Below are 61,192 nucleotides of genomic sequence, written 5' to 3'. Positions count from 1 at the left end.
ATCAATCAAGTGATGTTTCTGTTTTCATTCATGACTGAGTTGTTGCTTGTCGATCACACAATTTAATCAGTTTTGTTGAATGTCCAACCTCGGACCATGACACATTCCGCCACGATCTATCACTAGTTATCACATCTACACATTTGGCATCTACGCACAAACGAAAATAAGTTGATGGGTTCGAATCATCGGGCCTGTCCTCGTTCATCCTTTTCTTGAAAGTAGGGTAACACGATAAAGCTTCAACATTGACTGACTTGATGTAATCAAGCACATCACCGCCACGCATTTAGTGGCATTGCTGACATTAAATATTCTTTTACGAACTATGAGCTGAAATTTACGATTTGCCAGAAGGCTTCGAACCATCAGTTACTTTAGAAGACGTTTTCAATGCAGTTGACGCAACATTTCTTACAAATTTTATAACCAAAATAAAATCTCCATTGTCAGTAACGGCTTTTGATTTTTATAAGGTGGGTTATCATTAATGCTGCCAACACTGTTTTTAGCAGCCATGTTGTTTCATACATTAATGTAATTAGACTAGGCTTTTTTATCGGTTGTTGTGCAGCCGTTTTCTATATATCACTCGGCGAGTCGTATTCAACTGATTTGTTAACCAGTTGTTCGTTCGTTCTTAATTCATTCAAAACGTCGCCATTTTTATTCAATATATCCAATATTGGCTCCATGTTTTTCGGAACCGCTTGAAGAGTTCTTATACCCTCAGACTTTACAATTTCATCAAAACCCATAGTAACAAACTTAGGAAAATTATTTTCAAAGTCACTATCAAAAATAAACTGTATAGTGTATACCAGTAAGCATTTGAGTTTTATCAACAGTATTTGTTTTTAATCCTGACAAACCGATTGAAACTTTTTCAGCTTCTTCTAACAAAATTTTTCTGCTGGCAACAATATCTTGAACCCAAAAACCATCAATCAGACCACTTTTCAAAAATTCATCGATAGTTAAACAATCCAAATACCGATATTAATTTGTCAACAATAAATTCGTCAGACATTTTTCAAGGCAGCAACCAAAGATCATCGTATATATATATATATATATATATATATATATATATATATATATATACATATATATATATATATATATATATATATATATATATTGAATTGAATTTTATTTAGCAGAACACAGGAGACTAAGATACGGATGTATGTGCAAGCCACCTTAACTAATATTGCGTCGAAATATAAGATATATATATATATACATATATATATTTATATATTTATATATATATATATATATATATATAAAGCATCGGGCATCGCTCATTAAATTTCTTATCAGTATTTTTATTATTTGTTAATATTATAACATTTAATTATGATTCATGTTAAAGAATGGTGTTCCGAACATTAAATTATTGAGTGACGTGTAAAATAGGGTACTTTTAGAGATTGTATCATTTCAAGTTTTTATACGTGACGTGCAGACCAATGTTAAAGATACTCTTTTGAGACAAACATTTCGCAGAATATGGTTGATTTGGAAATGGATTAAAGAGAATGAGGTGAAAACTAATTTATGACCTGAATCAAAATGAATAATGATTTTTATTGCTACTCAGTTATAGGCGTGGCTTCAGTATTTTTCATCATTCTCTTGGTCATAGTGGTGTGGTGTGCAATCTACTGCAAAAGGAAAGCAAAAAGAAAAATAAAAAGAGATCAAGGTCTGTTTGGTGGTTGTCTTTTGGAAACTTTTATTTGCCATTTTGAAATTTAGGTCCTCAATTACATTTTTTAAATTTATTATTTATGATAAATTTTAAAATTTTAATTAGTTCAGTTTTATTAAAATTTTATTAATGTATCATTATTATTTACTATTATTATTCTGTTCGTTATTTGAAAATTTAAACATAATCAAATTTACTAATACGTTGTTGAAATTTTAAGATTTGTATTTCTTAATGTTTTCTTTGTAGTCACATTTCTTGGAAACCATAAGAGTAATGGAATGATGTAATGTATAGTGTATATAATTGTTGATTGATGTAACTACAGTTTTGTTAGCCAAAAAATGTTGAATGTGATTTTTAAAATTTCTTCAAATGAATAATTTTAAAATATCTCTACTGAGGTAGTTGAAATTTCAAGATTGGGGAGAAAGTCTGATGAAGAAAAATCAAGAATCGTTCTAGTTCAGTTTTCTAATTATACTGTTAAAAATCTCATCCTAAACAACTGCGCCAAGCTGAAAAAATCCTTGAATTTTAATAAAGTCATCATCAACCATGACCTTTCAAGGGAAGATAGAATAAGTAACAGGAAGATTTTGGAAGAGAAAAAAAAAAGAAGTTGGTGAAAAAGATGATGTATCAAAGTGGTCATTCAGACTGAAGGGGGTGCCAGGAGACTTTTATGTTATTGCTTTCAAGAAGCAAAATTTACTAAAGTAAAAAATTCAAGTTGCAATAATAGTAATAATTTAAGTGTCATTATGACTAATGTTGACTCAATAACAAACAAATTTTTTGATCTAAAAATTTTTCTACAAAGTTTGGATGTTGCACCTGATCTAATTGCTTTGAGTGAAGTTAATCCTAAAAATTTCAATCAATGTAGAGTTTTATCAGAGTTCTGTCTGGATGATTACTCAATCATTTCTTCTGGTTTTGCTGAACAACACAGAAGAGGTTTAATGTTGTTTTGTAAGAGATCATTACTATTAACTGAAATAAATTTAAATTCATCATTCAAAGAGTACATAATAGTTAAACTATGTGTTTCCAATAGAGTTTTAAATATTTTCTTTGTTTATAGAAGTCCAAACTTTAATGTTGGAAATAATGATCTTTTGCTGAAGTTGATAAATGATGTGCTGGCATTACCTGGTGAAACCCTATTGTTTGGGGACTTTAATTTTCCTGACATTAACTGGGACACGTCCAGTTTTGAAGGTAATGATGAGAGGGTTGAAAACAGATTTTTGAATCTTCTTAAAGATAAATTTTTAATACAACACATCAATCATCCAACGAGATTTAGAGATGATCAGACATCAAGTATCCTGGATCTGGTGATTTCATCCCAGAAATTTATAAATAACATCATACATTACCCACCTCTAGGTAACAGTGATCACTCAATTTTGGAATTCAAGGTGACTGGTTTTTGTTGTTCAGCCATGGAATGTGATAAAAAGTATTGTTTTGATTTGGGTGATTATATAAATTTTAGAAATGTACTGGGGGTCTCCTTGCAGGTTCCTTCTTCTTGGTGTGGTGATGCAGAGGATAATTGGAAATTTTTCAGGGACCAATTAGTTACTTGTTCTCAAAAGTTTGTTCCGATGAAAAGAAGAAGAATATATTGCAATTTTAAAATAAATGAAGAACTAAAATCTCTTATTAAACAAAAGCATTTGATTTGGAGATCAATTTACAGATACGGTGAAGACAAAATGGACAAATATCGTTCAATCAGAAATGAGATAAAGAGACTCGCCAGTGCCTTGAAAAATCAATATCAGGAATCTATTGCAAGAAATTTCAACAGAAATCCAAAAGTGTTTTGGAATCACGTAAAAAAAATCACTAGGAGTCATGAGGCTATTGGTACTCTGTCAATTGTCTTTTCCGTTTATGAATTGGATTCAAATTTTGAGAGCCAATTTTGTGCTATAATTGGAAATTCCTATCCGACTATGGACGATTTATCTATTGATGAAAATATGATTCTTTCTCAATTGAAACAACTAGTGACAAGCAAATCAGCGGGACCGGATGAAATTCATTCCAGAATTTTATGGGAAATGAAAGATTTTGTTTCTAAAGGTTTGTGCAGAATTTTTCAACGTTCATTTGATGAAAGTGTGGTATTTGATGATTGGAGAATTAGTCACGTTGTTCCCTTGCACAAAAAAGGACGCAAAGATTTAGTTCAGAATTATCGTCCAATTGCGCTTACATCAATTTGCTGTAAGATTCTGGAGTCATTAATAAAAAATCACATTATGGATTATTTTCTGAAAAATAATTTGTTTTCAAGTAATCAATTTGGCTTCATCCCAGGTCGTTCAACGGTTTTGAATTTTTTGAAATTTTTGGACGTGGTGACTGAGGGAGTAGATCGTGGTTACCAGGTTTGTGTGGCGTACTTGGACCTCGAAAAGGCGTTCGATAAAGTATCCCATAGTCGTTTGTTGTTCAAGCTTGAGCAGTATGGTGTGAATCATAAGATAGTAAAGTGGATTGATAAATATCTTCAGGGCAGGGTATTTCAAGTCAAGTTAAACAACACTTTATCGAAACCAAGACCTGTCTTGAGTGGAGTCCCTCAGGGTGGTGTTCTAAGTCCTCTGCTATTTCTCATCTATATTAATGACGTTTCTTTCATTTGTGATAGTATGTTCCTTTTCGCTGATGACGCAAAATTATTTAAAGTAATAAAGTGTGAGGAAGATAAAATAAATTTTTTGAAAGGTTTTGTGAACATGATGAATTGGTTTAAAACTTGGAGTCTACCTCCAAGTCAGCTTGAGCAACAAATGTCAGCTCCTAAGAATAGGATCGAATAAACCAAGCCCGCCATTTACTATACTAGATGATGATGGTTTGACGTTTCAGTTACCTGAGGTTGAGAAAGTATCTGATCTGGGGGTTATTATTGACAGCAAGTTGAAGTTTAAAAATCATGTGCTAAAGGTAGTTCATAGAGCAAATAATATGCTTGGAATTATTGCCAGAAATTTCAAACACCTTTCCGAGGCAGCATTTGTAACCTTGTTTAAGTCATTGGTTCGTTCACACCTAGAGTACGGCGTACAAGTATTGCATCCTTATAGAATTGGTTTGATAGATGAAACTGAAAAGGTTCAGAGAAGAGCTACGAGAACAGTGAATTCTTGCAAGAAACTTCCATATGAAAATAGATTAAAGAAACTTAATTTGCCCCTCTCTTGCCTACAGGCGTCGTAGAGCTGATCTCATATTGCTGTATAGAATAATCCATGGGGAAATTATGGAGGATATCAGTCCAAGGGTAATGTTCTCTTGTTATGATCGAACTCGAGGTCACAATCTGAAGTTAACTACAGGTGCTTGCCACAAAGACAGTAGGAAGTATTTCTTTTCTAACAGATCAGTTGATGATTGGAACAAATTGCCCTCAGCTGCTGTAAATTCATCCTCTCTATGTGGTTTTAAATCGGCAATAGACAATTTTTTGGAGATGTCATGTTTGATTGGAGGCCTAATTTCTGATAATTTCTGATAATCTCAATAATATTGTGTCTTTTGTTTATTTTCCTATATTTATAAATTTAAATTTTCGTTGACTCAAATTTTTATATTCTCTGTTAAAAATCCCTTTGTTTCGGTTCGTCTTCAATTTTGGCTTTTTATTATATTTGCGATTGTATTAACTAGACAGATTTTGTTGTTGATTTAATTTCCTGTTTGATTGCCACTGTAATGACTTTGTTAAACATCTAATGAAGCTAACTCATTTAATTTTATAATGACAATTTGATTTTTATCTTAATCAGTTTTTAATTTTTAAGGGTTTATTTTTGTTACTTTTGATTTTTCGATTTTTATTTGGTTGGCAATGGGCTATGCCCGAGCTATTTCTAATAATAATAATAATAAACTTAACACAGTTACCAAGAATATTTCAGAAAATGTTATTGACCGCCAACTGAACAATTACAATGAGGTGATCGAATTCGATCTACTGAACCACGGCCAGCCGCCAGAGCCACAGCCCCAAAATCAACAGCAGCCTCTTCTGCTAGCAAATCAACCGCAAAATGATGACGACTCTTTGAGCACGAGATCAAGTGACAGCGGAATGTTAGTTTTCAATTCATTCTTCATTTTCGTCGTTAACTTTATACCTAATTCAACTTTTTAATTTTTGTTAACCATGAAAAGAAAAGTTTAATTTTTTTCTAATCTGAACAATTCAAAAAAAAATTCATTTTTTTTTATTAGAATTCAAATTTCATATATGACGAAAAATGTAATTGTTGCTCAGCGTTTTTCCTCACACCGTAATTTTTTGGTTCGTCTGTTCGTCAGAGAATATTAAAAAATATTAAAAAAAACACTTCTCGCTGTGAGGCACCCGCCGAATTAGTTTTGTACATTGTAGTTTCTTCATAGCAATTTAATTCGTTTTCCTAAATTCTATAATAATTAGAAATGTGTGAGAGTTGGCTTGGTGTAACTTTTTTCACAAACAACATTCCAAGTTAATGTTCAAATTTTTGGCCGCGAACTTTTTTTTAATTTCAATTCAACTAGATACAACTATGCGATATTTTAATTATACAAAAAAATTATTGATGGAAGACCGCTGCGTTAAAAATGTTCAGTCACAAAATCCTTTTTCTACCGCAAGGTGATAACAAAAATTCTTCTACCGCTGAAGATAACAGATCAGCCATCGTTTTCGTAGAAACCAGTTCAAAATGAAATGATAATAAAAACAATTATTATTTCGCAACTTTAAATTCAGTCATTAGTTTAATCCTCGGTAATTCTTGCAAGTTTTAAACGTACGACACACGCAGTGCATCATATTTGGATACGTGCTAATCGTACACGTGTGCGTTTGAAGGAGATTCTTTCAATCAAACCTGATCCTTCTGAAAGGCAAGATCAAGCGCACTACCACCACGACCTATATATTGATGTAATAATGATAATGCTTAACATAGTAATGAGGTAACTCATAAAGTCATAAATAATGTGAAATACAGTTCCGACCCTACCCAGGAACCTCTGATGTTGTTCGAGGACGAGCCGCAGTACGGCAACATCGGCAGGAGGATGAACGCGGCAAACATGGAGAACGACGACAGGAGTAAGAGTGGCAGCGATCAAACGATACCAGATCAGAATGAACAGGAATATCATGTTTTTGACATGGTCGTGTGAACAGTGTACATAACATACGTGTGCTTGTGAATGCGTGTGGTGTTGGTGTGGAGTCACAAACTTAGTGCATTACGGATATCCTGTGACGGCAATAGGAACAAATTTTATACGATGAAATTTTTGTACGGTGATAATTCAAGTGTAACTAAGTTTTTGCCTCATTTACATCTACGATGACATAATATTTTTACACTTTTATTTATTAATTGATGTCATCGCGTTTATAATTATTATATTTGTCGTCACGTTTGTTGTTCATTCTCGTTTAAGACACTCTATACAGCTCAATGTCTCTTCAGTTTGCCTGATGTATCCAATTCAACACAAACTTCAACTGCCACTTTCATAGTTTATGCTATTCTCTTGATTGATTGACTGACTGACTGACTGACTGACTGACTGACTGACTGACTGACTGACTGACTGACTGACTGACTGACTGACTGACTGACTGACTGACTGACTGACTGACTGACTGACTGACTGACTGACTGACTGACTGACTGACTGACTGACTGACTGACTGACTGACTGACTGACTGACTGACTGACTGACTGACTGACTGACTGACTGACTGACTGACTGACTGACTGACTGACTGACTGACTGACTGACTGACTGTTGGTCATCGATATCTAAACAAGCTCTTAGTAGGCTGCTTATTGATATTCACCCACTTCTTAATTGTTGATTAATGTCTACGCAAATTTTTGTCTACCTCAACATCTTTTGCAACACGGGCCAACAATTGCTTGCCATCAAATAATTATTAAATTTCAACTCAAACTTGTCTTCAGAAGCACACGCTATTCTCTTCAGTTACGGAACATATCCTAAAATTCAAATCGTTTCATAATTCGTAATTAAAAATTTTTTGTTTCTATATTTCAACTTTGTTTATAAATATCCAAATTGAATCTGTCGAGACATTTAATTTTATCAAGCACAATACGCTGCTGAAATATATATTATTAAATACAGTTTCAAGAGTCAACAACAAAGAACTAATTAACATTATGTGAAGTGGTCGGTTCCAAGAACAGCATAGATATGCTAATTTCATTTGTTTACATCCTTTTTGTAATCAAAAAAAAGTTGATTGAGCGATATTATAAGAAAGATTATAAGAAAGAGTCATCAATACACTCATCATAATAAAAATTTTCAATTGAAAAAACAGAAAGTAAAAATAGAACAAATTGTATGTCATTTGTGCTCTGCCGTCAAATGTGGTGTACCTTTACTTTTGTACAATATTTTTCAACCTTTTGTTATTAATAATCAAAGTTAAAAATTAATTTATTTATATGAATAAAAGTTGTTCATCAACTTTTATTCATATAAAAAAAATTTTTGCATCACAAATACCGAGAAAATATTTTCGAAATAATGCAAAAATATCACTTCATTTTCAGCTTGATGATACCATCCAATTGAATGTATCACATCATTGTATTGAATATATAATATTGATATGTTCCCTTAACAACAACAATGGTACCTGCTTTCTTTTGCTGAATGTCAACGTTCGAAATTTTTACAAGCTTCTTGGTTCGTTGCTTTCATTCAATGTAAAAATTAATCCAAGTGCATTTGAACATAAATTAAGAAAAAATTATGCGTATTGAATATTCATATTACATATTTGCCTTTGTGTGTTTGTAAATAATGCTCCGAAGTTGTTGTGTTTGCCTTCATTTGTTTCATAATAACCTGTAAGCTGAGAGTTTATAAAAATTTGTATTAAAAATGTAAGAAATTGAAGAATTTCGAAGAAAACATCTGATATTTGATGATTGAACTGACTACTGTGCGTTCAATTGTATTTTTAATGTATTTTACTTTTTAATATTTCTAACAACATCCAACAAACTTTCTGCTGACATGAAAACAACGCCGCTTAGACCTATCGTAAAAATTTATTTTTGTCAAGATTCAATCAGTGGAATTTATAAAATTTATGAAAATTATCGTTGATTATTTATTTTGAAACATTTTATAATTTATTCAACAGCAGTAAAAGTGTAAAAAGAAATAACAATAATTCATTCAGAAAATGTAATTTCTGAAAAGATTTCTCAAAACATTCTGTAGACCTAATGATTCGTCCCGGATGATAGAAACTGTAAATGCACAAATATAAGAATATTATTTGGAATGAGGTTTTCGGATAGACATGTTTGGTTGGATACCTACTACCCCTATTCAGTGTTTAAAAGTTTTCTAGTCAGAACTTCGACAAGTCGGAGTTGTCTAGATTCAGTTCTATTCATGAATTTAATCTCGGCTTTCGGCTGTTTTGGCTATTGCAATCATCGAAGTCTAAGTTAGCTTATAAAAACGCTGATGTAAATAACTAAATTAGAATCATAATTCATAAATATAAGAATTTAATCTTCTTCGTCGTATTCTCAGCACATCTCTGGGAACAAGCGTGTATTTATTCTTACTATTAAGATATTTATAAGGTGCCTTCTACAATTAAATTTCTCGAAAGCGTTTTAAATTGAAATTACCGACTTAAAATTCCAAGCACCATCGTTCTCCCAGGGCGGTTGAAAAAAGAGACATCATTTGACGTTGCTGCTGCTGTTGATAAACCATTCTCTGATCCCCACCTGCTCAGGCCACGAAGCATCGACGCAGTCTCAGTAAGTGAAGTAGACGGTTGGCTGCTGTCAGATTTGGATTCTTTTTTGAACGAGGAGTAACAGGACGTTCGATAACATCTAATGTGCATATTTTGCCACACTACTAACGTGTTGAAATTTTTTCACCCCGGATAATCTTGCTCGCCGTCTGTTTCGAGTCGTTCGGTAAATTCGATCCAACGATGATTTTTTATCAAATTGATTTGCGTAAAACTGTCAAAGTTCTTTGTTCTCTCTACGCTTGGTTTATCAATATATGATTTAATTAATACCTACTACTCGCTGGGAAATTATATAAATTTAATTAATCAAAAAACAGATTTGAACCTGTATTTTCACAAAAAAAAATGCAACAACTTGATGAGAAAATTAATGCGAAAAAATGAATGTTTAAAGATTTGCATTGCTGAAAAACTTTCATAGGTGAGTAGTGTTGTTATTTGGGCAAATAAACTTTCCCGCATCGAAACAAAACAATGCGTGCTACGTACTACGTACCGCAATGAATATAGAGTTTGCAAACAGCACGTATGTATGATAAGCATTATTAAAAAATAATTTATAGTAACATTTTTTTAAACAAATTTTTAGGGGCCAATGCAGTGAAACTCAAAATTTTATCCTTTGCTCATTCACTCAAATAATAGCTAATCTGTTGGAAACTATGGAAAAATTCAGTAAGGAAAAACAAAACCGGACATAAATTAATCAACAGTTACCAAAAATTACAAATCATAGATTTTTTCTCGCTTGGAACATCGAATGCTCAGAATACATGCAGAGGACATAGGTATATGACGATGACCACGCATTTCAACATCATCATCATCAGTAAGCAGAACCTTTATTGTAATGGGATAAAATATTATGAAACATTACATTGCATTTGTAGCAAAACATTTTTGCGCGGACCTCCACCATCCCAATTTCTCTTCAGACTAGTTATTGTATATATATATATATATATATATATGCAAATTTCATTGAAATTGTTTGCCCATTTTGCATTAATTAACTTCTTTATAAGACATTCAACGAGGCGGTATTGTTTGAGTTCATATTTATCTAAAACTGGAATAAAGCTAACAGCGCTGTTTCGGCGTAATGCCATCTTCAGAGCATGCCATCTTCTAAAGTGTTGTAAAACATTTAGAAGAATATGATGCTATCGATGAAGAAAAGGAGACCAAAAAAGATGACCAGCCAATAAAGAAACCTGACACCTAATTCGCATCTAAGTTCAATTTTACAACACCAAAGTTAATTTTTACAACGTCAAAGTTCATCTTGACAAAGTCAATATTTCCCTATATATACAGCAAGGAGCACTGATGATGATTCATTCGGAATCGAAATATGGCCTTATTTGCAGCATGAATTCGAAAAATAAGTTTATTTTGAATTTTAATAAACTAAACGTTCACCAAAAAACTTTAGTGAGAAAAATCGAAAAAACGAACTACAAACATATTAACGCCAAACATTCTGTAGAATTTATAGAATATTGTAAAAATTATGGTCTATTACCAACAAATGTATATATATATACACACACACACACACACATATATATATATATACATACATACATATATGCGTGTGTATATAAAATTAGAAAAGTAACCCTCTAGATAGGACAAACAAATGATACCCAAACAAATTCAGTAAGAAATATTTACATTTTTTCACAAAATATAAATATATATTTATATTAAACAACCATATTTATATATCCGGAAAGAAATAAGTCATAAATAAACGTACGACTTTAATTATCAATTCTGTTCAATAATTCAGATTTGATGTACGAATTGCCGACATGACTCAAGTTCAAACTGACCAGATCCTTCAGAACATTCTGATCATACGAAAACTGCAAAATTGACGAAGGGGCAAGGTCAAGCTCCGCCAGCGTTTTATCATCTTCAGTTATCTTCCCGCTAACTTGTGTGCTCAGATGGAATGGTATCGAGTCATTTTCCAAACACCCTAAAACGAAATGACGAACTTCCAAAAATTTTTCTGAGACCCTGAATGTTCCTTGGATGGCATAATTGTCTGGAAACTTTATCCTTATAGCTGTAAATCGATAACGTCTGAGTTCTTTCATTTTTATTCGTTCCCTCATCTGCTTCGTTTGCAACATCCCCATCTCCTTGATGGCCTCCTCTCTAATTTTCATCTCTCTTTTCAACTCTTCGGGAGTGACGTTGAAGAAATCTTCAGACACTTCAATTTTATTTGAAGAACTTGCCAATATTTTTGGAGAAAATATTTTCAAATCCCGGTAGACTTCCATTGTAACAGGTTCACAAACTTGAAGAAGTTCCAACAAACTTCTCAATTTCTCCACGAGCTCATCTTGGTTGTCTGGATCAACCTCAAGATGAAAGAATTCATCTTCCTCATCAGACTCCTCGTTAACTTTCATTTTTTTCAGCTGGAAACCAGTGGCTTGAAGAAACTCCAGAGCTCCTTTGCAGTTGAGGACTTTTTCATTCAATGCTTTATTCGACTTCCTGATTTGTCTGAAATTTGGTTTATTAGGATTTTCAAGAACATTATTGAGATATTTACTTAGTGTTTCGATGCAAGTTTTTAAGATGTCTTTGTTTCTGTTGAATGTGTAAATCATCATGGCCGAAGTTAGTTCAGGTTCGTCTAAGAGATGTGAGTACAAGTACTCCTCTATCTTCTTCTCCATGTCAGCTTTCATGAGGGGCTCATCAATGTTCAACATGGGGCACGTGAAGAAAACTCCTGTAACCACTGATGGTGACTCCAGTGTGACCTGAGGAAGTGGTCATCAAACTGGATGATTGGCATTCAAAAATCTCTTCATATCTCATTTTTAATTCAAACATTTTAAATTTTAATTAAAATCATCTATTATAATAATGATGAATTATTGGCATTAGTCTGTTTGTAACTCGTCTTTCAATGTCTCCTATTAAGATTTCACGAAAGTTGTCAGTTTATTAAAGATTGAAACAAAATTATTGTTTAAAATCAAAGTATCAAAAAATACAAAAAATTAAATAATTAAAACTTTCAGAATCGTACTTTTGCTGGAGCCTGATACTTGCTTGCTTGGGCTACAGCCATCTCCATCTCCCTCTTCTCTGCAAGCAGTTCAGCTTTCATTGTCCTCGCAGGCTTCACATAACCTCTGCTCTCTGCATCACAACACCATCACAACTTCAATTTAAAGTTGCCAAATGTAATAATATGTAAAAAATTAATAGATTCCCAAATGCAAGTTACAATGAAAGAAAATATTCATTTGCTAGATGAAAAATTGAGTAATTATATTGGCGGGAAAACAAGGGCATGTTTTTGAATCAAGATTTTAATATATCACGAAATTGATTTAATAAATTGATTTAATTATAACTGCAATTAGAGACTAATTCAAACGACTCAATAATGATTTTGTCAATAAAAATTTATTTAACATCTCAATGATGATTAACAATTAATGATACATTCTGTGATTCCCATCCAATGATCATTTTAATGATTAAAAACTGATTTTTCCTTTTCATTTGAAAAAAATTTAAGTTTTATACAAAATTGGCTCTCCAGCGCATATTCATTTTATATCTTCCATCAGTATTTCAACAAATTGCTTCAGTTGATCTCCCTTAATTCTTTGATGATATTTGTGCATAAACTTAAGATATCAAGTTAATCAACTGAATGGTTCATAGAATTTTTATATAGCGACAATAATTTCTCAACTATAAGCTGTTCAAATACACAGGTTGAATTCTTAATTAGAATTTAGAATGTGAGGGTGTTTCAGACACACCAACCATGCACGCACATGTCTGCGCTATGTTTCAACAGCTTTTAAAGCAGAACTCAAGTTGAATAGTTTTCCATCACAACACTTAAATTATTAAAACGACATGTATCAAATAAGTTTGAATTTTACATTTAAAGTTAAGTGTTTTTTTAAACTAAACGAATGTATTTTATTAAAGTGTTTAACTTTAATTCAAATGTCGAAGGCCGTGTCAGTAAAACAATTTATGAAAAGAAGCCAATTTTGAATATTATCAATTTTTTTTTTCATTCTCATTTTATTAATTTACTGATTGGACATTAATAAAAGGATTTTTTCTTTATTGCAACTAAAAAAAATATAACAATAGAAACCGTATTCTTTTTTGAGATTCAGTCGAGCGATAGCAGCATCAGCAGCACTTTTCCTTTCATCGGAAATCATTGTTGTCATCGTTCCATCATTCGAGGTCGACCTGGTTGGGCTGCTGACATCTTTGTTTTCTGAACTGCAGGCTGCCTGTGCTGTGTTGGCATCTGTCAGTTTGTGACCCCCACCAGCCTTTTTAAACTTAAAGTCGAGTTTGCGATTTTCAAAAAATTTTTTTATTGCAGACATGCTTTTGTATTTAAGTTGAGTTGAATGAGATCCAGGTAAAGCAGCTTATACTTATATGTAGGTGGATATCAGAATCAATCAGCCGGAAGTTGAAAGAGGACCTTTTCATTTAAATAAAAAACATGTAATTTATTCAAAAATCAACTTAATTTTAATTCAACTCAACAATTCATTTCCAAAAAAAACTTTAGGAGTTACTAAAAATATTAATTAATTAAAATTTAAATTGATATTATAATTAAAAGACATGAATACAAAGTTTACAAATGAAATGTAAATAATTAATTAAAGTATTTCAAAATAATTAAAGCAGATGATAACATAACAAAATAAAAATTTGTGAATATTCGCACAAATTAATTATTAAAATTATGGCAAATTAGCATTAAATATTTAAATTTATTTTTACAAATAAATAACAATCAAATTATTTAATTAATTAATAATAATTAATTTTAATTAATTAGAAACCCAGGACCTTGATGAGAGATGAGAAGGTGTGAACAGGTTCAAGCAACTAGTTATTTTTAATTTTATTTTTTATTAGTACATTTTTTTAATTTAAGGCAAAATAAAAATAATATAATGATAACGAAAGAGATTAGATTAAAAAATAGTAGGATAATGAAATGATTATTAAAATTTAAATTCAAATCAATATTCAGATATTATCTATTATTGCATTATTACTAATTACTCACTTTAAATTTTTAAAACAGATTACAGAAAAAAGAACGTTGGATATATATTTATTCTATATTATGTCATAACTTGCTAACGGTTGGCGTGGTGGTAGGTGGGGGTCCTTCCCAGAGTTTCTGAGAGCGGCCAGTAACCGAATTCTATTTAATTTTTAATCTTTTATTTACGGTCTGAAACCAAAATTCTAGCATTTGTTTACATAGTAATGAAACTAAAAATCTACTAAAAATATTTCTAAGTTATATTTTTTGTCCATTTTCAATTTAAGTTTTATTATTCTTCGAATAACTTTTAAAGGTAATCGAGTACTTAAACTGATGAAGGAAGTTACCACACCATTACCACCGTGTGTCACGCGTTTGCTGATGATATTCAGGTACTGGTCAAATTTGAGGTTGACAGACTTATCAGATTATGTTTTTCAATTTTGAATTTTATTTTAAATTTTGCAAGCAGAAAAATATTAAATACGTATGAAGTACGTACATAGACAAAACCCCGACTAACAATTACAATGGCAGCATGCGTTCAAAAATGTAAGGGTAAACTCAATTAAACTCAATACATGGTTTAAAAAATATACAATCTTCGTTATCGTTCTCATTGTTCTCGCTATACTATAAAATTTATGAAAAACGTCAACGGATGAACGACGCAACAAACCAATATCCTCTTTATCACCATCGTCATCCTCTCCATCATCTTTTTTCCATCATCGCTCTCATCGTTTTTGTCCTCATCTACTCACTTATCCGCATATTATTCCTCACAAAACGGCAAGTTGCACCAACGTTCTAGAATTATGTCTAATGGTGTGCTTGAAAATTTTCATTTTCTTCACCAGGTCTCTTTTTCTGTGTTCGTGTTGTTCATTTTCTAGTTGTGGATACTGTTGTTGCTGTTGCTGATGTGGTTGTTGCTGCTGCTGATGATGTGGTTGCTGCTGCTGCTGTTGATGTTGTGTCAACTTCAGCTCTGATCTATGTAATTGCCGGAAAAGTTCATGTTGTTGCAAGTGTTCCCCATTGTTCGATACCGTTGTTGGATTTTTGGTGGAGAAATTGGTTTGAAAGTTGTTTTCCACACTAACATTTTTATTGTTTGTTCCACGTTTCTCGCGTTTTTTAAATATTACCGGAAAACAAAGGTATGCTGGCACGCAGCAAGCTGGTGCAACGTTGCTGACGATGGAGAGGTTGTTAATGTTTGTCTGCTTGTTTTTCTTACAAAAACGAACTGACCCCTCAACGACAATGCTGGAGTTCTTAATTGCAAATGTTTGTTCATCGCCGTCAAGATGATTGTCACCCTTACTGTGAGGAATGTTGTATCGAAGCCCTTCATCATTGTCTGGGTGACCTCGGTCGACCTCTAGAACATTTTTCTCACCATTTTGCGTAATTGCAACATTCTCTGCAGAACCGTCGCGAGCGATCGTGCTATGAAGTGGATAGTTGAAAGTGCTGTGAAGGAGAATGTTCATCATGCTGTGCTCCATGCGTTGTTAAATGTCACGTGATCGTGAATACCGTAACTGTTGTTGCTAATTTCACTAACATCATTAATATTAATGTCTGCATCGTTGTGGCAGTTGTTGCTGTCGTTGTTGTTATTGTTGATGGTGTTGTTATTGTTGTTAATATTTGCAGTACAATCGTGAGTTTTCATGATGACGACGTCGTTGTGTGACAAGTCAACACCTTCCATATCTACCAACGTAACGTGCATATTTCTGTACTGAGCTTCCAACATGTTGGTCTTTTGGTCTTTGTTGTTTATGTAATTTTTGTGGTAACTGCCAACGTTACCTGTGTAATAATTCTTCCGAAGTTTAGTGGCAACTCTCAATGGATCATTTCGGGAAAATTGTTTGTACCACTTCTTAGCATTTGTATTCTTATGAAATGATTGCAGTTTATTTTTTTCATCATATTCTTCCTTAAAAGTCCACATTTCTTGCGAGAAATCCCCTCTTGAATAAGTTAGTGAGTTGCTTGTTGGAGTTTTGCTGCTTTTTTCGTTGTATGCATTGTAAAGACTGTTGTTGACGAGAAATGCATCACTATGCTGACGTGAATCGCCGCCAGCTATCCTGAAACTTGTCGCTACACTGCTGCCGACTAACAAAGTTGAGATTTCGTCTAAATTGTTGTCGTTGGTGCAAATGCTGCTAGGTTTCTTGTTATTTGCGTCGTTTATAATTTCATTTCTATTGTTACTTTTCTTCAAATCTTCCTTAGTTGTTTTTTTGTTGAAAAATTGGTTGATTGTTTCTTTTTCTACAAGTTTAACATTTTTCTTTCCAACATTTGACATGCAAACTTCACTCTCCAGTGACGCCATGGTGACTCCGAATTTTCAAAGCTCTAACGCGTTGATTAAAATTTTCATGTAGGAACAGTCAACGTGTTCTCAACAATTTCTATGATTTCATTCATTAGACGTCTTTTTATAGACTGGGAGGCGCATCGTCTTAACAAGAGCACATGATTGTAACTTTGCTGTAAGTTGGAGTATCTCAAAGTGATGATCAACAGATGATGTTTGGACGCGCGTCAAACAAATCAAACGAATAACAATAGGATTAGTGGGAAGGAACATTAAAAATAATCTTATTAGGCAACAACTATGATTATGTTACTTTCAGAGTAACGCATTAATCTTGTTATGTAATTACGATTCAAACGATTATTCAAAATTCTTCCTTATATGTACCAACATTACGCATTATGATCGTTTGACATCCAAAACTATGTTTAAGACGTTTTATATCAATTCAAATTATATTTTTTTATATATCTGAGTAATCTCATGGATTTAGTATCAGATATAAAAATAGGTTTGTGTAGGCTAATTGCAAAATAGCCGCCCCAAAATGCAACCAAATTTTTCATGAAGGGATGTTAATATTACTAAACTGAACATAAAATTATGAACATAACTCCGTTGAAAAAACCCATTTGACAACGAAACGTAAACGTGCAATCGATCGGAACTCATTCGTTTATTTACCTGTTGTTATCATATTTATTTAGATTCGTGGAATTACCAACCGAAGAATGTCATGTTAACTCCCGTAGGCTCTCATGTTTGGCTGCCTTCCTCTGTTTGAATGAAAATTGTGATAAGCACGTTTATTATTGCCAATACAATTTTGTTATTAAACGTTGGCGTTTTTCTTTAAACTTCAAAATGAAATAAAACATTCTTTATCTAATTAATTTTATCAGTTTATTCCTTACAACGTAATTTATTTTAAAATAGAAGCCTGTTAACCCTGTAAACAAAATAATGCATAATTTTCATAAAGTTCATTGCAGGAAATTCAATGAAAAATTGACATATTTTATTGGTGAATTTTACTTTTATATTAACTTTCATTTACCATTTTATAGCCATCAACAATAACACAAGTGGAATAATTTCAAAATAATTATAGTTATACATGAATGGAGTAACAGAGAAAATGTTTGATTCTTGAATTATTCATCAATTGTTGAACTGCATAATCAATGACCTATTTATTACCAAGTTATTTTATATCTAATTATTGATTTTGTTAATCAAATTTCAGCATATACTCTTTATCCTATAGTTCAAATAGGAACAATATGAATAACTTTTTATAAAAACAAATATAATGAATAAATAATCACTGAAAATTTTGGCAAGTTTTTACTCATAGCAATTTTAATTCATTTCAATAATGGTATCTGCTTTGAAAAAGTTACAGTTACATAGTTGGTGCTCTATCTGCTTACTCATTACTATCGATTCTTATATGGCTTGGAGACCATACAAAAATTAAATTTTTGTTATTCAAAAGGTTGCTGATTTTCATTACAATTTGCACTAACAATGGATCTTCTTGTTTGTACTGTTGTATGGCTAATGGGCTTGATGAAGAATCAGTAAAAATTAGAATTGTTATGATTATTTTGTATATAACCCAGGGCCCTCTTTATCGCAAGTAATTTTGCTCTAAAAATTGGAGCTGTGTAGGGCAAATGTTGTAGAAGTGCATGCTGAATAGCTAGTTGAATAACGTATTTGTGAACCATCTGTGTAAATTTGGATGAAGTCTTCATGTTTCTTTAATGTCGTTAAATATAATTTTATTGCTTTATTTTTGTTTTTAGTGACACTTGTATAATGGATGTGTCAATAGGTGGGTTGTTTAATTCCCCGGACGCAATTGTAAATATGGTTTCAGGCATTAATTTTTTTATCTGATATTTGTAAATGCTCTTTCAATATTATATGCATAGGACATATTGATGGCGATCTTGATGTGTTTCTGGGATATTGTTGTAGATGTTGCTGTAACAGATTTACCATTTTATAGCCATCTGTGATTATTTGTATTAAAGTTTCTACATAATTGTTTATTAATAATTTTTGACGTCTTAAATTTACTGTCATTTCTTTTGTATGATAACTTGATGAAGGTGATGTTCTCTTTATGCTCCTAATATTCTTCTTATTATTATTCTTCTAATATTTATTATTGATTTGAAAGTGTTGAAGCATGTTTTACTTCATGTTTCTTTAATGTCGTTAAATATAATTTTATTGCTTTATTTTTGTTTTTAGTGACACTTGTATAATGGATGTGTCAATAGGTGGGTTGTTTAATTCCCCGGACGCAATTGTAAATATGGTTTTTTTTTTTCACAAGTTTATTTCAATCAAATAATGAAAGAAAAAGGTGCAACCTTAGCAATGAATGCTATATTAATGGTGACCTTAACTAAGATGATAGCCCAAAGTATAATGTCAGTCATATTGGAAAACAAAAATGAAAATTGAACAATTAATTAGATTAAATAAGAAACCGTGAAAAATAATAATGTCAACCCGAAATTAGAAAAGGAAAATTAATTAATAATAAGAAAAATAAATGAAATCATGAGAAACAACAAAAAAAACCTTCAATTGTTTTTTAAACTTATTAAAAGTGTCAATTTTTTTTAAATAATTGGGAAGATCATTCCATAATTTTGGCGCATAAAAACAGAATATTCTGGAACTTCGCTTGTTAGTAGCTACTAATTTCCTTGAATGAGACTTCACTAATGACTCTAGTAGATCTTGGAACCTGGATTGAATTTAAGACAATCGATGCGATATCACCCTTAGTTGATATTCCCTTTATCACTTTAAATAAAAAACAGCAGGCCTTATAGCAATTTATTTCATACACAGAAAGAAGCCGATTTATCAGAAAATTATCACGGATGTCATTTGGTCTTTTAGAATAAAAAAGTGCTTTAACACATTTTTTTTGGCAAACGAATAGTTCCTGTATACAAGTTTTATTTGCATTTCCCCAAATAAGATTGCAGTAAAACAAATGACTTTGAACAAAAGAGAAATAGAAGACTTTCCTCGAGTTATTGTTTAAGTATGTGCTAATGCGATGAACCAAGCCTAAAGTTATATTAATTTTGCTAATGACTGCTTTAACATGGTGTTTGAAATTTAATCAAGAGTCAATAACAACTCCTAATAACTTGAATTGATCTACAAATTCCAGTGAATTACCATTTATTTCCAATTGCATATTGTCAGTTTGAATATTTTTATTTTTTGAAAAAATCATATACTTAGTTTTTTTAAGGTTAATGTTTAGTCTATTTAATAACGATCATTTATATAATGCATTAAGAAGATTTGTTGCTGAGTCCCTTAGTGAGTCAACATGTGTCTCACTAGTATAAAAAGTGCAATCGTCAGCAAATATAACCGAAGGACACTTGTGAATATGCACAATATCATTAATAAACAACGAGAACAACAATGGTCCAAGGATACTACCTTGCGGCACACCTCTTGTAACCAGAGTTGTTTTTGAATTAGTTCCAGCAATATCGACATACTGATATCTGGAATCCAAATATGATTTCAACAAAACTGATAAATTACCATTGAAACCATAGCCTATGACCTTATCAATCAATAGATGATGATCGATTGAGTCAAAGGCTTTTGAGAAATCGACAAAGACAGCGAGAGCCAACGATGAATTATTTAGATATGAATTAATATCATTTACAAACTTAAGAAGGGCATCTTCTGTAGATAAGCCACTTCTAAACCCAAATTGACAATCGCTCAAAATATTATTTTCCTTAATGTATATATCCATTTTTTGTTTAATAATTTTTTCATATAATTTAGAGAGGCAAGGTATAATGCTAATAGGCCTGTAATTTGACATATCTGATTTGGAACCCGACTTATGAATAGGAATAATTTTTGAAATTTTAAGAGAATTTGGAAATAAGCATTGCTCAATTGATCTATTATATAAAATTGTTAAAATGGGAGAGATAGAATGTATAATAAATTTGAGGATTTTGTTTGATAAATTGTAATGATCAAGTGCACCCGAGTTTGATAAGGACTTACAATGATGAATTATTTCCTTTGGGTTTGTGGGATCTAAAACAAAAAGGGAGTTGATATGGGATATATATGTCGAATTCACTGCATTATCATGAGTGATCATGGAAGCTAGATTGGAAAAATAATCATTAAAGCAGTTTGCAATCTGTTTGGGATTATCCATGATTTTATTATTTACAAGGATAGGATAGTGAAGTTTACCTTTTTGTTTGTTTATCAGTGATTTGATAATTTTCCAAGTGGTCTTAGTATCACCAATATATGATTTGAAAAGGTTTTCATAGTATTTTTTTTTTGTTAAATTTGATGTTGTTATTTACCATATTTCTCATCTTTTTATATTTTTCATAAAAATTAGGATCATGATTTTTTTTATATTTTTTAAATAGTACATCCTGTTTAATGATTTGAGCCTTGATAGCAGGTGTAACCCAGGGTTGGGACATCTTGAATTTTTTACATTTTTTCTGAGTTATAGGACAAAAGATATTGATGTGATATTTCAGAACATCCCAAAAAATTTCAAAAGCCTCATTACAAGCATGCATTGAGGAAATGTAATTCCAATTATATTGAATTAGAGCATTATTTAATCTATGAAGATTTTTTTTTGAAGAATTTTGAAAAGTTATATACTGGTTGGAATTGACAAATTTTTTTGATACCACTTGCGAAAGAAATATCGGATAGTGATCCGATATATCGGTTATAATCGTGCCACTGCAAAATGAGTTTAGCTGGTTAGTAAAAATATTATCGATAATGGAATGGGAAGATTCTGAGATTCTGGAAGGAAGATTATTAGTTATGAAAATAGAAAAGGAAGAAAGTACATCTAAAAATTTGATTGCATTAGGAGAAAAAGTTTTAAGATCAATATTAAAATCGCCCATGATGTAAATATGTTTATTTTCAGATATTGCAATGTCAAGAATGGAATTCAACCCACCAAATAGAATATCAACATGAATGTTTGGGGGTCTGTAGACATTTATTATTAAATAATTTTTTCTATATGACTTTATCTCAATAGCATCAATTTGTATATCTTTATTAATTTGTAAGTCAAACCTGTGAATGTAGTTGAGATCTTTGTGAATACAAAAAGCCAAACCACCACCTTGCTTTATTTCTCTATTCAATAATATAATATCATAATTATTAATTGAGGCCAATTGAGAATTACATGAATTTAACCAAGTTTCAGTGAGAGAGATTACATCATATTTAATATTGCAAGTTTCAATAAACTCTTCAAAACAGTCTAATTTGTTTAACAAGCTTTGACAATTGAAACATAATAAATTCAAGATGTTACCATCTGAAGGTAAGAACTTGGATATGTGAGCATTCAGATTAACTGGAAGGATGGATGTGCTAACATGCAAAGAATCAATATATTTATTAAATATTTGTAATAATTGTGCATTATCACAATCAAAAAATTTGTTTAAATAATCAAACAAAAAATCACAACTGGTTGAGGCAGAATTAAACATCTTAGTATAAGATGAATTATGTTTCAGACATTAATTTTTTTATCTGATATTTGTAGATGCTCTTTCAATATTATATGCATAGGACATATTGATGGCGATCTTGATGTGTTTCTGGGATATTGTTGTAGATGTTGCTGTAACAGATTTACCATTTTATAGCCATCTGTGATTATTTGTATTAAAGTTTCTACATGATTGTTTATTAATAATTTTTGACGTCTTAAATTTACTGTCATTTCTTTTGTATGATAACTTGATGAAGGTGATGTTCTCTATATGCTCCTAATATTCTTCTTCTTATTATTCTTCTAATATTTATTATTGATTTCAAAGTGTTGAAGCATGTTTTACTTTACTTTTTTTGCTTTGACATCCATAATCTAAAATTGATCTGACTGTTGTTCTATAAGTTAGTAATATAATTTTTTCATATGATTCCTAGTAGAAATTAAATAATCACTTTATTAATTTTAAAGTTTTAAAACATTTTGATCTTATTTTGCTGATGTGGCTTTTGAAAACTAATTGTTGATCAATTGTTACACCCAGAAATTTGTATTCTTATTCATACATTATCAGGATTGTTTGACAGAACCAGTTAGGATGCTGTTTATAGCGTTTTTTGTGAAAATAACATTGTTTATGTTTTTTTGAGTGAAAATTTTGAAATTTATTGAAAAAAGCATGGGCCGAAAAAAGTACGTTAATTAATATTACAATAAAATTAAAAAAGTAAGATATACAAATAAAACGATTAGTACACAGTGTTTAATATGCAAGGCTGTGACAAAACAGTGTTTTTAAAAACAAGACAAGACGAGACCGAGATTTTCAAAAAGCATGCTCGAGACATCAGAGGACAAGGAATTCGAGACAAAAACGAAACCAACACGAAGACGTCAAAATTTTAAAAAAAGTTATCATTACCCATACCCAATATATCAAAAGATAAAGCCTTTTTAGAACCAAACCATATCAATTCCGTCTTGTCTGGTTAAGCTTCAAACGATTCAATTTTAACTAATTGTTCACATCGATAATACATATTTATACTTATATTTATATTAGACAGAAAAAAGGCACCAAATAATCCATGAATTTTATTAAAATTTTAGTAAGGGATCCGATCCAAGACACACACTGTTGTTTTAGATCTAACAAATGCTGATTTAACCTCATCTTACGTACACATTAACAATTCTTTGTTAATTCCAGTGATTTTTGGTACAATGTGACCTACGTATAAATTTTCACTCTGAATGATATCAATTGCAGTTACTATCGGCTTCATGAAAAAACGAGAAAAAACATCAAAAAACTAAATTCATTTTCTGTAAATAAAGCTTGTCCTAATTCTTTCTGACAACTACACATTTTGTCGAATCCTATGTCAACAACTCTTTCTACTGCGTAAAATTCTGAACACCGCCTTGTAACATTTGGTTTAATAAATGTAGAACCAGTAATGTCTTGTACAATATCAGCATTTTGAGTACTTCAATGTACAGAGTTTGACAATGATGTCACCTTTGCTATGGCTTTCAGTGCACCTACACTTGCTACCAGATTCAAATTGTGATTACTACCACATCGCTTGTGCGGAAAAAAAAGAGAACATCATCAGAATCATCCGCATCAATTTGTTCTACCTCCATTAAATCGGTAATATTTGTTTTTAATAATATGTCATTTTCGTAAATATCTTCTATGTCACTGTCACCTTCTGTAGTATTTTAAATGATACCTGAGAAAATGCTTTTACAAAATTTGCAGTAAAATTTTTATCGTCGTCTCTCTTTAAAATTGCGTCAATAAAGCACAATTTAATAATTTGAGTAATCATATTAAATAATTAATCAAACGCAAATTATCTGCATCTCGTACACAAAAAACCTCAAAGAGAAACGGCGCAGACTCGGAAACCAATAAACAAATTTGAAAATAGGGATGTGCAATTAAAAAGATAAACATTAATTCTGAAATAAAAATATGTTCAAGTAGTTAAAAAATAGTTAACTACAATAGTTACTAACTACTTAAAAATAGTTAACTAGTAGTTAACAACTATTCAAAATAAAATAGTTATTAACTACTTTTTAACTACTATTTAGTAGTTATTAACTACTAGTTAACTATTTGTAGTTAGTAACTACCCATCACTGGGTTTATATATCGGTGCAACTGTTGCCTCGTACCAAATTTGTAATAATTTTTCAATGCACTATTTAGATAATTTTTTCAAAATGTCATAAGTTATTTCATCTGGACCCGGTGTTGAATCATTGCTGTTTGTTATTTCGTAAATTAGTTCTTTCATATAATTAAAACATGATACACACACGTCTGAAATCATTTTTAACTTGTGATCACTTTTAAGTGCGCTTAAATTAAATTTGGATAAAAACGGATTCAATTTTAAATTTAAGTTTTAATTTAAAACAGAAATTTCAAGTTATGAACAAATGATCCGATTGGGGAAATTTATTTTTTGATTAGATTTGTTTGTTTTTTTTAATAATACATGATTTCTTAAATGAAATAATCATTTTATATTTTTTTTTTTACAAAACTTTCAAGGTTTCAACTTTCTAGTAATAATAGTATTATTATTTATTTATTATTTTATGTTTATAATAATTATTTTATTATAAAATATAAATTATAATATTTTTGTAATTATTTATTATATCATCTAGCATCTCTAGCTTATTTTTATTTATTTAAAATTTAATATTCAATTTTTCATATAATCAATATATATAACATTTATTTATAATATAATACATAAAATAAATATATTGATGATATAATTATAATATATTAATTATGTATTTTTTATTTATAATATTAATCAATTTTTAAATTCAATTACAATTATCATATTTCAATCAGAATTCATGTACAAACAAATATTTACTTACAGGCTTTAAATGAATTGGCTGAGGTCAGATCTATTCAGCACATATTCTTACATCGTAATGTTTGTAATGTGTTTTTTTTTGTATAAATTTAGTTTAATAATCCGTTTAAAAAATTTATTGTTATATATAATTGTTTTGCTTTCATAGTCAACAATTTAAACTGAAATAACAAGAAGATGAAGAAGAAATTGAGAAGTGAACAAATTAAGGCAATGCTCATCAAGAACTTGCACATTGCTGTATCAAACAAGGTAACAAACATGTATCAAACAAGATAACAAACATGTATCAAACGAGGTAACAAACATGTGTCAAACAAGATAACAAACATGTGTCAAACAAGATAACAAACATGTATCAAACAAGGTAACAAACATGTATCAAACAAAAGCATGTATCAAACAAGATAACAAACATGTATCAAACAAGATACAAACATGTATCAAACAAGATAACAAACATGTATCAAACAAGATAACAAACATGTATCAAACAAGACATAGGCGTAGCCAGGAATTTATTTCGAGGGGGTTTTGAAAAAAGTAAAAAAAAAACAAAAACCGTAAATTTTTATTTTATTCAAATGTTATTATATACTTTCGGCGCAATATACATATGTGTGTGCGTGTGTGTGTAAATCAACGTTAAATCTACTTTTTCAATTTGAAAATTAAATTAAATTTATAACAAAATGTTTCGTTTTTTCATTGCAAATATATCAACAATATGCTTGGTATCTAAATTAACATTATAATGAATGTTCATTAGAGCCAGGCCATTCAATCAATTTTCTGACGTTGTGTTTCTAAGATAGGTTTTCGGTCTTTTTAGACTTGAGAATGTTCTTTCAGGAGTAGCGGTAGAAACGGGCAAAGTTGCCAAAATATGTAGCAATGTGTAGATGTTTGGGTATAAAATTTTATCGCACAGATCCAAACATTCCAAAGCAGATTTAGGTTTGGTGGAGGTAAAGCTAGCTTTCCATACCTGACATTCAGATAAAATTAAATGTTTATTTGTTTCCGGCAGCAATGATAAATATAATTTAATCAACTCACCCAGACATGTTTCTGACATTGTGTCTAAATTTTGAGGTAATAAGCTTGTCAGTGCCATTATAGATTTTCTATGTTTTTCAAACCTTTCATTTAACTGTGTGATTGTATGGTCTAAGAAAGGAATAAAAAAATTGATTCTGTAATATGAAATAACATCCTCTGCGTGGCATCTTCAGATTACCTCCATTATCTTCTAGCAATTTTTTTGCTTCATCACAAAGAATGGTAAACTCGTTATCAGCATTGTTTCTTAAAATGCCTAAAACTCATAAAATATTTTCGACATGTAAGCATGCCTTAGCAAGGTCTGTGTCAGTTGCTTGTAATTGCTTAGAAAGTGGCAATGTGTACCCCATGATTTTTTCCAACACTAGTAAGCATACAACAAAATCAGAAGTACGGAGAGTATTCATGAGTTGGACTGCTTGATGAGAGGTTTCTTTATTGTGATGATTTTGTAGTTCATTAAGAGCAGCCATTATCGCTGGATAAATTTCCTTAAAACGTATGACGGCTTCATGTTTGTGTACCCACCTTGTTTCACTTATAGCAAGTAAACTTTTTTGGTGGTTTGCTGGTAATGTCAAAACTTTGCATATATTATCTTTTAATACAGCAGTTCGCTGAGGAGAATACTTGAAAAAATTACCAACTGCTTGTACAATACCTACACAGTTTCGGATTTCTGACCGTGAGCATGAATCTGCAATGGCAAGGTTAAGAGAATGTGCGCTGCAGTGTACATATAAAGCATGTTTGCATTCTTTTCTAACATATGCTTGAGCACCGTGCAAATGTCCACTCATTGATGCAGCCCCGTCATAACCTTGTCCAACCATGTGAGAAAGCTCCAGACCATTACTTTTAATATTATTAAGAATAACATTAGCTAATCCAATCCCAGTGACATCGGTAACTGGTATATATCCAAGAAACATTTCCTTGATATCGTGGTGCTTGGCATCACCAGAATCAACAACATAACGCAGACAAAATGACATTTGCTCAACATTTGGTAGTTTTCATTTCATTTGGTTGCTCAATATCGGTAGTTTCATCTGCTAAAACGGCAAAAAATTAGCTTTTTTAACTTCCTTGATTATCACTTCTTGGATAGCCGCACCACAAATCTCTATAATTTCATTTTGAATTTGCGGACTTGTATAAAAAGCATTATTTGAAGCATTTAATAAATGTTCAGATAAGATTTTATCTCCAGATTCAGCACCATATTTTAATATGGCACGAAAGTTGTCCTCATTAAGTAATGATTCTTTTGGTTCTGAAGAAGTCTGTATTCTTCCTGAGTCAGATTTTCCCCTCAATGGTATGCCTTGTTTTCCACATAAAATGATTGCTTTCACTATTGATGTCAGTTTGCTTTTATTCTCTTCTTGTTGCCGTTTTTTTTCTGAATTTATTTGATCAACTACGGATAACGTTTTTAAAGACATCACTTTAAAAAAATTGTCTGCTAGTTCAGAATTTCTCTTATGATAAGAGGTTTGTGAGTGTGCTTTAAAAATTTCAAGTGCGTCTTTCCACTTGCAAAAAGGTTCGGATATAAGTTTACCTACATGCTGATGACTTCCTTTTTCGATCTACCCATAATGACGCAAATTCTGCAAAATGCTCCAGTATTTACTTCTGAATATGTAATCCAAGGAAATCGATTTATCCAGCTAAGTTGAAATCTCAGATCTCGTTTAGTAGAAGCTGGAAATTCATAATATTTAGATGGCACCTAAGGTTCTTTTAAAATTTGAAGTTTAAGAGAATCGTCCATATCTTTATTACAATACAAACCAATGTCTAATTTAGCTGCAATTACGTGGGGCTCATCTTTAGAATCAGAAACAGATTCTGCTTCTATAACAGACTTTGATGGTGAAATATGATCTGTTGCTACAGTTGATGTTGAAGGTATTTCAATAGTAGTAGCTACTCGATCACACCATTTTTTCCAGTATATCATGTTGCTCCCACAGTTATCACCTTTTCTTTTTTTGTTTTCTTCCATGTCTCTTGAACAATAATAATAATTATTGCATAAATTAATATAGAAAAGTGAGAAAATATGAGTTTTATTAACTTTTGTAACTTCGGTCTAGCTGTTCAAATTTTAAAATGCTTAATGGGGCCGTCCGTAAAGTAAAAGGAAGAAATCCCATTGGAAGAAAAATAATTATTTGTGACTTAAAAAAATCGTGGCTACGCGGTTATTCTTCGAATAATCTCAATTTAATCTAAAATAAAATTTATTTGAGATTACATTGAAAACACCGATTAAAATGATATTTCTTACTTCACTTTGCGATTTTACAGAAAAAACGTGACATTCTTTCTTCACGGACAGTTCCAATTAAAAATATTTTATCAAACACATTATAAAAATATTTCTTATGGTTATTTTCAAGACAAATTTATGAATTGTAAAAGTAAGTTAAAAACGATTTAAATTACCTGCGAATCAATAACAATTGAATTTTGATCGAATCAGATATATTTATTTCGTCACTACGCAACACAACCGTCATCAAAAAGGAAACACCGGAACTACAAACAACGATCTACTCATTAATTTTTTTATTACCAAAGACAAAAGTTAACTATTACTAATATTTGACAAATATCGTGAACGGATCGTTAAAAATTTGCAATTTTAATTTTCATGGTAATTTTTAATAATTTTTAATTTATTGCAACATACACTTTTTTTCACCCCAACCACCCCCCCCCCCCCCTCTAGCTACGCCTATGAAACAAGATATCAAGCATGTATCAAACAAGATAACAAACATGTATCAAACAAGATAACAAACATGTACCAAGCAAGATAACAAACATGTGCCTAATAACTATACTTGTAAACAATTAAAATATTTCATAAACATTTTTATAATTTTGGTGATATTATTAAATAATATGTTTTGTTTTTTTTTCACAATTAGCAATTTATTTATTTTAATACATTTAATTATGATAAAATGTAACCCACTGACTGCCTTATATTTAAAGCTTGAATGAACATAATTGGAAGGATGTAAACATTTTGTTCAAAGTTTTGTATAGAGAATACTTGTTATATGTAATGTTATCAATTTACTGTGCATCAGTTTTTTATCTTTGTTTGGCTTGTATGAATGAATGAATAATTGGCAGAGAATTCTCGTGGTAGACATCTTGCTGCCTGTCATAACAGTCGGCTCCGTATACTTGTCTGTCAGCCAGCACGCTGACTCGAGGCACCTCGATGTGAACGACAACTGTTAGACCTGCATGCATTATTTTTAATCATTATTTATATTTTGATTTGATTTAATTTATTTATCTGAATCTGGTTTGATTTCTTCAATTCAATGAGGAGTTAATTATTTTTAAAAAGTCATAATTTGTACTTTATTTTTGTATTGTTTGCCAAAAATTGATTGAAATATTTTGAATTATACATATTAGGGTGGAGCTTATTTTTTAAGTTTTGAAATATCACCTTCTTACCCCTTGATTTTTTTTTGTTCACATGAAGAAAACATTCAGACAAAATCTCAGTTTCATATATCAATATTTACTGGTAGCTCAACTGCACTGAAAATTTGAATGTATATCAGCTGTTAAGGCTTTTGCATATAGAACCCATAGTAGGCGTATGTACTACTTTGCAGTATTTTGTAATCGGCTGAACACTGGTTACATAACTAAATCGCATGATTACTATTACATGCTAAATAAAGCTTGCTTACATTATCAATGATGCATAATGGAGACAAGATATCAGGGACAGTATCATTGTTTTTGAAAAGAGATATCTGGCAGAGAGTCAGCCAAGAGATGATCACAGAAAATTCTTGTAGCTAGTTGTCAAGAGGAATCCGATTCCATGCACCATGTACTATTGCTGAAGGACTTGTAAGATTGTTTCCTGGTGAAGGTTTTCTATGAGGGTCGTTTGGAGGCAGCCAGTTATTGTGCGTGAGGCAGAGTTTTGGGCGATTTTAATTTTTGAAGGTTGGTATAAAAGATGTTGGGCCACCAGCTAGATGGGTGTTGCGTGGTTGATTGCTTGTGGTCGGCAGGTTGCTTTTTATATGATAAGGAGCGTTTTTTGTCGTTTAATTGTTGACAGTCAAAGATTTGAGGGTTTTGTTCCTTTGTTGGTATTTTTTTGATATTGTTTGTAAATGTTTGTTGAATGTGAGAAAAGGTGTCAAAGTTGATGCCGAGTAATTTGGGGTGTTTATCGAGTGACAAGTTTTTGTGTGTGGACTGCCAATTTTGTGGTTGAGAGTGAGATGACCGATTGTTGAAAAAGAAGGTTAGGTTTACAAGGTCTTTATTGAGGGTGGTTGTAATTGGTTCTATGAGTGGTCCGAAAGATGAGACCGGGAAGTCATCTGCCTAGCTAATTAACTTAATATTGGGTGGAGGTCAGGTATGTTACTGATGTAAGCCTTGAAGAAAGCTGGCGGGATACCCTGTGCGGTTGAGATGGTGTTGCAATAGAGTTTTCAATTGGCGGTTATGTAGGTAGTTAGGTGTTCATAGGATGAGGTAGTCGAAAAACGCATCGTCTACAAAGTTGACCGTTCAGGGATTTTATCGGGACATCTGGATCCAACACAAAACCGAGATTATTCATCAGTGGGTTTTTAAAGTTATCTACCTGGCGGAGTGTGTTAAGTCGATGCTTTCAACGTTTATATTAAACAAATTTTTATATCATACTAAAATCGATAAATATATTTATATGTTTAATTGAAAACTTTATTTGATCTCAAAATGTTTAAAAATGGATTGTAATTAAAAATTTTTTATTATAATTAGTTTACTCAAGTTTGAAGAACAACATCAAATTTAATCCTGCCAATATGTCAACCCTTTTGAAAGGTTTTAGAGACGAATATGCCCTGCCATCTGCCGGCCCATTCCTGTTTGCGAGGAGTATAATCTGTGGCACATTCAATCTCTGCTTCAAGAGCAAGCCAGGATCGACGGAGAGGATGAAGGACAAGGAGGCTGGACCATCTGATAAGCTCTTCCATCTGCTGAAGAGTGACGAGTTAGTTTTTGAGTTTATGTCTGAGCTGATGTGAGCAGGATGTGATGAGGCTAAGTTGAAGATGGTGGTGGTAGGAATGAAAGTGGTGGTCGTGGAGATTGTTGCTGATGGTGGTGGGGTGGATGTTAGTGGGGTTAGGTGGAAGTAAGAATGGGGTAATGAACAAAGTAGACGCTAAAGAATTCACTGATGAACAGGTGAATAAATAATGTTAGATTTCTTGCTTGAAGGTGAGCACGAACAGGTCAAAGCTGAACACTACAGCTGAGATTCTGTCGTTAAAAATGCAAATCAGTTTATGATAATGATATTATTGAAATGCATTCACAATGAAAACGTTTTCCGAACAATGCAGTCATCACAAAAGTTATAAATAACTTTAGGCGTGAAACTGAACAGCACAAAATAAATCATATTTCAAAACAGCTCGATTAGTGTTTCGTGCTATCGCACACACGCGCACGCAAGTACATGCACGCACACATACGCAAACGTGCACGTACACACAGGCATTATAATGCAGCACTAAATCTAATGATGCACTGCACACAGATCAAAGGCGATAAACGAGGAGATAGAGGGCATGCTGAAGAATGTTCTGTCAGACATCGACATCGTGTCCTTCCTGAACGATGCCAGATCATATGCCAGCACATTGCCGACCTTGCTTCAAAAATGTTCGTTTGAAAACATTTAGAACCCCTTTAAATTGTTAACTGTTTTTTTAGGAAGTTTACAATGTTTAGCATTCTCTGAGACATGCGAGTTGCACAAGTTGTTCGGTTTTATTCAGATTGTCGGAGTCGGTCGGAGTCGAAGTATTTTAAGGGGCCGGATTCGAATTCTTGTATCCGACTCTGTAAATGTTATTTATTTAAAAAAAATTTTTTTCTGAAAGTTTGTTTTAAGATCGTGTTTTTAGAGGATAAATATATAGCGACATATATTTTTTTAAGACAGTGTGTCACATCCGTCACACTGACACTGGCTTTACTTCATGCTGATTTTTCTTTTTTTTCCTTCCTATCATCGTAATTATTTTTTATCAATTTATCTATCGCCTCAGTCCTTTCAGAATGACTTACATCCACCTTTCTACAAACAGAGCAGCCGCCTGCTGCGTGCACGTGCCACCACTTACACTATTTTCAATTTTTTCTTCTTACTCATCATCATCGTCACCATCATCATCGCCATCATCACCGTCACCACCACCGCCGCCACCATCATCATCATAATCATCGTCACCAGCACCATAATCATCGTCACCAGCACCATAATCATCGTCACCATCATCATAATTATTGTCACCATCATCATCATCGTCACCATCATCATCATCATCATTGTCGTCGTCGTCGCCATCATCTCTTTCATCCTCTACATCATCGCGCATACTTCTTGTTAAGGTCGGATTAACTTGATGAATGTATGCAAAGAAAAATGCAAGGACGTCCTGAATAAATACCTGGACATCAAATCAGCTAGTAGTTTGCTATCGGACATCAGTGCTCATGGGGTTATTTTCTTGCGTCGTTTAAATACTTGTGTGTGTGTTTGTCCCTTTGAATGTTTGTGTTTGTTTGTATGTCTGTATGTACATTTGTATGTGCTTTTGTTTTTGTATTTAGGACCAGTCGATGAACCAACACACAGGTGTACATGATCCTCAAAAACTTCCACCCCACGTTAGCTTGGGGAGAGCATCACAGAGCTGAAATATGCAACAACACACTTCCATTCTTCTACAACCAAGTATCATACACTACTTATTGCAAAACAGATTCAACGAAGGCAAGATAGATTGATTGCTTGCTTGGTTGATTAATTGATTGCTTGGTTGATCGATTGCTTGGTTGATTGATTGATTGCTTGCTTGGTTGATTGACTGCATGCTTGGTTGATTGATTGCTTGCTTGATGAACTGACACTTACCGATCGACCCACAAACTGACAGATCAATCGATTGATTGATCGTTATTGATTGATAATTTGATCTATTAGTTGGTTGGTTGTTAGGTTATTTGGTTGGTCGATTTATTTAATCTCAATCTTGATGGCTCAATGGTTAAAGGCGCCTAGACTTGCTGTTTAAGTGACTGGGTTCGAATACGAAGAGATCCCCGCCTATCACATTCAATGTATATGATGCGTGGTTTTCACTCGAATTCATATACAGTGTGTGTGTAAGCGCAAAAAAGAGAATGACTTTTAACATTTAACCTTTCGTTCATGTTCCCTCATTAAACTTTCCGTTTATTATTTTCACTGTCACCTCAATAAAATCAACATGGCAAAATGTATTGTATGTATGTATGCATTTTATTGCATTGTCACCTCTGCATTCAACGCTGAGCAGGTTGTAGAATTGTCAAAAGAAATCTATCAGAACATAGATTATGAAGATGTGAAGATTGAGGTATGCTTGTGCACGTCACGTGCAACTTGTGTGTACATCACATGCAACTTGTGTGTACTTAATGTTGAATGTTTCAAAACGCTACTCCGGCATAGTGATAAGAAAGAACAATGTGATGTAACATGTCGCTTTGTGTATTATAGTATTATTTTATATTGAAAAAGAGTAGTGATAACTAGTTTTCGTCATCACGATTGTTATCATCATTTTTTTTCTCAGTATATGCTTTGTTGTTAATAAGAAAATGAACAAATAACAAATAATTTGTTGAATAAATAAAAGGAAATAAAAAGTGCGAATGAACAAATGAATGAATGAAAGAATGAATGAATGAACAAATTGTTTTAGCTTGTACCGTTTCATTAACTTTATTTTTTGTTTCTAGCTCAAGAAATGCCCGAATGTGTTCAATGATGATTTAGCTTCTAAGGTGATGATGGGGTGGTGGTGACTAAGATGAGGATTGTTGAAAGGAGTGTTGATGATAATGTTTATGATGGGGATGATTATGATGTTAGCAATTGTTTAATTTTGATGGTTGCAGCCGTGATGTATGACGATGGTATTGGTGGTGATGATTATTACAAGTTTGGCTGATTTACTCATCACCAACCGTGGCAGCATCATTATCATCATAACGCCTTTGAAGTTCATCCAAAAGATGTTGTATCAATCGCCGTCAGTCGTGTCTCTCCGGAGATCACTGTCGACTTCATTATTATTTTTGTCGCCATTGCAATCTAAATGTACTTATACCGTCATCATCATCATTTTAATAAACTCAATCGTTACCATTATTATCAGATCATGAACATGGTTATCACTAACAATCAGTGTTTGCAAACGGGGCGTCGGTGGGTAATTTCATTTTCAAGTGGGCAGTTGGGCTTTACGGGTTAGGGCGAAAGTTCAAATAGTTGTTAAAAAAAGTGGGTATAATAGGAAGACTGTATACAATCATAGAATATCAAGAAAATTTAGGAAAATAAGCAAAATATAAGATTGATTTAAAAATAAACAGAATCGACAACTTTTTTAAAACAAACGGGGGGTACAAATATTTTTTTTCGTTGTTGTCGGACGCAAAATTTGGAAAACCTCTCTCTAAATTTTTTTCATCCTACTCTGAACATTTATCATAATTTTCCCCATCATCACCGACATCATTATTCTACTTTCTTATATCTTCATCATCACATTCACCGCTATCAACACGCAGGCCGTTCGCTTCCACGAATTTTTTTCAGCGATGAAGGAGACGAAACGAGCTCTGTTGGAATATTTTGACCCAACATCCAAGCTGAAGTGATTTATTGTTGTTGTTGTCGTTATTATTGTTACTAAAGTACCTATTCATAAAGCGCTTTTTTTTTAAATTTCGCCAATGGCTTTGTTCAAGTTTTTTATATTTTCTTGTCGATTTTATTGAAGCGTTTCCTTCAAAGCGGATAGCGGTAAGTTTTGAAAAATTTGAACACGAAACTATTGAATCTATTTCAAAATTAAAATTTATTATGAAAGAAAACGGTAGTAGAACATAATATAACAATGATTTTTATAGTGATTCAAGAAGGCTGAGTCTCTGACAGGACCGCTCTGAAATTTTTTTAATGTCCTTTTTTTGCCAAGTTTTCTTTAAAGTTATTAATTGTTTTTACGCATACTATTTCATTTCCCAGTTTATTCTACTTTTTGACAACTCTGTAGCTGAAAAATAGTTGCTTTATATCCGGTCCGGACCTTTTTCTTATAGATCTTGTTTATGCCGCCTTGTTTTACTGTTCATCCTAAGCTCAAGAAATTTCACTGATTTCAAATTATCCTTCATTGTGATGATTTTGTATGCCTGAATCAAATCTCTTCTAGTTCTTTTTTCTCATGTTGGCAAACAAGAAACCTTTATTCTGTCTTCATATGTCATACTGCGACTCTCCTTTATCATTTTCGTTGCCCTCTTTTGAATTTATAACATTTTTTTATTTTACCAAATCAAATCAAAGAAAACAGAATCACTGAAATGAAATGATCTGGAAACCAAAAAAAATTATTGTTATAACGGTCACCTGTTACTTATTTAATAACATAATCATATTATATCTAACAACGACTCTTTTTTATTATTATTGTTCACAAACACAAAAAAGTAAATATGCACTTGTATCAGTGCCTTAACTATAATAGAATACATAAACAGAAAAAAAATAACTGTGAAACTCATTTACTGACAATATAAACAGAAAGGAAAAGAAAGAAAAATTAAAACTAAAAAATATCAGCTTCTATCAAAGTTTACCAATTGTTTTTGTCTGTCTTTTTTTGTAAATCTGGATTTCAAAGCTGAACACAGTACTCCAACTTAGGTCAGACCAATGCTTTATACGATTTAATTTGACGATCATATCTTTGCTTTTTACTGCTATTTATCATACCCAAAATCTTTTTTGCAGTTTTAGCTGCCTCGCTGCCTTACCATTCCGAGGAATTATCACCCCTAGATCCTTTTCCTCTTCTACAGTTTTTAGTGGTGTGTTTCCAAGTTTGAGTACATTTTACTTTTTGTTCGCTCCCATATGTAAGACTGCACATTTGTTGGTGTTGAATACCATCTGCTAATCCTCAGCCCATTTGCATGCAAATCGCATGCTAGAATTTCAATATCTTCATCGTTGTCAACAGCACATAATTTAGTGTCATCTGCAAATTTTGAAATGTTAGACTGTATTCTATATCAATATCATTAATGTATATTATAAATGGCAAAGGTCCTAATAGAGATCCTTGAGGAATCCCACATGTAACATTGCTCCATTTTGAAAAATTTTCACCAATACTAACTTTTTGCCGTCTATCTTGCAATCCACTTGAGTGTGTTTCCTGTGATTCCACTTGCCTTTAATTTTTGGGCTAAACGTCTATGCGTACCTTATCGAGAGCCTTAGCAATCTCAAAGTACACAATATCCACTGCTTCTTTTTTGTCCAAATTTTCATGAGCCTCTTTAAAAAAAGTCAAGCAAATTTGTTAAACACAAACATTTATCCACAAATCCATGTTGGCTCTTGTACATGATATTATTTTTTGTCAAGTGGTTCACAATTATCTTTTTAATTGTTCTTTCGGGTACTTTGCATACGGTGGATGCTTGTAAAGCTTACCAGTCTATAATTTCCTGGATCGCAACGATCTACTTTTTTGAATAGTGGCACTATGATTGCATTTTTCCGCTCTGGTGGTATTTCACCCGTTGCCAACGATTTATTGAAAAGTTTCAACTGCTTCCGAAATGTCCTTTTTCATATTTTTCAGAAATGCTGGATTGAGGCCTTCGCTTCCGAGACTTTTATCTTCTTATAGTTTTTTGCAGTTCATCGACTATTTGTTGTTTCATAATTGTCACATGGATTGGAGCTTTCGCTTCGGAACTTTTATCTTTTTTTAGTTTTTGCATTTCATCGACTATTTGTTGTTTCATAATTGTCACATCATCCAAGACAAACATTTCATTTCCATTAAAGTTACTGATTGGTTTTGGCAAAGATGTAAAAATCTCCCTTGCAAAAACAGAACTAAAATAAGAGTTAAGTATATCTGATATTTTTTGGTAGTCATCAGTAACGACACCATTCTCAGTTCTAAGGGGGCCTATCCTGTTTTTTTTATTTTTGCCTACTCCTTACGTGGCTGAAAAAAACCTTTACCGTTAATTTTGATGTTATCTGCTAATTTTTTCTCTTAATTTTTAATGGCCTCTCTATTAGCAGAGATGGATTTCTGTCTTTTGTGTTTGTTTTTTAACTGCTGCATTTGAATTCATACTACTGAATTAGCTGGCCTATTATATTTACGGTTTTTAAAATCTTGATATACCTTCCATTCTTTGTATTCAGCTCGTCATTTTTTCTGTACTTTTTCTACTATCCATGACCGCTTCTTTATTGGTCCCTTATACTGCGGAACATATTCCGAAACCAACTTGTTCGCCTTCACGAATAAATCTGAACCTTGTTGCATTCCTACTGCTTCAATTGATTTAGCCAGGTTCAATTCCGGAGTTTAATTTTTATTTGGTCATAGTTTGCTTTGAAATAATTGAACCTATTTCGTTTGTTGTTAATTTGATCTGGTTGTTCCTATTTTAACTAGAGTTTTATAATTTGATGGTCACTGGATAAAATGTGTTCTCCAACTTCTACATTCTGGACAGGAGGATCATTAGATGAGATAACTAAGTCTAGAATATTGCATCCTCTAGCTTGTTCCTCAACATGCTGCCACAGAAAATTATCATTTATATAATCCAACAAACGACTGTCTTGCTGTTTTTCACCTTTTTGATTGTACCAATCTATATGGTAATTAAAATCTTCCATCAAAATAAAAGAATTTTTACTGACCGTGTTCATTAGTTTCTGCTGTCCTCTATCTACCTTTTTGTTTGAGTTCGGCGGTCGATGGTCTCAAAACAATGTGAACAAAGAAAGTTTCGCAAGCTAAAATTTTAAAATTAGTTTTTGTTTAATAACTGGAATGGTAAAAAATTAATAAAGCGCAAAGAACACAAAAAAATTTTTTAGTTTTTAAATTGAATTTTTAGTTTTTGTATTTTTTGACCGGCTATTGTTTTGATCGACACAAGTAACGGACAGTTTTCGAGCTTAGCCATATCAGCTTGGAACTCGAAGCCGAGCCAAATCGATTTCATCGGTTTGGCTTGATTTGATTCGGTCTAAACTTAACACTAAACTAGACTACAATTGAACTAAATCATTAAATTTCAAAATGGTGTGAGTAAAGATTGTTAGAGTTTTCGAGGGAAATACTTAGATCGCCTACAATGTCCTTGAGCATGCCACTCGATATTTTGACAACCATTCGAAATTATTTGAAAAAGAAATTGATGATGACCGAGATTTGAGACCAGTTAAATGATTATGATAACCACGTTAAACAAAGGACAAGAAGCTGTCGAAACACGACTTCGAATCAATGGCGCTTGATTTGAAGGAAATCCTGGGTAGGTATAAGGAAGACTTCGCCACAAGGCCAACATAATCATCTGTAAACTTATTGTTAATTTTTTCAAGTTGTTGAAGAGCTGCAAAACAGTTGACAACATTAAGAAACTTAACTAGCGAAATAAAGCAACGACATAGGCTTTTTTGAAGCATATTTATATATATGTAAATGTATACTCTGTGATTACATTGTATAGTATTTTTGCTTTAAACCAGTCCTATGATTTTAAATAATTCTTCATTGTTACGAAATGCTATAACACTTATTTAGTATTCAAAATAATTTATCCATCCACCTAATCAGCGCTCCAGACGCTATGCATAGGACGCTGTAATAAATAACACATTTTATTATTCATCCATCCATTTATTTATCCATCTGTTTCCTAATTTTTAAAGTAACACATGCATTTCATTTTCAACATTACTTTCACATCAGTGTTACAGTTGTTAACATCATTGTCACAACAAAAAACAATCACATCAACCAGGCCAGTTTCATCAATTACAATAACCACATCAATCACAACAGTCATAACAACCACGACAACCACAACAGCCAACTACTAACCACGACAACCATATCAATCACATCAGGCACAACAATCACAACAATTGCATCAACCATAACACCACATCAGCCAACTGCTAACCACATCAACTCCAATAATCATACCAACCACGTCAACCACATTCAACAGCTACCAACCTCTGGTGCCAACTCAACTCTTCTGTGGTTACACAAACTTACCTAGCTTTAAGAACATGGTGGATAGAGGACGAAGAACAACCCCCTTGAATAGGTATCCAAAGTTCGATAAGTCTGGCAAAGATACTGCTAACGATAATATAAAGAATGAAGATTTTGATGGTAAAGACAAAACTGTTGTTAATGACAATGGTAGTTATGATGCTGAAGATAAAGAATATAATACGTTTGCCAAGAGAATAAATCGCGAGGTAGATGATGATCTACAGGACGGATCTAACAGCTCGGCTACTCCACTGCCCTTTGATAAAGGTTCGTTTGGCTCTGAAATATTTGAAAATAATGATGACAGATTTGATGGTGGATGACTGTTATAATAGTCCTGATTATGACAATAACGAAATCTCTTCCCCGATTTGACATCATCAACGTTTATATATAAATTATCATTTAAAACACTGTTATCCTCGTTAGAGAAGAAACTAACGTCTTTGTCTTTATTATTACCACGTCACTTTAATAATTGTGAGATTGTCATAATTTCATCAAACCGTCATCTCATCACCATCAATATCATCAATATCGTCATCATTACAACATCCTCTTTGTTATCAATATCATCATCATTAAATTCTCCTCATTATCATCATCAGATTTTCAGTGATGTTATCACTGCATCATGTTCATTACGTACATTTTTATCGCCAGATTCTTCTTGCCAGTTGGCAGACGGTGTCAACCACGATTTTCGGTTCCTTTTCACAAATAAGATTTACGTCAGCAGCAAAAATAAAGCTCAGGCTCACAAGCTCATACAATCAGTACGTATGCATGCGTGTGCACGTGAGAGTTTGCATTAGAGTTCATTGTTGTCATTGTTTTTCAGATAGCTGCTAATTTTCAGCTTTAATAATAATAATAATAACAACAATAATAAAAAATTATTAAAACAATAATATTATTATTATTATTGTATATTATTTATGGCGATGGCTTTCCCTAAGCTTCAAGGCGGTTTAGGTATTCCAACTTTCAAAATGGCTTGTCGATGAAAAACGCTAAAAAAATAAAAATTGATGAATTAATAATAAAACAATGATCGCCGACAACCACATTGTAAATTGTTAAAAACTGAACGTTCAAACAAAGCCAAAAAACAGTTTTTCTTATTAAGAACTGAAAGTTTTGTGATAAAAACTGTTATAGGCCATATATCAAATTCCAATATTCTTCGATGGTTTCAGATCATGGAATATCTACGTGAATCTATCTTCAAATTTGCCAAACAAGCTCTTTTACAACAGCTTCCTACGGCTGCAAACCTGGCACGATGAAAGCAAATCAATGATTCACGGTGCAAACTCTGCGGCTCTAATAGACCACATGCAAACGAACACGTTCTTTCAAATTGTGAATCACAGATAGTTTTAAATAGATACACAAAACGTCATAACTCCGTTTTAGAAGTAATTTTTGATCGGTTGAAATCTCTTACAAAGCTCTTAAAAAACTCAATCAAAACCTGTTTGCAGATGTAATGCTAACCGAAGTTAAATCAATCTCAGATATTTTCGAACCATCATATCGCCCGGACATTTGTATAACGGAAAATAGAAACGTGCACGTTATAGAACTTAAAATTTTCCACGAGACTAATTTTTTAAAAAGCAAACAATACAAACTTAACAAATACAAACATTTAAATGTCAAAATACTCAAAAAATATAAAGATTTTATTGTCAAAATTTTTTCCTGGGAAGTATCTCTGCTTGGCTTCGTTTCCGATCTCAAAGAACTGATAAAATGTTTTAAGCCATGTGATACATTCAATAAATTTATGAGGAACGCTATAATTCAATCGTTTGACATTTATTGTAATAGAAACAATTTTTGACTAAATTTTTCGTATAGAGATGCCAAATAAACATTTTATGAGTCTTCATAATGACGTATAATTAATCATTAGCAATTTTTTCTTTTCTTATTAACGATTTGATTTACTTTTCATTTTCTGTTGTTAATGTCAGATAAAAAAAGTTTCCATTATTATTATTACTATTATTATTATAATGGTAATCATCATAATATATTATATATTATTATATTGTGACAGAGGAATACTATTTTTAAAAACTAGCTTTTATTAGAACTCATACGTGTTTAATAATAAGCGTTATAGACTACCTGTTTCATTAATTTAAATTTAATTTTATCATTTTATTTTGTTATATAGATAGTTCATTTTTTGATTGAATAAAAAGCAGTGTTCACATTATTATTGTTTCATCTATTATTTGGTTATTAAATAATGTTAATTATATTATTAAGGTGAATGAAGTTCTAACAACGCTATCGTCCTCTTTGATGTCCATGGAGATAATTGGGAAAGCATTGAAGGAAATGGGAATGTCCATGAACAGCAATCCATTGATGCATTTAATGAAGGTCAGCTTATTTCTTCATGCTAACGTTTAACCAACTGATCTAACCGCTGATTAATCAATCGATCGATCATCAATTAATCGATCCATCAGCTTACCAATCACTCAGCTAACCAACTACATTACCAACAAATCTACCAATCAACCAGTCAGACAACCCACCAAACAGCTTACCAACAACAACCAACCAATTTTTCTACAAACTAACCAGCCAAACTGACATCTAACCAACCTATCAACTAAACGACCATCCAGGTGTACAGCAGCTTGATGCACGCCTCGTCGCCTGGTGGAATGAACAGCATCGTCGTCAACTTCATCCACAACCACGGCAGCCTCGGTTTTATAAACGTGAAGGAAGCTGCGTCGAAGATCGTGAAAAGCATGGCAGAGATTGGAAAGGTTGCATTCTTTTTTTGACGTAATTGTTTATTTATTAAAAAAAAGTTAATATCATCGATAATAAAACATCTTATAATCAAATTTGGGTTAAAACCATTGTCAATGTTGTTTCGTTTTTTTTCTATGCAGTAAGTTTTTAGCGGTTCTTCATCAATTAAATGGTCTTCATAACATTTGCACTTTGAAATCTTCTTTGTTATGATTTTTTTTTCATCCATTCTGAAAACGAAATTGGAATAACAATTCTAATTTGGAAAAACACAACCATTAATTTATTTAATTTCTTTCAAATATAGAAATAAATAATTACATTTTTCGTCCTCATTGCGTTTTTTCCAACACATTAACAGTGGAATAAATAAACAAGTACACACACACACACTCACAAATACACACACATCACAAACACACAGTGCGTTGATTCGTTTAAGTTTATTCCAGTGGATGACTTTGGAAAAATTCAAGAAACCTCGAGCCGCAGTTTATTTGTCGGTATGATGTTATTTTACCACCAGATCTTTGTTTTTATCTTGATCATAATCACTTTATCCTCCTTTTCATCATCATCATCCTATTTATTATTGTTGTTATCTTAACAATAATTATGATTATTTTAATTATTATTATTGCTGTTGCTGCTGTTGTTATTAGCTTTATTATTAGTATCATTGAAGGTTCAACATCATCACCAACATCAACATCATCACCAACATCATCACCGTCATCATTAACATCAACTTCATCACCAACATCAACATTACCATCAGGGGTGAAGTTGAATTTCACAGAAAACACAGGCGGGCCACAACTGCATTACACGATCAGCATGAACAAGCTGTACATTGATGATCCCACTGTTTTAAGGAGCAAAGTGTTAATAATGATGATAGTAACGATGTCGATGATGGTGGAGATATTGATGATGATAATGATAATAACAATTTTGATGGCGATGATGTGGAAAACGATAATGAGCTTTATGATTTATAAAGGATTAAAAAGAAGAAGAGTAGTATTAATAGTACTAGTTGATGTTGTAGTGATGGAAGTGGAAATAGTTTAATAATAATAATGTCATTTATCCAGCGCTCAATGAAACAGCTTTTGTTTGAAGGAGAAGCAGGTTTCGAAACAGCATTTGTGTGAAGGGCAATCAGGTTTTCGAAACTGTCTTTTTGTAAAGCGCAATCATGTTTTGAAAAAAAGCAGAACAAACCAGCGAATTTTGATATTAAAACTAAGAGGCAAGATGTTGTGGGCAAACAATTTTAAAATGGCTTTTGGCCATTTGTGTACTCAGGCCATTTACAACAATCAAAAGAAACGTTAAAATAACAGCATATGAACGATGAAATTTACATCGGGGAGAGATGTATGGAAGGGTTGAAGGATTATAGCTTATTTTATGAAGTCAGTAAGCAAAAAACGAGATTTTAAGAAACCGGTTTGGGATGCAGTACAATGCTTATAAAAATAGAAAATTCTTTGAGCATATATCCGAAACGCCTAATGACATGACTTAAATATGTACTTTGAGCATATATCCAAAACGCATAATGACATCACTTAAATATGTACTATAGGGGAGAAGAAACTAGAGGAAAAAAGTTGAAAGATCTATTAATAAATTGTTGGATGACTTTATAGGATGGACTGTGTAGGGGGAACGCTGAATATAAAGAAATAATCTACTGCAGAAAAAATAGTAGAAATTAACCAAAAAATGGATTTAAATTGCGTCTAGTGTCTAGTGTCAAACTATGACTAAGAAACACTAACGTGTTGTTTAACGGTTCCGTATGAGATTGAAGAGAATCATTAGAAGTGATAACAGTAGAAGTAGCGTTAGTAGTAGTGTTAATGATGATTGTATTTTCTGCAATAGAGGTTGAGTAGAAACATTGTTTAGTCATTTTTGTTCAACCATTCGTCTGCCTATCTGCCTACAAACGCACTCCTTTTTTTTAATCATTCGCATATTCATTCGCTTGTTTATTTTTTCATATCATCATTACCATCAAAATCGCCATTATCATTATCACCGTCATCATCTGCACGGCAACAAGATTTCTAGACGATCCTCTGGAGCACGCACCGAGAACCTACTACGAAGATGGCTTTGTCATCCTGCAGGACCTGATCGAGCATGCCTACATCAAGATGAAGTTGGGCGTCGATGAGTATGCTACCGTTGCTAACAGGGTTCCCACGCCTTGCTCTGTATACAGTTTGTTAGTTGCGATGAACATATTTATAATGATCGTGATGGTCGTGGCGATTAGGACGTGAATAATGTTTTATTATCGTCATAATAGTTATAACATCTTGCTTCACTATTATCACCATTTTAATCATCATCATCAAGGCCGTCGTAACCTTTCGTTTACCCTCTCGCTTGTTCACACACCTACATTCACTCATTCATTCACAATCACTTTCATTTTATCACTTATTCACTTTCGTTCATTTACTCGTTAATTCATAGACATACACTCACTCAATGACTCACTTGTTCATCAGATATCACTACCTAATAGAGAACATGATGGTAATGTTCTACCTCTGTTGGATCCCACCAATTGTCAGGATCGTCGATAAGATTGTGAAGGAGAAGGAGATCAAAATGAAAGAGTTTATGAAGGTCTGATGTAAATAATTGAATAAATACATGAATGCATTCTTAAGTAGCTGAATGGTTGCACAAATTATTGAAATGACTATTGAGCCTAGTACACAACAGTAGGCGTGTGCGCAATTTATTTATAGACCGTTAAACGACGGTGACCTACAGACTATCGTGAGACGTTGTTCTATGTCTCGTCTAGCGTCCGCCTTACAATGTGGATACATTATGGCCGTTTTTCTAATTCAACAGAAAGTATGAACACTTTAAAAAGTGATACTTTTTTATTTTAAAAATGTAAATAAATTTAAAAATTTAAATTGCTTTTATTAATTTTTGAAAAAATAGATTAAAATCGACAATAAGAATGAAAACAACGGAATGGAGTAATGTTCTAAAACGGTTTTGAACTTATTAATTATTATATTTTTAACATAGTTATAAAAAAAACTACTTTTTTTATATTTATGACTTTTAATAAAAAATTAAATAATTATTGGGATAATTTTAAAATAACTAAAATTTCACTTGAAAATATTAAAAAGTACTAAAAATTTATTTATTGACAAACATATGTATCTTGTAGACAAACCGAGTCACGTCTCAGAAACCAAAATTGCGCATCATGTTTATGGTTGTCTACTAGTCAGGGGCGAATTTACGCACAGGCACACCAGACACCGGCTTGGGCGGTAAATTTTGAGGGGCAGCAAATTGTGAAAACCAATTGTTTAAAAATGCTCAAGTTAAATAAGAATTATGGTTATTGAAATTTCTACTCTACTCAGAAATAATGATTTTTAACATTAATTAATTTAAACTCTTGAAAAAGCGAATAAAAATTGTCATTCCTTCTGATAAATCGATCCGCCAATAAGTAAATTAGATGGACCCATTTTTTTTTTAAATTTGCCATCTTGTCATGTCATGCCATATTTGTAGTTTCAAACAAGATAGTAAAAATGAGTGATGGTTGAAAAAGATTAAGCAGATGTCAATATGCAAAGTTGCGAAAGGACAATGAATTTAAAAACAGAACGGATTGGGATAGCACGAAGAAAATTGTTGAGTTTTCAGTTGTCGATCATTGCAGATTAATTAAAAGAAAGAAATGATGCTGAAGATAAAAAAGTTGTGCTAAATCTAACCAACTAGACGCTTTAAATTTTAATTTGTGGCTTTTGAAGTCTTATTTGGTCTCGTTGAATCAAAATTAGGTTCCAAACACTCTAACTGATTTATGTAAATGGATAAGAATGAGAGAGTTTTGGTGCGCATATTTATCAAATGTAGATATTGCACTTCGGACGTACACTTACACTCCTGCAACAAAGTGTTCGGCCGAGCGGTTTTTTTTGTTTAAATCGCGTTAAAAATTATTTTGGTTCAACAATGTTGGAAGAAAGGCTAAACTTTCTTTCAATCCTGTGCATTGAAAAAACTATTTTGCAAGGGCTGGACCTTAATTTCATTATTCATGAGTTGCGCGAAGAAAAACTATTATCTTAAAGTTTTTAATAACTTTTTGTTGAGTGTTTAATGCCAATGTACCTAATCAAAATTTATTAAATATATTGCTTTTATTTGAATTTAGTTTTTTCAAAATATTATTAAATTGGGGTGGCAAATTACGAGTGCCTCTAGTCAGCACTCGTAATTTGCCTGTTACTGGTGTGTACTAGGCACAAATCAGATCTATAGCTTATTAAATTGTTTGTCTCAGTTTTTGTGAAATTTTTTTCAATCAATTGAAAAACACACAAAAGGTAATGGGTCTGTCTGAATGCACGTACTGGTTGTCCTGGTTCGTCACCTCTTTGGTCCTCTACACCGTTCCCATGATCATTGTCACTCTCTTCTTGTCTGTTCGTTCATATTTATTCTCATTCATTTTATATTCGCTCATATATATATATATATATATATATATATATATATATATATATATATATATATATATATACAATTATTGATGAAAATCACAGCACGTTCGACGTTAGTTAAATTCCTATATATGCTAGTAAAAGACCATAATTAATGCAGTAATTTATGAAATCTACAGAATTTTTAGCGTTGGATAGTTTTTTTTAGTTTTTTTTATTACATTTCTAAATATTTCCAACCAAATTCTTGTCATTATCTATTTTATGCAAGTTAGAATAATATGCAGTTTTTCAATGCATTCTCGAGTGTATAGAACCTATTTCGATTTTTCAGTCATCTTCAGCACTTGTTTCAGTTTATATAGAGAATTTGTATAACCCAGTACTTGTTGCAGTTTATATAGGGTCCATATATCATCGTCATTATTTTATTTCATCATTAAGTTGTTGCTATGAGCCAAATATTTGATCATCATCGGAACCTCATGACCATCAACATCTTCATCATGTCATCACTATTATTACTACTGCTTTCATCACCACCATCATCATTACTATCATCCTCTTCACTATCATTATAACCACCATCATTATTGCTATCATCTATACCTTCATCGTCATCATTATCATTAATGACAACATTATTGTTGCCGCCATTATTTTTATAGTCATTGTTGTCATTGTACATCTATATCATCATCATCTGTCATCATTTTCGCCATCATTGTTGTTATCGTCATCAGTATCGTCATCATCTTTGTCATTCACAATATCAACAACTACAACATCGTCATCATTATTATCATAACAACCAGTTAATATTTGCCAGTGGCAGTCCCATATTTTTTCTGCTGTTCGATATCTCTGTGCTCATCAACGTCATCAGCAAAGCATTCTTCCTTAGTATCTTTTTTCAAAGATCAAAAGTCAGTAACACAATTTTTTTTTCATAATCTTTATAGTCATCGTCATTTCCGTCGTCATCATCATCATCTCCATCGTCATCATCATTACCACGACTGTAATCGTCTTTGGCATCACCACCACCATCATCGTCATTATTCAACGCCGTTTACATCATCATCATCATCATCATTGCTTCATCGTCTTCATCATCTGCATCACATCGTCATCATCATTATGAAAGGTGAGCAACATCGTGACAGTCATCATCAGCATGACTTTCTTCTATTTGGCCAGGTTAGCCGCTGAAGCATCTGACCAACTTGCCGTCTTTCCTTCATTCATTCTGGTTAGTTAGAGGCTGGCGATGATGGTGGTGTTGGTGACGATGGTGGTGTTGGTGATGATGGTGGTGATAATGAATGTGATGATAATGATAGTGACTGGTGTCTTTTAAAAGTACTTTTTAATGATGATAACGATTGTTAGCCTATTCGATACACACACCGACAATTTCTACATAAGTTCAATGGTCAAGTTTTTTGGTTGGTCATGCATCAATTTATTGCCCCATCACTCCAGCCAGGGATCCTACCTACAAAATTTGGTGGGGAGGCAAAACAACGTTGTCGAAGTGTGCACAACGTTGTTTTTGTTCGTTGGCCACTCTTTTTTGAATGTAGAATCTTTTAAATAGGGAAGAACGAACCTTTTTTTCATCACCAAACGTTTTTAATGCTAATTTTTCATCCAAAATTCAATCCAACTATCCACCGTTGAAAATATATCTTGCATATATTTATATAAATATATTTATCAACGAATCCGTCATTCAATCATTCTTTACAGTAAAGAAACCACACATAATTCCGTTTATACATACTTTTTCACCGTTGTCAAGCTGCAGGCGGAATGTGTGATCGCCACACCGTCCACCACCAATACTGTCGCGATCACCATTCGTTCTTTTAGTACATTCATCTAGTGTACCTATCTCCATCCATCCATCCATCATTTATCCAGTTAAAATTTTCCATCTGTCTGTCCATCTTGAAAAATCATCCAATGTACAACTTTTCTGTCTATCTATCCATCTATTCCTTCATCTTGCACATTTATCTAGTGCTCATTTTTTTGTCTATATTTATGTTGCTCATCTACCAATTTACATTCTTTTGTCCATCCATCCACCTTACACATTTTTACATTCATCCATCCATCTTTCACATTCATCCAATGTACATTCTTCCATTCATCCACCCAACCATCTTGCACAGTGCACATTCTTTCACCCGTACTGCATCATATGCGCGTTGAAGATCACATCCCAACTGGGCATAGCTTCAGGGGGGGCCACCTTGGACAACTTTTTCAAATATCCCTACCAAACTTCAAGCATGAATCTAGGTTACGATAGTTTAATATCTTACTTTTTAATTTCTACAGATATTTACACGTTATTTGGCAATTATAGGATTTAAGACCAGTTGAAAATAAAGCGCTAATTGGATCCTTTTTTATTTTAATTTATTTTTGGTTGGAATAAAATTAAATTTGTATAAAAAATAGTTTATTATTATTATTTATATTATTAAAATTATTATTATTATCATAACTGTGTTAATATTACTTTTATTATTAAAAGTAATAGCAGTGATGGGTAGTGGTAACGTTTAATATAAATTTTGTTTGAAAATTTTTTGCTTTGCGTTTTTGTTTAGTTTTCCTAAATACTCTCGTTTTCGTTCGCGTTTTCCCCAAGGTTTTAAGTGTCCACTTTCCTGTTCAAACGATAACACGCAATCACAGAATTGGTTGATTTGCATCTCTGCTGACAGTATATATTTTATCAGGATTACTCAAAATCCAGTTTATGCAGACGACAAAATTTTTTCAAAATCCCATGTCATGAATTTCTGAAAATAACTTTATCACGCTGAATTTGAAAAGCTGCAATTGTGTATTGAAAGAAAGTTGGAATTGATATGAATTTGTATGTTTTCACATCTCACGAACAAGAAGGCAGATGGCTAACAAATACCTCCAGCACTCCGTTTCAAATCTTTTCAATCTTTCAAGTCTTTTTTTTCAATATCATCAATCAATTTGTCGTTCAACTCATGATCAGCTTCACAATCGATCCATCAATCAATTTAAAAATCAATTTTACACCATTTTTGTAAACTTCAAAAAAACAAATTTCATTAACATCAAGCGTTGGCATTTCATAATGTGAACTGTTTGCGGTGCGAGCTGTTTGTGATGTGAATTGTCTACGAGTGCCCTGCATACGAGTGCCCGCGCATATGTACTTATGTTAACACTTGCAGCTTTACAATTCGTTTATTCTATCGGCAGTTCCACGGATTATTTCAGCTCTAATTCATTGCCGTTACATGAAACACCTGTTACGAATTATTATCCGTTTAATGTTTTAGCAGGCTAATAAATAAATTAATTAATTAATTGGTTCATTTAATTATTCATGTGAAAACTAATTTTAATGAAGGCTTGTGTCTCCTGGCCATGCACCTGGACTCCCTGATAACGTACCTGACTGTTTATTATCTTAACTCTCTTTTTCCAGGTTTGTTAATTTGTTTTATATACACACACATAATCACACATACACAAAAACGATCACACGTGTGCACACACAGTCACACACGCCTACAGAAACGATCAAAAATAAATGCGGATATCTATAAATTAGGAGAATTAGGTGTGCCCAAACATGTTTGCTTTCCTTGCACCTCCTGTTGCGAGAAGAAACCTCCCTCCCAAGTTGCTGCTGCCCACCCGCTACCAACATCTGATTCTAAGTCGAAGAAATCTTCCTCCATCATGATGCAGAGCAAAGTGCCTGCAGACGAAGCTGCCAATGCCACTCAAAATGCATTATTGTTGGAGAATCTCAACTTGAATGGTGTTAATTTATATATTCCTTTTGTTGTTGTTATTATTGTTTAAAATTTTATGATTATACTGATATTGTTGTTTTTGTTTGTGTTATTTTGAAAGTTGTTCAAATTTTTATTATGTTTTGTAATTGTGGTGATTGATAATTGTGATAATTGGTCTTTTCAGCTTCATCGTAGTTTTCGATGTTTTGGTAAAAGTTAGACATTTTAAGGAAGCCTGTATTGATGCAAAGTTACATTTACAAATGTACACCGAGTCACTCTCACTCGCTAGTTTAAATATGACTTGGTTTTAACAACATTTTCCAAAATTACCTTGAAGTGCTTTAAATTTTTTAAAGCTGACCCTTTAAGCATGACGAAGAACAGCATGTACCACGAGCCAGCGCCCTTGAACGCACGAGAGGGCATCTCCATCGTGAACCTGGTCAAAAAGTTCAAGAAGAAACTTCCTGCGGCTGTGGATCACCTGACGGTCACCTTTTACTACGACCAGATCACATCCTTCCTCGGTCACAATGGAGCCGGCAAGACAACTGCCATGTGAGCTTTTAAGGGGATTGGATGGAGTTTTAAATATCTTTTTACAGAATTCGGAAATTTAAAAAAAAATTCTCTATTGGTTCGAATATAGATGTCAAGATAGTTAAATATATTGTTGGATTCTTTGATAAAAATTTATGTTATAATTTTCAGTTGAGAGTTTGTGGAAGTTGGTAAATATTTTTTCATTGTTTAATTGAACAACGGAATGCATAATTAAGCAACACATGAACAGCATTGCACACATGCTCACAAAGGTCGATAATGGCGGGTATGTTGAGAGGTACAAGTGGGAAAGTGTTCGTGGATGGATACGACGTGGAGTATAATATGGACGAGATTAGAAGAAACTTCAGTCTGTGTCCTCAACATGATCTGCTGTTTGATCCGTAAGTTGTTTGGTTGGTTGATTGGTTGGTAGGTTGGTTGATTATTTAGTTTATTGGTTGATTGGTGTGTTAGTTGATTGAGCTGTTGGTTGGATACGGTGTTGGTTGGCTGAATGCGGAGTTGGTTGGCTTGTTGGTTGGATGAATGGTTTATTGTTTGGTGCAAAACATAATTGATTGATAAGCTGATAGGTTGATTGAAAAATTGGATAATCCCTCACCATCTGTTAACTTAATTGATTGATTAATTTTTTAGTTGGTTGGTTAGTTGGCTGGTTGGCTGGTTAGCTGGTTGGCTGGTTGGTTGGTTAGTGAGGTTGGTGGATTGGTTGGTCGATTGGTTGGTTGATTGGTTGGTCGATTGGTTGGTTGGTCGATCGGTTGGTTGGTTGGTTAGTTAGTTAGTTAGTTAGTTAGTTAGTTAGTTAGTTAGTTAGTTAGTTAGTTAGTTAGTTAGTTAGTTAGTTAGTTAGTTAGTTAGTTAGTTAGTTAGTTAGTTAGTTAGTTAGTTAGTTAGTTAGGTAGTAAGTAAGTAAGTAACTTTGTTATTTAGTAAATTAGTTAGTTAGTAAATTAGTTAGTTAGTAAGTAAGTTAGTTATTAAGTTGGTTATTTGATTGGTTGGTTGGTCGGTCGGTCGGTCGGTCGGTTAGTTAGTTAATTGATCGATTGAGTAATCGGTTGATTAGTCGATTGGTCAAACAACTTGTGAAGTAATTTGGTGATTGAATTTTTGTTTGTATTAAAATTATTTTAATGCAGTTGTTTATGATGGATTTATAATTGACATTAAATAAGTTAATTAATTATCTTATTATTTAATTAAGCAATAATATATTTATTATTTTGTTTATTCATTCTATCACGCATTTACCTGTTTACTTTTTTTATTGATTTTTTCTTCCATTTATTTGGTCCTTCATTCATTCACTTGTTTTTATTCATTCATTCATTCATTCATTCATTCATTCATTCATTCATTCATTTATTAAACCTTCCAACCAAAATCAACCAGTTTGACCATTCGTCAGCACATGCTCTTTTTTGGACGGTTGAAAGGCCTCACAAAAGATGAATGTCTCACGTACGTCTGTATATCTGTTCATGTGTGTGCCTGCGTGTGTCTGTTTCAATCAATAAAATAATTAGTTTGTAATGCGCTATTTCCGCGATGTTCAACAGCGCTCTTCAGAGAATTTTGCTAACAGATGGGTCTTGGGATCCGCTTTGAACTCCGTAAGAGATAGAGAAGTAGTCAGAGCAGAAGGTAGAAACTTCCAGAGAAAAGGGCCAGAAAAAGCAAACGCAGATTTAACAAAAGAGTGTTTAACACGAGTTAAGAAAAAGTGAGAACAAGAAGACGATCGTAAACCGGGGCGTTTAGGTTCAGTTAATATATCTAATAAGTATGATTTGTAGTGAGACTTAAACATTAATGTGCAAATTTTTAGATATTATTCTCTATTTTATAAGGCGCCAGTGCAAAAGAACAAATTATGGAGATATATGTAAAAAGATAGGGACACGAGCAACTAGACGAGCAGCTGAGTTAAAAAAGTCTTACTTGAAGGATAGAGTGTAGAATCAGGAAGACCATAATAGAGCGAGTTACAATAATCAATCCTAGATAAAACTAAAGAAGTAACAAGAAGGAAAATTGTAGGATCGTCAAGAAAAGGCAAAAGTTTTTTACTCTACGTAGATGAAAGTAAGAACTTTTAGCAACAATATTAATCTGAGAAGAAAAAGACATGCTAGAATCAAAGATAAAGCCTAGACTACGAAACTTGTGAGAAACATCAAAAGTTTTAGAATCAGGAAGGTAATAGAAGGAATAGTAATAGTGTTTAAATTTATTAAAACAAATTTAGAAGGGTTAAGTTTAAGACACATGGAGTCAGACTAAGCGATAATAGGAGAGAGACGTAGAGATAGATTATGAAGAACACTATTGAGATTAGATGGAGGAAAAGAAGTATAAATAAGGATAGAAAATAAATGGAAAGGAGCCAGGGATAGAACCTTGAGGTACTCCAAAAGTAAGGGTAGAGGAGTTAGAAGCAGCATTATTAAAAACAACAGAAGAAAAACGATTACAAAGATAAGAAGAAAACCAGGATAGACAAGAATCAGTAATATTAAAAGAGTGATTTAGCAGTCTCAAGAAGATAGTATAATCAACATTATCAAAAGCAGAAGAAAAGTCAAGAAGAAAAGTAAGATTACTATTGTTATTAGAGAGGATGTCATACTATTATGTATTTTTAGTAAGGAAGTTTCAGTGTTGTGAGGAGATCTGAAACAAGATTGGGATACAGGTAGAAAGGAGTTTGAGTTTAAATAAAAAGATAATTGATTATAAACTACTTTTTTTATTATTTTAAATATGAAAGAAATATTTGTAACAGGTCTTATATTAGATAAAGAGGAAGGATCTAAAAATGAGTTTTTAAGAATAGCAATATCAATATAATTCTTATAAGAAGTGGGAAATTTAGAGGTGGAAAGAGATAAATTAACTAATTTGAAAATGATAGGATAAAATATTGAAGAAAATTCCTTAAGTAAATTGGGAATTAGATTTAGGGAACAAATTGTAAATGACAAAGAGTTAATAATTTTAGTAAGTTCTAAAAGAGTTATAGGAGTAAATATTGCTATTACTGTTGTTACTAATTATATTCATTTTATTGATAGTTGTATTAGAATAAGATTTATTGCGCTTATTGTAAAATCAAAAATTAAAGTAAAAGATTCGTCGCCGGACTACTCTCGCCGGAGACAAAGTATTAGAAAGACTTGAGAGAAAGTACCTAGATTGAATGAGGCATAATAAAGATAATAATAATGAGGTAAAGAAGAAGATAAATTTAGTAAAATAAAGAAAAGAACTCATTAATCCAGAAGCAAAAAATCAAAAAGCCTTCCAAATTACAAAAAATTACCGGGTACGTGCCGCCATCTCGCTAAACACAAACATGCTACACTTCTCATGTGTCTGTTTGTATATTTGCATGTGCTTGTGGGAGTGTTTTTGTGAGTGTGTGAATGTTTGTGTGCGTGCTTAAGTGTGCGCTTGCATGTGTTTGTTCTTTTTACTGATTGCTTAAAAATTTCTCTTCAAATTAATGATATATTCTTGTTAGTGAGTGTAACCGATTGACCTTGGATTTGAACCTGTTCAACAAGATAGATACTCCCGCTAAAGAGTTGTCAGGTAGGTTTGTTGTTGCTTGGCTAATTTCTGACTGATTTGTTGTTGTTATTGTGGTCGTCATCGTCTTTGGTGTTGTTCGTTCGGTAATTGATTAATATCAGTGTCATCACTGGTTTGTTGGGCTATAATTTTTTGTTTCATTATGACTAAGTCTTATTGCAATCAAACAACCAATCAAGTGTTCAATAAATTAATTAATTAATCAATTGTTAGTTCGATCAATCAATCTATCAATTAACTAGGCGGGATGAAGCGCCTTCTTTCAATCGGTCTGGCCTACCTGGGTTCACCACGCATTATCATCCTTGACGAACCATCAACCGGGGTGGACGCCCACACGAGGAGGGCCATCTGGAATCTTCTGCAGGCCTACAGGGCCGGTGGGTGGTGGTTCGTTAGTGGTGGATGTGTTGGTAGCTGTACGTAGGTGTTGGTTGTATGTTGGTGGTTGTATATTGGTTGCATGTTGGCTATACCTTGATAGTTTTGTCGGTAGACCTAAACTTGGTAATGGATTTTTGTTAAAAATGTAGTAATAACTGTTTTAATAATTATAATTGATGTAATGTGTGGGATTGTCAAATGCTCTCTTGGTCTAGCTTATTTGTTTTTGAATGTAATAAACAATTATTATTTATTTAACTAATTGTTATTTATTTAATTAATTGAACCAATCAGCGATTCATCCAACCACTGGAGCACTCTTCCACTTCATTTCATCGTTCAATCCATCAAAGGTAGGACCACTGTCATTTCCACCCACGCCATGGACGAGGCGGACATTGTCAGTGACCGCATCGCCATCATCTGGCATGGTCAGCTCTGCTGCTCGGGCTCACCAATGTTCCTCAAAAAAACTTTCAGCAAAGGGTACAGACTCACTATTGAACTAGATGGTTGGTTGGTCGGTCGATTGATTGATTTGTTAATAAGCTAGTTCAATCTTCGTTTTGCGTCCAGAGACCCGGTTTCCCGAGGTAGGACGTTGTTTTCTTTGCCATCAACTTTTTGCGCCAAATTAGACGACCACTTGTATCCATTTCATTTAAATTTAGAGCTTTCATGTCTTGCTCGATTATTTGCGACCAGGACTTCTTTGGACGGCCTTTAGGACGTGTGCCAGGTACTTCAACATCTGCAAGAGAAGTTAGGGCACTGTTTCTACTTCGTTTGACATGACCAAACCACCGCAGACGGTGTTGCCGGCATTCGTCCTTTATATCATCTAAACCAGCACGACGCAGGATTTTGGTGGATTTGATGTAGTCCTTCAGACTAATTCGTTGCATCCATCGGAGCATTTTCATGTCGGTTCGTTGAAGTTGTTGTTCCAGTTTGGTTGTCATTGGCCATGTTTCTGCACCATATAACAACACCGAACGTATCACAGATTGATAAAGTCTTGATCGTAGTGGTAGTGGGATGTCACGCCGCATCAATATAGAGGCAAAGAGATGCCATTTATTCCAGGCTGCACGTATGCGTGCTCGAACGGCAGCTTCAGCTGTTCCAGTACAATCCAGAACATCCCCTAGATATTGAAACGATGTGACTTTTTCAACCTTAATGGCTTCAAAAACATTGTTATTTCGAATTTGTTGTTGTGGATTGATGCAAGCAGGACAAACAAAATTGGACACTAGATAAAGTACCAATTATTTTTGAACAACGTTTGTGACACCACTGGTTACACTGCTGACACTTGATTGAATTGTTACCTACACCAGCTTTACAAACTGAACAGGGCCATTGTCCAGTAGCTGTGGATTGGATGGGTTCACCAGTGTTCATTGCTTTGGTTTTGCTGATGTTGACTTTGAATCCATGATCGGCGAGTCTGGTGTTCCAATCTTCAAACATCTGTGCTGCATTCTGCTCAGACGTGGCTGTTAAAACGATATCATCAGCATATATTAGATTCCAAATGTCACCAGTGCGTATCGGTTTTGTGATTTCTTCCATCACAGTTATAAATAACAGTGGACTGAGAATCGAGCCTTGGTGAACTCCAACGCCGATGTCAAATGGATGCTATTTTTTTCAGCTTACAAAAGATAATCAAATATTTTAGTAAGTTTAATATTTATTTTTCTGATGTCATCTGAAGCAGTGCTGCTTTTTGTATCAACCAAGGTTTTAAAATAAAAGCAAGGAAGAAAAATGTTGTCATCTGCTCTAACTTCGTTAGCTGGCAACATCCTCGATGAGAGGAACATCGAGAATGTAACTTTCGGATGTGCAGCAGCGAGGGAGACTTGTCTAAACATAACTTACCGATAGACGATAACCACCGTTTTTTGTCACATATTACTAATCTCCAACGCGTTGTTCTAGCAAATAGTTTATATTACAAAGTAGTGTGTCAAGGAGGATGGGATGTTTCACCTGAATCATCAAATACACAATTAGTCTATTTTATATTCACTAGCATTAGAAATAAAAGCCGCCGATGTTCTTTTGTCAGCTCACAGTAAACAACTGATTTCTATCTAAATTTAATTTTTTTAGAGAATTTTCCACAGAAATTGTCTTTCATTTAAGCTTATTTTAGGCTTAATAAATGCTTGTAACGTTAAAATTAACTGCTGCCAACGTCTTTTGTTGTGTCTAGCTTGCTTGTGCGCTATACAAAACCATGCTAGAACCTTCCGATCTCACATCCACACACAATCACAGACTCCTCACACACTCACGCACGCTCACACATCTCATCTTAAAAGGTCTCACGCCTGATAGAAAAAATGAAAGAGTGGAGAGAGTGACGTCACTGATCGAGAAGCACTACCCGGATGCGAGCCTGCTCATCCCTCCACGTGTTTCCAACGAGGCCACCTACCTGCTGCCACAGTTCGAAGACAGGAGTGACTTCCATCAGAAACTCTTCAACGCTCTCGAGAGCAGCAAGGATGAGATGATGATCAAAAGTTATGGCCTGTCCAGTCCGGGTCTCGAAGAGGTTGATGATGAGGATGAGGATGGTAGTGATGATGATGATGACAATGATAGTTGATGACAATGATGATGAGAATGAAAATGATGATGATGACAATGATTGTTATAGTTGTGATGATGAAAGTGGTGGTTATGATCTGAAAAAAAAGTTAGCGTTGACAAAAAAACCAATCACGCCAGGTCTTCAATCGCGTGAATGAAGAAGCCGAGGTAGCTGCAGATCCAACTCACGTTGAAGGTTGGTGCTGATGATTCAACCCAATTAATATATCCTGTCAATAATTCAACCAAATTACTATATCCTCTCAATAATTCAACTAAATTAATATATCCCATCAATAACAGAACTAATCATATCAATAATTCAACCAAATTAATATATCCTCTTAATAATTCAACCGAATATGATTTTTATGGGAGTCAACCCTAGATAAGCATTTATTGCTAGGCTGACTCATTCACTTTTTGTTAACAAAATGGATTAACAAAAATAAATAAATAAAAATATCAAACGTCGGCCACTAAGGTTAGTTGAATCGTTGTATTCGTCGTAGAGTTATACCGTTAACTCGGTTTTTATTAAATCGTTTTCTCTTTCGAGAGGAACTATTGGCAATGAAGAAATCGATAAGATGTTATAACGTTGATGAAATAAAACAACAAAGTCATAACCCTTCTTGTTATTCATCTTTATTCTTTACAATAAAAGCACACTGACTTTTTTAACTTTCAACTTCGTCCGTCTAAGTCATCTAAGTTTCTTTCTGCAGTTTGCAAGTATTTTGATTAACCTTTGGCTCTATATGATGAAATGTATGGCATATTGAGTGTGTGTTATCTGTGCATGTAATAAACTTATATACTATGCTGAACCATCGCTCCATTAAAATATTCTATCAATAATAATTCATCCAAATTGATATATATATATATATATTATTATTATCAATTATTATTATCAAACACTTATAAAGCGTCTATTAAAATAAATATCTCTCACAAGCGCTATCGAAAAAAGAAAAATAATAAACGAACAGTGAAATAATGTACATCAATAGACGATATGATACAATCAATTACAATCGTTCATCGCAAATAGATAAGTTTTCAAATTCTTTTTGAAATCAACAATGTTCATCTTTGACATTCTCATCGACATTGGCAGACTATTCCAGACGATTGGCCCTGACACTGCAATGTCTCTAGACGATGTCTGCAGCCGCGTAGTTGGTACAATCAACAAATTGACGTCATCTGATCGCATGCGTCTGCCAGTCGAAGACAGCGGCTTCTTTATGAATCTATCTGCCAGGTATTCTGGGAGTTGTCCGTTTATGGCCTTGTACATAATGACGCATATTTTGTAAAAAATTTGTTTCTTCACTGTTAGCCAATGGAGGCTATTCAGAATTGGCGTCACATGACCGTATTTTCTGCCTCTAACAATCACCTTTGCAGCTCTGTTCTGAATAGACTGGAGGTCAGCGATAGACCTTTCTGGCAGCCCATAAAACAGACTGTTGCAATAATCCAATCTCGAGTGGACAAACGTATGTACCAATAATTGTGTTACAGTTTGATCCAGATATTTTCTTATTCGGTATATTTGTTGAAGTTGTGCTGAACATGATTTAGATTGCAATTTTATGTGGTCACAAAGTTTCAATTTAATGTCAAAAATACATCCCAAATTGGTAGCCTTCTTGCAAAATTTTATCTCATTATCTTCAATCATTATTGAATCAATTTTGACTTTTGATAGCTGCTGCCAGGTGCCCACTGGTAAAAACTGTGATTTATTTTGATTAAGTTTTAGACAATTTTTTGACATCCATGTGTCAACTTCAGCCAAACATTTTATTAGTCTTTCAACTGCACTTTCGAACTGATCTGGTTCACTGCTGACTATTATTTGAATGTCGTCGGCATATGCATGATAAGAAAAACCAAAAGTATCAATTATTACATTAAATACATCAACTGTATACAGTTTGAACAAAATAGGTCCAAGTATTGAACCTTGTGGCACACCGGATGACTTTGTTTTTACACTAGACAGATGCCCTTTGAAAAATACCTGTTGAGTCCTTCCAGTCAAATAGGAGTCGAACCACTTGATAACAGTTCCAGCAATGCTAAAGTCGTGAATTAATCTGTTCAATAGAATTTGATGATCGACACAGTCAAACGCTGCACTCATGTCCAAAAATGCGAGTAGAGCAATATTCTGTTTGTCGATGGAGGCAAATAATTCGGACAAAACATATAACAATGCCGTCTCTGTAGAATGGTAACGTTTATATCCAGATTGATGAATCGGGAACAAGTTATGTTTATTTAAATGATTTACAAGTTCACCTACTACGACACGTTCTATGATTTTGGAGATGAAACAAATGTTAGATATTGGTCTGTAGTTCCCGAGCTCATTAAAATCTGCGTTTGTTTTTTTCAAGATGGGTATCAAGAAACAGGAAGTGCTCCATCATACAAACATAAATTAACTATACTTGTGAGAAACGAGATGAAGAGGTCTATATGTTTTTTCAAAATGTGAGTAGGAAGGACGTCTAACATGAAAGATTTAGATGGCAGATTAAGAACATTTTTTTTTACATCTTCTTCTGAAACCACTGCAAAATTTGAAAACAAAGAGCCACTGTTTAATTTAAATCCATCAAAAACTGGTTTGTCAACTACTTTGATGTCTCGTTTTATTTTGTTGATTTTTTCTTCAAAGTGATCAATAAATTGAGAACAAGTGATGTCTACATGTTCCTGAGACGATTCATTATCATAATTTTTACAAATGATTTTATTAATTACTTTCCACAAATTTTTAGGGTTTCCGTCGTTTTCCTTTACCAGTGTTTTCCAATAACAATTTCTTTTTTTAGAGAAACATTTAGTTTTATTTCGCAAAGCAGCAATCCACTCACTCCGACAGACAGATGATAAATATTTTCTATATTTCCTTTCTTTCTGTCGACAAAGTTTTTTAACTGCTCTGCATTCATCATCAAACCAAGGAGTTATCAAATCGCATCTGTGTTCTATAAAGTGAAGAGGCGCAACTTTATCAACAATCATTGAAAAGTTCAAATTCAAAATTTACGTCGTGACTCTGACATGGCTTTGATAACGGAGAA

General features: G+C 32.9%; 7 protein-coding genes across 7 annotated transcripts; 3 read left to right on the top strand and 4 right to left on the bottom strand.

Moving 5' to 3' along the window:
- Positions 1-1,578: 1,578 nt before the first annotated feature.
- Positions 1,579-10,909, top strand: HELRODRAFT_194683 (hypothetical protein; the record flags this gene model as incomplete). The annotated part of the gene is made up of 9 exons (XM_009033545.1): positions 1,579-1,711; positions 2,126-2,338; positions 2,744-3,046; positions 3,113-3,246; positions 5,652-5,836; positions 6,748-6,916; positions 8,342-8,477; positions 9,477-9,577; positions 10,838-10,909. The coding sequence occupies 9 exons, from the start codon at positions 1,579-1,581 to the stop codon at positions 10,907-10,909; spliced, it is 1,446 nt and encodes a 481-aa protein (XP_009031793.1).
- A 330-nt stretch (positions 10,910-11,239) lies between these two features.
- On the bottom strand, positions 11,240-14,863 carry HELRODRAFT_104441 (hypothetical protein). Its single transcript, XM_009033544.1, has 5 exons — positions 14,762-14,863; positions 14,461-14,499; positions 13,739-14,083; positions 12,641-12,753; positions 11,240-12,368 (listed from the first exon to the last, which is right to left on the bottom strand). The coding sequence occupies exons 3-5, from the start codon at positions 13,980-13,982 to the stop codon at positions 11,346-11,348; spliced, it is 1,380 nt and encodes a 459-aa protein (XP_009031792.1). The 5' UTR covers positions 13,983-14,083; positions 14,461-14,499; positions 14,762-14,863; the 3' UTR covers positions 11,240-11,345.
- A 587-nt stretch (positions 14,864-15,450) lies between these two features.
- Positions 15,451-17,027, bottom strand: HELRODRAFT_182817 (hypothetical protein; the record flags this gene model as incomplete). The annotated part of the gene is made up of 2 exons (XM_009033543.1): positions 15,451-16,176; positions 16,242-17,027. 2 exons carry the CDS (start codon positions 17,025-17,027, stop codon positions 15,451-15,453), a joined length of 1,512 nt encoding a protein of 503 aa, XP_009031791.1.
- A 9,268-nt stretch (positions 17,028-26,295) lies between these two features.
- HELRODRAFT_182816 (hypothetical protein) lies at positions 26,296-27,049 on the bottom strand (the record flags this gene model as incomplete). The annotated part of the gene is made up of 2 exons (XM_009033542.1): positions 26,296-26,499; positions 26,855-27,049. 2 exons carry the CDS (start codon positions 27,047-27,049, stop codon positions 26,296-26,298), a joined length of 399 nt encoding a protein of 132 aa, XP_009031790.1.
- Positions 27,050-27,631: 582 nt separating this feature from the next.
- HELRODRAFT_182815 (hypothetical protein) lies at positions 27,632-28,590 on the bottom strand (the record flags this gene model as incomplete). The annotated part of the gene is made up of 3 exons (XM_009033541.1): positions 27,632-28,058; positions 28,148-28,286; positions 28,377-28,590. The coding sequence occupies 3 exons, from the start codon at positions 28,588-28,590 to the stop codon at positions 27,632-27,634; spliced, it is 780 nt and encodes a 259-aa protein (XP_009031789.1).
- A 2,845-nt stretch (positions 28,591-31,435) lies between these two features.
- On the top strand, positions 31,436-35,354 carry HELRODRAFT_182814 (hypothetical protein; the record flags this gene model as incomplete). Its single annotated transcript, XM_009033540.1, has 8 exons — positions 31,436-31,626; positions 32,136-32,303; positions 32,359-32,491; positions 33,283-33,381; positions 33,986-34,045; positions 34,431-34,475; positions 34,850-34,903; positions 35,265-35,354. The coding sequence occupies 8 exons, from the start codon at positions 31,436-31,438 to the stop codon at positions 35,352-35,354; spliced, it is 840 nt and encodes a 279-aa protein (XP_009031788.1).
- Positions 35,355-51,312: 15,958 nt separating this feature from the next.
- Positions 51,313-56,028, top strand: HELRODRAFT_91013 (hypothetical protein; the record flags this gene model as incomplete). The annotated part of the gene is made up of 6 exons (XM_009033539.1): positions 51,313-51,485; positions 51,743-51,874; positions 52,890-52,958; positions 55,021-55,091; positions 55,334-55,475; positions 55,833-56,028. 6 exons carry the CDS (start codon positions 51,313-51,315, stop codon positions 56,026-56,028), a joined length of 783 nt encoding a protein of 260 aa, XP_009031787.1.
- Positions 56,029-61,192: the final 5,164 nt, after the last annotated feature.

This window comes from Helobdella robusta (genome assembly GCF_000326865.2).
Source record: "Helobdella robusta unplaced genomic scaffold HELROscaffold_93, whole genome shotgun sequence".
In the NCBI taxonomy this organism is placed as follows: domain Eukaryota; kingdom Metazoa; phylum Annelida; class Clitellata; order Rhynchobdellida; family Glossiphoniidae; genus Helobdella; species Helobdella robusta.
Note: the sequence above shows the minus strand (reverse complement) of the source record. Positions and strands in the feature narration are given on the sequence as shown.

What these genes read in the sequence shown, in the direction of transcription:
- HELRODRAFT_104441 (XM_009033544.1), bottom strand. Translation starts at nt 13,982, where the DNA reads ATGTCTGCAATAAAAAAATTTTTTGAAAATCGCAAACTCGACTTTAAG. An exon ending in GAATCTCAAAAAAGAATACG is followed by an intron (nt 12,754 to 13,738) that starts GTTTCTATTGTT and finishes GTTGTGATGCAG; the next exon opens with AGAGCAGAGGTTATGTGAAG. An exon ending in AGTATCAGGCTCCAGCAAAA is followed by an intron (nt 12,369 to 12,640) that starts GTACGATTCTGA and finishes CCACTTCCTCAG; the next exon opens with GTCACACTGGAGTCACCATC.